Source organism: Saimiri boliviensis, chromosome 4 (assembly GCF_048565385.1).
Source record: "Saimiri boliviensis isolate mSaiBol1 chromosome 4, mSaiBol1.pri, whole genome shotgun sequence".
NCBI classification, from domain to species: Eukaryota; Metazoa; Chordata; class Mammalia; order Primates; family Cebidae; genus Saimiri; species Saimiri boliviensis.
In genome coordinates this window covers 34,814,497-34,886,585 of record NC_133452.1, presented here as the reverse complement: position 1 = coordinate 34,886,585, position 72,089 = coordinate 34,814,497, and the positions used below count along the sequence as shown (strand labels likewise).

The window sequence follows — 72,089 nt, the reverse complement described above, 5'->3', positions numbered from 1 at the left end:
AGTGGCGCGATCTCAGTTCACTGCAACCTCCGCCTCCTAGATTCAAGCGATCCTCCTGCCTCAGCCTTCTGAGTAGGTGGGATTACAGGCACATGCCACCACGCCCAGCTAATTTTTGTATTTTTTGCAGAGACAGGGTTTCACCATGTTGCCCAGGCTGGTCTTGAACTCCTGACCTCAGGTGATCCACCCACCTCAGCCGCCCACAGTGCTAGGATTACAGGTGTGAGCCACCACACCCAGCTGCTAATCTCTTATAAGGACACCAATCACATAGGATTAAGGCCTACCCTAAAGACGTCATTTTAACTTAATTGTTTCTTTAAAGATCTTATCTCCAAATAATTACTTTCTGAGTTACTGGAAGTTCAGACTTCAACAGATGAATTTGGGGGGAACACAATTCAAACCATAACAGTCCATGTTTATTGCTTTCCTCCTGCACCACCCATGCCACAGCTTCTGAAAGAGAGGACATTTTTGGTTCTGATCTTCCCTTTGTTCACCCACTCTAAATGCATTATTCCTTGGTTCCTTTCAGGCCGTGCTATCTACTCTCCTGTATTAAAGCCAAATTACCTGACAAATTATAGACGACAAACAACTTGCTTCTTTCAGTTCATGAGTATATCAATCTCCCAGGTGGCAACAGCTTTCTGGGGACAATGCTCCTTCCAGAAATATGGGGCTAGCAAGGCAAGAATTTCAGGCATCTAGAAAGCTGAAAATAGGAACGTTTAAAAGAATATGGAGATTTGCACTTGGCTTCAAATAAAGACGGAGCTATGTAGAATGACCCAGCACCGGATCTGAGGCAGGGTGGGATCTGAGCCCTTGTTAGCGCTCTCTCTGCAGGGTGGCACCTGCCCAGCAGGGCTCCATGGATCCCACCACATTCTCACCTGGCCGCTCGGACCACCGCTCCAGACTCCTAAGGTGCCTCTCTGTTTTCACATTCCTCTTCCATGTAGTCTTCAAAGTCATTCTGGAAAACAATTTTATAGGGTGCTGGGGTCACTTATACCCCAAACCTCAGCATCATTCAGTATCCCCAGGTAGCAAACCTGCACATGTAACCCCGGAATCCAAAATAAAAATTGAAATTATTTAAAAAAAAAAAAAAGAATTGTGTAAGTAATTCTTGTCACAAATCTCCCCTAAGATCTCCTCAAACCCCTTTAACAAATTTCTATTGCTGTTAGAAAACATGTTGCTTCTCATCACGGTCTTATAGCAGGGCTCAGCAAACCGTACAGTCCATGAACCAGATCTGGCCCACTGTTTTCGTATTTTCACCCATGACCCAAGAATGAATATTCCATTATTAAATGGTTAAAATAAATAAAAAGAAAGTTTCATGATGTGAAAATTGCATGAAATGCAAATTATACGTATGCACAGTTGTTCTTATGGTTCTTACCTGTATAGTTTTCTTAGTTATAAGAGGTTGAAATGAAAGAGCTGTGCACATTTGACCTCATAGAGAGGGGACAAAAAACCAAGCTAGCCTTTTCGTGATTGAAATTGTAAGATGACATTAAAAAGTGTGATATGTACTGTATTCCTGGTGGTACCAATGAGGTGTCTTGAGGCTTGCCTTTCGTTAGGCTTACAGTTATTAGTCTTCTAATCTGAAAATATACCATTTTATTCCCCAACATATTCACATTTTCTCACACAAACACAGACACACACACACACACACACACACACACACACACACACACTTTTGTGCAACTATGATTTTCCCTATAGCTACAGTTGATTCTACCCAGCTGGTTTCCTAAATAAAACTGGAAGTCGTCTTTGATTCTGTCCTCTCCCTCTCCATTGGCATTGGGCAGCTACCATTTGCTGCAGTCTACGTCTTTAAAAACCCTGACATCCATCCTTTTCTTCCTCGAAGGCAGCCACCCCATCCCAGCCCTGGACACGCTGCAGTAAAAAGTCTGTCTCTTCCCTCAAGGAGCAGACCTATTTTTGCTTGGTCTTTGTGCCTCAGCCCCTGACAACACAGTGCCTGGCACCTAGTAGGTTCTCAATCTTGCTTAGCAAATGAACGATTTTTCTTATGCAACCTCTTCCTTCATTTGCAAGACCATATGGGTGCCCAGGTGGTATGACTGGCAGGAAACCAAATGGAGTACAGAAGTGATTCAAAGATGCTTCCCTTAGAAATCTCCAAAATGGATTTAACTCCTTCACTAAAGCGTTATGTTTCCAGGGGGCCTGTGCTAATAATCAAATAGGATCTCTAAGATAAGAATTATCACATCAGTTCAGGTCAATGTATTTCACCAATTCTTGAGATCCCGAGAGAATGGGACATAGGACAGGTGAGTTCGGGTAGCTATAAGGTCGGGTGAGATCCACAGCATAAGACATTGCCCCATGGAAGAACTGGGTCTCAAGGAAAATCACAGAAATAAAACTCGGGGCATTTAGGCTTTCCCTGTAGAATAAAGTGTGTCATAAGAAAGAAAAGCCACTAATTCGTGTTTGAGTCAGAAACAGGACAGGCTATACCTCCTGTCTGGGGCCACGCCTCTTGGGCTCTGCTTCCACTTAAAGTGATTAATTCTCATTCTAGACATGAATCTAATAAAACCATGTGTTTGGATTTCCTGGATTTTTTCCGACTGTGAATATGGACTTGTTCCCAAAATCTTCCATGTTCCATCCGCCCTCCTGAATGGGCAGTTTCCATAACGTCAGCAAAGGAAACGCAGGGAGCTGCCGTGAAGTCTGCCCGCTGCTGCCTGATCTCACCCAAGTGGCAGGTGAAGATTTATTCACACCCAGATATGCAAGTCGCTGAATTCACTTTTTAATTTATTGTTTGAGTTGAAATAGGACGAAATAAGAGCTAATGAAATAACTCAGTTGACCAGAAAGTGTTTTATATCTTATTGATAAGAGTGTTCTAAACCAATCTGTGTCACCTCCGGATCTGCTAGATGCCACCGGTTATTAGGAGTTTCTACAAGTCACCAGTCTGGTATTTTATTATTTTCTAAAATGGAGTCTCACTCTGTCGCCCAGGCTGGAGTGCAGTGGTGCAGTCTCAGTTCACTGCAGCCGCTGCTTCCTGGGTTCAAGTGATTCTTCCCCTTTTGCTCTTGTTTTCCTTTCTTTTTCATTTTCCTCCCTTCTTTTTCTCTTTCCTTCCTTCTTTCCTTCCTTCCCTTCCCTCCTTCTTCCCTTCCCCTCCTCTCCCCTCCTCTCCCCTCTTCCCCGCTCCTTCCCCTCCGCTCCCTTCCTCTCTCCTCTTCTCCCCTCCGCTCCCCTCCGCTCCCCTCCTCTCCTCTTCTCCCCCCTTTCCTTTCTTCTCTCCCTCCTGTATTAGTTTGCTTGGGCTGCCATAAACAATACCGCAGGCTGGGCGCAGTAGCTTACGCCTGTAATCCCAGCACTTTGGGAGGCTGAGACGGGCGGATCACTTGAGTCGGGAGTTTGAGACCAGCCTGGCCAACATGGTGAAACCCTATCTCTACTAAAAATACAAAAATTAGCCAGGCATGGTGGCACACGCCTGTAATCCCAGCTACTCGGGAGGCTGAGGCAGAAGAATCACTTGAACCCAGGAAGCAGAGGCTGCAGTGAGCTGAGATCGTACCACTGCACTCCAGCCTAGGCGACAGAGTGAGACTCCATCTCAGAAAAGAATAAAATGTAATAAAATACCACAGACAGAGTGGCTAAAACAGCAGGAGTATATTTTCCTCATAGCTCTGGAGGCTGGAAGTCCACAGTCACGGTGCCAGCAGGGTTGGCTTCCTCTGAGGTCTTTCCTTGGCTTGCAGACGCCCGCCCTCCTGCTGACTGCGCAGGGTCTTGCCTCTGTGAAGGGCCGCGTCTCTCCTGTCCTGATCGCCTCTCTCATTAGGATGCCAGTCAGACTGGATGAGGACCCACCTTAAAAGCCCCATGGCAACTGAATCTTCTCTTAAAGATTACATTCTGAGATACAGGGGCTGACGTTAACCCATGAATTTGTAGGGGCACAGTTCAGCCCATAATACTCCCTCTTCCTTCTTTCCTTCCTTGTTGAGGGCTTACCATAAGCCAGATGCTACAGAGAGGAATGAGACGAAGAGAATTCCACACAATCCCTATTAGACACACACACACACATACACACACACACACACGTTACCAAAGCTCTCCTGTTTACAGAGAGCAGCTTCTTGGATGGAGAGCAGTCTTGGCTTTGGTCACATTACAGTTAATGGTGCAGTATCCCCCATTCTGTTGAGCAAGGTAAGGGCCAAGACAGGATGGGTCAGTGACAATGAGGGGAGTCTGACCCCTGGCTCTGCCTTTGACTTTACACATGACCTTGACAGGGGAGCTGGGCTTCAGTTGCTCCCCTGTAGAAAGGAGGGGTGGAATTCGATGCCTTCTCAACCCCTCCCCGTCTCAGCTGACGGCAGTACCTGAAAGGCCTTCTGGATGTGGGAAGGGCTCTGGGAAGAACCGAACCTTCCAAGGTCAGAAATGTTCAAAGGAAAACAAAACAAAACCCAGACTGGCTCTTTGAAATGCATCGCTACCAAGGAATGTATACTAAATATAAGCGATTCCTATTTCTACTAAAGTAAAAGATTAAAATTGCTTTTCTGGGTCAAGCCTTTGCAGGAGCAGAACTTGTCAGAATGGAAAAGGCCGTTGAGCACCTGGAAAAGTATTCTGCAGGGAAGCAGCGTCACCTGCTGGCCTGCGGTGGTGTTGCATGTCGTGAGTGAAATCATGACCAATCGCCAGCCTAAGGTTTCTACAGAATATGAAATCAGGAGCATTAATCTTAATCAGAACCTGAGTCCACCAGACTGTGGAAAGATTTCTGCACGGGTTAATTTTAGCCATGTTTTAGATTTTTTGCTTCACACTATTCATCCATGCTGTACATCTTTCTTTATAAATCAGACTCAATGATACGTACTAGTAGAAACCGTTTAGTCAAATCTGCTGTTTAGAGGACACAGGTAGGCTCACAGTTCTGAGTCTCCCTTAGTTCAGGCTCCATTAAGCAACCACCCAACTCATCAGCCTCCCAGACCTCCAAGTCTCCTTCCAGTGCTAGAATTTAACCACATGTACTTACTGAGTTCTGTTAAACATGGGACATTTTATACACTGAAAGATATATGGAGAAGTCTAAGATATGTTCCTGATCTCTTGTTTTGGTGGCATGAAAATATATAAAGGTAAATAGCAATTATAAAAGTAAATAATCAGGCCATTCAACAAATAAAGTATGTTCAAGAGTAGTACAGACCAGTGGCTACACTGAAAGCCAGAGCTTCTGGCTGGGGGCAGAGAGAATTTTACAGAGGAAGGGTTTCTTGAGCCACATGTAAAAAAAATAACAAGAATTTTGATGAAATTCATGGATAAGAAGAAAAAAATGAAGTAAGCACTAAAAAATGGGGACAGAAAACATATTAAGCATTTTTGATAAGAAAAAAATGAAATGTGTTTGAGAAACCCCAGGAAGATCAATTTAACCTGAGTAGGAATTTTTAAGAGAATAGTTTGAGATAAGGAAGGAAGAGGAAGCTGAGACATGATGATTGTGTAAATGCAAGGATAAGGAGGTTTGAGCTTATTCTTGTAAGCAATTGAAAAGCATTGAAGATTTCTGGGAAGGAAAATAAAGTGGTAAGAACTGTGTCTTAAGAAGACTCACCTGGCAATCACATGGAGGAGGGAATGATTCTAAGATGTGAAAAGGTGCCTTGAATGTGTAAAAGGCAGAGTGATAGAAGGAGGGTTTTCAAGGTCACAAATGTGCATGTCAAAGCAGAAAAGAAATCTGGCTCTTAGACACCTTTTTGTATCAAGGACTATACTCTATTAAAATAATTCTAAAGGTATGAATGTAAGACCTAAAACTGTGACACTGCTAGAGGTAAACGTCGGGGAAATGCTTCAGGACATTGATCTGGGCAAAGGGTTTTGGGGTAAGACCTCAAAAGCTCAGGCAACGAAAGTTAAAAAAGGCAGACGGGATTACCTCAAGCTAAAAAGCTTCTGCACAGCAAATGAAATCATTTTAAAAAGTGAAGAGACAGCCTACAGAATGGTAGAAAATATTTGCAAGCTGTCCATTCAACAAGGCTAAATAACCAGAAAATACAAGGAACTCAAACAAGTCAATAGCAAAAAACAAATAAACAAACAAAAAACGAAATGATCCTATTAAAAAATAAGCAAAAGACCTGAATAGACATTTCTCAAAAGAAGGCATGTAAATGACCTACAGGTATATGAGAAAATACTCAACACTACTAATCATCAGGAAACTGCAAAGCAAAAATCACAATGAGAGAACATCTTAACCCCATTAGAATGACTGTTGTAAAAAAGACGAAACATAACAAATGCCAGTGAGGAGGTGGTGAAAGGGGAATGCTCTGACACTGCTGGTGGGGATGTAAAGTATACCGCCATTATGGGAAACAGTATGGAAGTTCCTCAGAGAACTAAAACCAGAACTACTGTATTATCCAGCAATCCTTCTGTTGGGTATATATTCAAAAGAAAGGAAATCAGAATATCAAAGAAATTTCTCCATTCCCATGTTTATTGCAGCACTATCCACAATAGCCAAGATATGGAATCAACTAAAATGCCCACCAATAAATGTATGGATAAAGGAAATGTGGAATGTGTATAATAATGGAATATTATTCAGCCATGAAAAAGAATGAAATCCTGTCATTTACTGCATCATGGATGGAACTGTAGGTCATTATGTTAAGTGAAATAAGCCAGGTACAGAAAAACAACTATCACATGTTTTCAGTCATATATGGGAGCTTACAAAGTTGATATCATGGAGGTAGAGAACAAAATGATGGTTACCAGAAACTGGAAAGAGTGTAGAGGAGGGAAGATGAAGACAGGGTGGTTAATGGGTATAAGCATAGAGTTAGATGGAAGGAATAAGTTCTAGTGTTCAATCGCACAGATAGCATAGTAGGGTGAATATAGTCACACTAATTTATTGTATATTTTTAAAGAGAAAATTTGGGATGTTCTCAACACAAAGAAATGATAAATGTTTGAGGTGATTTGATATTTTAATTACCCTTATTTGATCATTATACATTGTATTCATGTATCAAAACATTACATGTACCCCAAAAACATGTACAACTGTGATATGTCAATAAAAATAATAATTACATTAACCAAGGGAACAGTCACATAGAAGGAAGGAAACAGAAAAGGAAGAAAAAAATGCCAAAGAGAAGGATTCAGACCCAAAGCCTAAGAGAAGCATTGACAGTGTTTTAAAGACCCCAGAAACATCTAGAAAAATAAGAATTGAGGAAGAATTGGTTAGACATTGTTTCACATTGTAAGTAATGCATAAATAATGAATTAATTGGTTGATTGGCTAATTATTTAGTATTCTTTCATTATAAAGTTTTGGGCAGGAAGGAAACTTGGAAATCATCTTCCTCTTAGGACAGTAACAGTTTGTGCAACAACCTTATAAAGAGCATTTCAATTTTAGTGCTGTCTCCAATGCTGTGAGGTCACTACTGTGCTAAGTGGGCTATACAAATACTTCCCCAGAGGTAGGGATCAGATACGATTACACATATCATATATGATTACACATAACTCAACACCCATTTTCCCCCCCAAAGTGAGATTGCCATAGCCATTCCAGATTGTCCATTTCGTCAATGCCCTTTTACAGATGGGGGCCAGCACTACTGAGTACACTGCCTTAAAAGTGCCCTCACGATCACAGGATCGTGAGGATGGATCGTGAAGAGGATGATAACATCTCCCTCCTTTGGTTCACGGAGCAGAGCCTGTAAATGTGCTCAGTTTTTGTCCGTGCCGGACTAGGGGGAGGATATTTTTATAGATATTCAGGTAAGCAAGGTAACTTCAGTCCTACACTTGAGCACTTCACTGTGCTGAACCTAAATGTGGCCTATTTCTGTACTTCCTTTACTGTTTTATTTTCTCGACACCATTTCAGCTCAGACCTAACACTAAATTTTGTACCTGGGAAGTATTTAATATTTGGTGGATACATAAATCAAAGAACGTACTTTTTACATTTCGATTCTGTCAGCACATATATTTACGCTTCATCTCAGTTTCCAAACATTCGAAAATCTGACAAGCATACTGTATCAGCTAGGGATGCTTTTAGCAGCAAGTTACGGAAAAATGTGTGCACACAAATCTAAACATAGGAGTTTAATTGTTCTCACATAACAAGAAATCTGAGAGTAGGCAGCCCTGGGTTCATGCTGCCAGGGACACCACCAGGGACCACGTTTCCTTTCATCTTTTCAGATTCACTGTCCTTAGCCAGCTTGCTTTGATCCTCACGCTTTTTGTCCCTCAGTCTCGAGATGCCTATCGCACCTAGAGACATCACATGCACATTCCGGGCAGGAACCAAGGGAAAGGACAAAGGGACAAATTCCATGCCAGTTAGGTCTGTCCCCTTTGTATCAGAAAAGCAAGAACTTTCCCAGAAGTGTCACTAAGCAGACTCTCTTTTGCACCTTACCAGCCAGATCTGGATCACACAGTCATCCTTGATCAATGACTGGCCAAGAGAAATAACTGGCTCAGTATTATTTTTAATTCCCAGGGACTAAGGGTGGGCTCTTGCTCCCTGAAACCAAAGGACTTCTGCTACTAACAAAACAAGTTTGGGTTCTGTTAGCAGGAAAGGAGGGATGTGAATATTGGGTCAATAAAGGCAAGTACCTAGCACATATGCCTTCCACAATGTATATTAAGATGAGCAAGTCTTTCTGTGACTTCATTCAAGGTCATCAAAGTCATGTTACTAGTACAGAATTTCATGGAAGACCCTAAAAATGACTCGTTTCCCTGCCCATTGAAATTATTAATTACCCACCATGAACCTAGAATAGGAACTTTTAAAAACCCTAAAATGGGCACAAGTGTTCCAATTTAGGATTTTAGGCCTTGCTACTGTATTTGTCCATTCTCATGCTGCTAATAAAGACATGCCTGAGACTGGGTCATTTATAAAGGAAAGAGGTTTAATGAACTCATAGTTTCACGTGGTTGGGGAGACCTCACAATCATGGTGGAAGACGAAGGAAGAGCAAAGGGACGTCTTACATGGCAGGAGGCAAAGAGCACATGTGCAGGGGAACTGCCCTTTATAAAACCATCAAATCTCCTGAGACATTCACTGTCACGAGAACAGCATGAGAAAGACCCGTTCCCATGATTCAGTTACCTCCTACCAGGTCCTCCATGGCATGTGGGATTATTACAGTTCAAGGTAAGATATGGGTGGGGACACAGCCAAACCATATCAGCTACTTGGATATTCTACCAACACCCAACACTCCATTTCTTCACCTTATACTCTGTGTCCATCTACCATAAGAATCTGAGTTTGTTTAGGGCAATAATTATGTCTTATCCATGTCCAGATATCACCAGTACCTAAAGCAGCAGTTAGCATGAGCTCAATGAATATTTATTTTTAAAATAAAGAAATAAAGTCCAGGTTATTAATGGATTAGGTAGTATGATAACATGAATGTTCTATTCTCATTAGAAAGATTATCCTGGAAATATATTTTCTGTGCTACTAACATTTCAGCAGATTGGTTTTCTTCTTGTGTGTATCCATATTGAAACCATACATGCAATGCATACTTAAGAGTCAACACTCTGATATAGCTATACAATGAAATATGACTCAGCAAGATAAAGGAACAAACTACAGATATGCACCGTGATGTGGATGAATCCCAAAAGCTCTATACTCAGCGAAAGATGCCAGGCAGAAGAGGCTACATGTGCTGTGATTCTATTTATATGAAGCATCCACAAAAGGCAAGTTATAAAGATAGAAAGTAGATTCGTGGTTGCTAGGGACAGGGGATAATGGAAATTAGCAGTAAATATGCACGAGGGATGGAATTGGCATGATGAAAATGTGCTAAAACAGATTTATGGTGATGGTTGCACAACTTGGTAAGTTTACTAAAAAAAAAAATCACTTGAAAAGGGTGAATTACATGATGTACAAAATATGCTTTGATAACAGTTTTAAAATCAGTTTAGGTCTCTGGAAGTTTTTTGGCATTCTTGATAAAGTCCAGCACCTATCTGCATAAAGTTCCGAGTAGACATGAGCATCCCTCACAGGAGGGAAGTTCTCAAATGCAAGAGCACAGAGGCATTTGAGGACCATATTACCCCCTAGATAATTTTTTTTTTTTTTTTAGTTAGGGTCTCATTATATCGCCCAGGCTGGCCTCAAACTCCTGGCCTCAAGTGATCCTGTCACTTGAACTTTAGTCCCAGGTAGCTGGGACAACAGGTATGGACCACCATGCCCATTTCCCCCCAGATAAGTCTTTGATGGACCCTCCAATATACCAAGATTAAATAGTTTCCAACACTAGCACTTGCAAAACTATAAAAGCATCTTCTCCACAAGACCCATATGAGATTCTCCCTGGGTTTATGTGCCCTTCCCTACTACAGACCCTCACATCAGCACTACAACTGAATCCAAGTGTCAGATGTGCTAGTTAATGTTGTGGTTCCCAAGGGAATGAGATGTGTAATTCTGACTAATTTTGATTGAAGACAAGTGCAACGTCTATACAAACAACAATAAAAAGAAATCTTTTACTGTGCCAAACATGACCACTTCTTAGCATAACTCTTACTTGATGTTTGTAAGTATGTGTTAAAGGCTGTCTCCTTTTTCCATTTCCCAGTCTGAGTTCCATTAGAAGGACTCCCTTCTGATTACTCTTTGTACACGCACTGCCCCACAGAGGTAGAAAGGAGGTAGAAAGGCTTCAGGAAGGGAAAACTGAGAAGAAAAAGCAAACGCATCATGCCACCAAAAAACCAACTCAGAGTATTCATACCTGTTGTTGCCTTTCTCTTTTTTCACATTATACCATCAACACCTTTCCTTATATTAAAAGTCGTGGGGTTTTTTGTTTGTTTGTTTGTTTAGACAGAGTCTCACTCTATCGCCAGGCTGGAGTACAGCTCACTGCAACTTCCGCCTCCCGGGTTCAAGAGATTCTCCTGCCTCAGCCTCCCGAGTAGCTGGGACTACAGGTGCACACCACCACGTGCTGCTAATTTTTGTTATTTTAGTAGAGACGGGGTTTCACCATGTTGGCCAGGATGGTCTCAATCCCTTGACCTCATGATCCGCCCGCGTTGGCCACCCAAAGTGCTGGGATTACAGGCTTGAGCGACTGCGCCTGGCCTGTAAGTTGTGTTTTGGACTGGTAGTAGCTCTCCCACCCATTCGCAGCATTTTTTGTTCTGGCTGGAGGGGATGTGAGAAGCTTGAACTCTCCCCACACTCAGCCTTCCCAACGTCATCGTGGGAGACAACCAGGGCTCTGGGGAAAATAGTTTGAATAGAATGATTGGAGGCATCCACTTTAATGGTTGAGTAGCATTTTATTTATGGATGAACCATAATTTTTCAAACATATTCTCTTCATCGGTTATACAGTTTACGTCCAGATTTTTAAGCATAAGATTGTAGTACACAGCAAGTAGCTAAATCATTTTGCATAGTCAGGATATTTTCTGAAACTTATAAAAGTGCTATTGGGTTTGAAATTTCTGCACATCTGTATGCAGGTTGAAAAAGTACACTCTAAAAGTTTTGTTCCAATTACTCTCTGACAGCAGTGCATGAGTGTTTGATTCCTTAATAATTGAGTAGCGTCCTCTTTTTTAAATTCCTGCCAAGCTGATAGGTAAAAAATTGCGTTCATTATGTAAATTTACAATTCTTCAGATACTAATGTGGTTGGATAATTTTTTTATTTTTATTCGCTTTTTATGTTATTCTGTTATTCTGCTCTCATTAGCACTTTTCTTTCTTTCTTTCTTTTTTTTTTTTTTTTTTTTTTTTTTTGAGCTAGAATTTCTCTCTTGTTGCTTAGGCTGGAGTGCAATGGCACAATGTCAGCTCACCACAACCTCCACTTCCCAGTTTCAAGCAATTCTCCTGTCTCAGCCTCCCAATTAGCTGGGATCACAGGCATGCGCCACCATGCCTGTCTAATTTTGTATTTTTAGTAGAGATGGGGTTTCTCCATGTAGGTCATGGCTGGTCTCGAACTCTTGACCTTAGATCATACGCCCACCTCAACCTCCCAAAATGCTGGGATTATAGGCATGAGCCACCGCGCCAGGCCTCACACTTTGCTTTTTAATTGGCAATTAGGCTGCATTTCCTGGAAGGAAAACACTGGCTCATCTTCAGCTACCCTTGAGCCCAGACTCAAGTTTATGTCTCAAGTACTAGCCCGCAAGACAGAATCCAAAGTTGCATTTCAGGTCGGAATCCGTACAGTTCTAGATCACTTTCCACCACTTTCAAGTGCATGACCATCTCTTAAAGCATAAATTTCTTGGCTATAGATAGCCTTTGGGCACCTAATTTAATTTAAAAACCTCAAAGAGTTCTTTGTGTCATCTTTGAGGAGAAAGACAAGCTCAGAGGTCTTGGAGACGGCAATTAGATAAGCACATTGCCAGAGAATCTTTGCTGAAAAATACATTTAAGTAGCAATTAATGCTCTTATGCAAAGTTAAAGAGGAGTCTTGAGAATGTGACAGTCCAGCTGGGCACGGTGGCTTACACTTATAATCCCAGCACCTTTGGAGGCCGAGGCAGGTGGATCACTTGAGGTCAGGAGTTCGGGACCAGCCTGGCCAACATGGTGAAAGCCTGTCTCTTCTAAAAATTAGCTGGGTGTCATGGTGTGCACCTGTAATCACAACTACTTGGTAGGCTGAGGCAAAAGAATCACTTGAACCCAGAGGCAAAGGTTGCAGTAAGCTGCTATCATCCCACTGTACTCCAGCCTAGACAACAGAGCAAGTCTCTATCTCAGGAAAAATAGAGAGAGCGAGCGAGAGAGAATGTGACAACCCAGTTCAGCTTTGAGAAGTCCTTGGGATTCGCGCTGTCATTACTCAGTCAGTCTCACCCGCCTGCTTACTTTCCTTCCTTTGTTCCCTCTGGCTTTCCCTTCTTTTCTTTCTGATTTTAGCACCTCCTATTTGACAATACCTATACAAGATATTGTAGAAATTCAACAACAACAAAAAGTAGTGTAATAAACTCTGTCCCAAAGGTATGCATAGGACATCAGAAAATAATTTAAAAATTACCCTTTTCCTTTTGAAAAATGACATATTGATGCTTTTGCTTTCTACAACCTAGTAAAAGGGAGATTCCCAAAGGTAAATTATTGATGTTTAGGTTTTTTGTTTGTTTGTTTGTTTGTTTGAGATGGAGTTTCACTCTTGTTTCCTAGGCTGGAATGCAGTGGCATGATCTCAGCTCACTGTGAGCTCCATCTTCCAGGTCCAAAAGATTCTCCTGCCTCAGCTTCCTGAGTGGCTGAGATTACAAGCATGTGCCACCACACCCAGCTAATTATGTATCTTTAGTAGAGTCGGGGTTTCTCCATGTTAGTCAGGCTGGTCTCGAACTCCCGACCTCAGGTGATGCACCTGCCTCGGCCTTCCAAAGTGCTGGCATTATAGGTGTGCACCAAAATGACCAGCCTATATTTTTAATGTACAAAAATAGCAAAAGTTCGTTTAAAAAATTTAAGCAATATGAAACTGTAAAGCCCAGAGTGAAAGTGCCCCATACATGCATACTAACACGGAAAAGAAGTCACAGATGTTATAATCCCTAGAATAAAAGCACGAGTAGTACTTTGCAGACATGCAAAGTACTACTTTCCCATGTTCACACACGTATGAAACATATATGTAACAAAACACTGCTTTTTCACCCACGTATGAAACATACATGTAACAAAATACTGCTTTTTCATACACGTATGAAACATGTATGTAACAAAATACTGCTTTTTTTCACACACGTATGAAACATACACGTAACAAAATACTGAGGTTTCTCCTTTTGTCTTGAAATCTTGCCTAAATCTTCAAAGCTGAAGCCAGCCGTTCAACAAAGCCACGTATTCTAAACACAGTGCCAGAGAGTTGCCCAAATCACCTTCAGACTTATAAAATGAGTTGGCCAAGCTGGCCCTTCTACCCCTGCCCCTCCAACCCATCTGGCTTCTAGAAGCAGAAAGTCAGGCTCACGAAGGAGGAAGGGAGTCATCCAGGTAGTGAGGTGCATGCCCAGGAACAAAATGCTTTGGCAGAACCAGGAATGTCCTCCTCCAATCCCCCAGCCCAATCCAACCAAAAAGGGCACCAAGAGTGCCAATCATAGAGAAGGAGGTGTCAGCACCAAAGGGAGACTAACATCTGTCTGTGTGCAGCTGCATGCTTACTCAGCTGCGGGACTTTGAATGGGCCTGCAATGTGTCCCTTCACACATGAGGACATAGAAACTGGCTCCTGCTCTTCACCTGAAGATTCTGAAGGCACTAATTGTCCCCATCCCCCCTGAAGTCACTAAGGCTGACTGGAGCTGCACAGAAAAGAGAACAGCAGCAGGATAAGGCACCATACTCACCATTCAGCATGGCAGTGGTGTGTGGCCTGAGTCCCTGGTAATTAGGAAAACACAAATGAAAATATTGAAACACCATTATCTGACAGGTTGGCAAAAATGTAAAAGATTGATAAAATCTTGTGTTGCAAAAAGTGTGTGGGAAAAGGAACTCATATGTTATATATAAGACTATGTCTTGGTCTTTTTTCTGTTGCTATAACTGAATACCACAGACCAATGTGTAAAGAATAGAGGTTTATTTAACTCACGGTTCTAGAGACTGAGAAGTTCAAGAGCATGGCACCAGCATCTGGTGCGCTGCCTCATAACATGGTGGAAAGTACCACAGGGTAAAAGAAGCAGCAAGAGGAGAGCAAGAAAGCCAAAGTCACTTTTTATAACAACCCACTGTGATGGTAACTAATCCAGTCCCAAAAGAGCAAGAACTCACTCACTTTCTCCAGCCAGCATTAGTCCCTTCGTGAGGGTGGGTCCCTCATGACCCAAGGGCCTCTTAAAGGTTCCACCACCTGTCAACACCTTTACATTGACAACTAGCCTCAACATGAGTTTTGATGGGGACAAACCATATACAAGCCATAGCCAACTGCAAATTTAAACACCTTCTTTGGATGACAATTGTCAGTGTCTCTCAAAATGTTAAAGACATGTCTTTTCAGCCAACAATTCCACTTCTGTTTAAAAATAATAATAATAATAATCTCCCAAGTTTCTTTAGAGATGAGCTCTACCCCATCGGTGTGGAGGTAGGAAGAGCAGAACTGGTGGGAGGCTTTGAACAAATCCAGATAAGGAACAAGGAGAAGGACTGTGAAGGTGAAGAAGAGGAGAATGACTAGAGATAGTTAAAAGGTTGAATTAACAGGATTTAGAGGCTCTCATGGATTGAACTGTGTCCCTCAAAAGGATATACTGAATTTCTGATCCCCAGTATCTATGAATGTGCCCTTATTTGGAAATGGGGTTGTTGCTGATGTAATCAAGTTAAGATGAGGTCATATCCATACATGAGGGGAGCCCTAGTCCAATATGACTGGTGTCTTTATAAAAAGAGAAGAGGTGCAGACATACAGGGAGAATGTCACATGATGATGGAGTTAGAGAAAGAAGCGATGCTTCTCCAAGCCCAGGAATGTCAAGGATTGCCAGGATTACCAGAAATAGAACAGGTCCTCCCCTGAAACCTTCAGAAAGAGCACGACCTTGCTGATGACTTGGTGTTGGACTTCTAGACTCCAGAAATATGAGAGCACACATTTCTGTTGTTTCAGCCACCCCGTTTGTGGCACAGGGCTCCTCTTATCCACCATTTCACATTCCACAGTTGCAGTTATGTGTGGTCAATTGCAGTCTGAAAATATTAACTGGAAAACTCCAGAAGTAAATAATTCATAGTTTTCACTTGTGCACCATTCTGAGTAGCGTGATGTGATCTCACACTGTCCCACTCCATCCCGCCAGGACATGAATCATCCTTTTGCTCAGCAGATTGACGCTGTAGACACCATCCACCTTCAAATCACTTAGGAGCTGGCTTGGTTATCAGATCAAAGAAAAAGCCCACAGTATATATAGGGTTTGGTACTATCAGTGATGTCAGGCATCCATTTGGGGTCTCAGAACATATCCCCTGTAGATAAGGGGGGACTACTGTATTCTGTTACAGCAGGCCTAGAAAATAAATACAGAGGCCAGCTGGTAAAAGTAGCTAGGAAGAGAGAAAATCAAAGATGACTTCAAAGGAATCTGGCTGGGGCCACTGCATTCATGCTAGTATCGTGAACTGTGCTGATAGATGTAGAAAACATAGAAGGGGGAGCAGCTGCGTTGGGGCAGGACATGAGTAAGGAATACACTGTCTGATGTGGTCAGTCATGGCCCAGGGTCCACCTGGGTGGACATGCCAAGTCAGCTACACTGAGCAGAGAGGTCAAAATAGCCTGGACTATGGGTAAATGAGTCTAAAGAGATGTCAAATTCAGTTTGAAAAGTGTTAGCATTCAGATTGGAAAATCTTCACCTTCATTCTGTCTAAGGTGACAGAAACCCTACTCCATGGCAGAGAAACGCACCTCTCAGCAGAAACACACCCAGAACCAGCATGGTGAGTTCTGGGATCTAGGTCCCTTTCCCACTGAACAAGGATCTCCATCATCACAGACTCTCTAGAGCTGGTGTGGGTCAGCTCTGGCCTCTGGGCTTCCCTGTGAGCTGGTCAGCACTGCTCCCCAGAGCACTGTGGAAACATTCTGCAGGAAGAGCCACGAGACAGGGTCTGGTGGAGCCTATCACTAACTTGGAATGAGGTCTGGCCTGGGCATTTAACGACTCAGAGCCACTCACTGGGAAGCAACAGTAGGGTGATACATAAAGGAGAGTGAGAACCAAAGTAACCTCATAATTAGTTCAAGCATTTCGTTTTACAGACGAGCAAAATCAGACATGCAGAAGTTAAGTGGTATATTCAAGGTCACAGACAAATGGGTTTTGAAGCTGGAATTGAAAAGTGCTCCTTTCATTAAAGCATTTCTAAGGTCTCTTTCAGTCTTTAAATCCTGTGGTTATAAAAGCAATTTATAAATAGAATGGAGTGCTGGAAGTTTCTAAATACCACCAGACACCAAAAGCTGCTGTTTAAAAAGAGGAACTAATTGGAATTCATCACAATTCAAAGGCCACACATTAATTCTGTGCACTGGAGCAAGACCTATGTGGCAGATCATTTGCATGCAGGAGGTCAGTCAGATAGGTTGCTTCTTTGGGTCTTCAAGAACATTCCAGAACACTGTCAAAACCCTTCTGTTACAAATATTTGCATGTTGGATTTTCAATAATGTTTCCTGCTATACAGAAATGGGGTTGGTTGAAAACTTGCCCTTGTATGCCCCAACCCGAGCTCAAAAGGAAAGCAAATGGGGTTGCAGCAGCTTTGCCCTAAAGTCACTATCCAGACAGAAATTGTGAAAAATAGCAACCTTCGTTTTCCCCCGTGATCTGTTCATTGACAATGAGCTTCCCTCAGGCCGCATGGAGGCAGGCTCCAGGGTCTGAGCTAGACTTTGAATGTGTCTGACAAACGAAGAGAGAGGACTAGAGAGGTGTTCCTCTGCCACCACCAACATCCAGATGTAATCACAGACCTGACCTCGGCTGGCTGCTGCTGGAAGCTGGCCCCTCCCAGGCTGAGAAGAAAACAGTATTCCCCCTACACCCCACCCACACACCGGCTCCTAATCCCTCTTCCTCTTTTCTCTGGCTTGATCCGTCTCGATTTCCCGCTGAGATTCCTTCCTGTTTTCTTTGTCTTCATTCTTACTCTCCTCTCTCTGCTCCTCTTTCTATCTCTTTCATGTCTTCCTGTTGACCATGTTTCTTCTCCCTAATACCCAACCCCAGCTCTGGTCCATCTGCTCCTAGACAGACAGAAGTGAAGTCACTTTCAACCAACATAAATCAATAATTCCGATATCATAAAAAGGCAAGTCTTGCAGTAATGAGTGGGGCCAGTCCTCTCCTCCTAATAGGCTGCAGCGAATCCAAATGGCCATGGGCAGGCCACCACAGAATCACCAGCCCTAGGGACACAAGCTCCATAAAGGCAGCGCCATCTTGGTTCTCAGGTTCTCTGAATGGCCAAACTTCAAAATCACCAGAATGGAAAATTGAGCATGTATAGGAAGCTCTCCTCCCACTCCCAACATAAAGAATGGGTAGAAATGTGTGTGCACATGCGTGCGTGCGCGTGCACGCGTGCGTGTGTGTACTAAATGCCACTAAACTGTACACTTAAAAATGGTTAAAATAAAATGATAAACGTCATGTATATTTTACAATAAAAATAATGAGGACAGCCAGAGTTAATCAGTGTGAAGATAGGGAAAATGGGAGGTCACAGTCATTGGAAGGAGAGGCCACTGGAGAGCATGTGTATGGACAAGAGATAGAGATAAAAGTTGTGAAATATAGTCAAATTCAAAAGAAAGAAACAAAATTTTGAGAATAGAACCTGTAAGGACACAAGAGTGAGGAGGTGTTAAAGCCAGGTAGCCCTCAGTGAGTTAAGAGGAAATATGTAATTCAGAACTAGGGTTGAAGCCCCAGGCACCTGATCAGCAGGTGTTGGAACTGTGCCGTTTGCATAAATAGTGAAAAGCCAAATGCCATCACTGAAGGATGACCAGAAAACTCTATCCAAAGATTATAAATGTACTAGCATTTCTTCCAATAATCCTAGAGGCTGATCAAACCATAGCTCTAACAATGGTCCCTCTCTGAAGACTTTAGGCAGAAACCAGGACCAGAAGAATCTTTGCAATTCAATCTGTCCTAACTCTGTACCTTGGTCTCATGTAAGCAAATAAGCAGTCAGCTTAGAAATAGACCTTTGGTTTCCAAATCTGAAACTTTGGAATTTTGCCTGGAACCAATCATTCTTTTATTTGCCCAAATCCTGTACCAGACATAGGTTAGATGCATCCAACAGGCACCCCTTATTGGTTTTTTTATGGATGTTCATTAACAGCTCCATTGTTGGCCAGACCATTTAGAGACACTCAGCTGGAAACACCAGCTGCTTCGCCAAAGTTATGGATACGGCTGAGCCTTCCACCGAGGACTGTAAAGCCTTAATGCAGTGGCAGCACAGTAGGGCAATTCAAGCCAATTTAGATTTTGTAGCATGTACATAAATGACTGTTTCCTGCCCTGCTCTGATTTTTTGTTCGAACCCTTTCCATGCACCTGGGATAGTCACCTCCCAAATACTAACCTAAGGAAGGTGGTCTCCACTTATCATCCAGGCCACTGACATATGGATTTACAAAGGATTTGTCCATTCCTTCAGACGGTAATGCCTTCCATTTGTACAGAATGTTTAACATTTACCAGATACTTTCACAGTACAACCCAGTTCCTGTGAAGTAGGTAATAGGGCCAGTGTTAACCATCCTTGAGAGAAAGAGGTTCAGGGAGGTTTGGAGACTTGGCCAAAGATACACGGAAAAGCTGGAGCTTGCAGGTGTCCAGTCCACTCTACCAGGTGTCCAGGGGGCCTTTCCTTCCAAAGACCATGACCTTCCATTCTCCCTGTCTTAACATTGATTAACTCTGGCTCTTTATTTTTATTGCAGTAAAATACACATAACACAAAATTTATAATTTTTAAGTGTACAGTTCAGTGGCATTAAATATATTTGCATTATTGTACAGCCATTGTCATCAGTCATCTCCAGAACCCTTTCCTCATCCCAAACTGAAACTCTGTTCCTTTTAAACAGTAACTTCCCCCTCTTCTCTTTCCGTACATCTGGGAACCACAATTCTACTCTCTGTTCCTATGAATTTGACTTATCTGGGAACCTCATATAAGTGGAATCATACAGTTGGTTCTTTTCACTTGGCACAATGTTTTCAAGGATCATCCATACTGTAGAGTGTGTCAGAATTTCAATCCTTTCTAAGGCTGAATAATATTCTATTGCATCTCTATCTATACACAACCTTTTAGTTGATGATGCCCTGCCCTCCTACCTCTTTTTTTTAAGAAATAGTACTTCACTTTAAAAAAAGAAAGAAAGAAAGAAAAGAAAAGAAAAGAAAAGAAAAGAAAAAATTATCTTCCCTATTGGGTAAAGTCTGGCAGAAGTATTAACATTATCTAGGCAGGAAACAACCCAAACACCTGTTTTCTTTTAGAACTTGAAACTCAACCTGATAAATAGAACAAAAATGAAATAGGCTTTTAAACAACTATATACACAGCTCTACCCATGCAAGGCTGAGTCATAGTTTTGGCCACACAGCGACGCTCCCATTCTAATTCGTCTCCAAGCCTGGTTTTCCACCCTTCCTTTCAATTATGAAATTCACACCATGGTCAATGTTAGATTCTGCTGCTGGAAACCAAAGAATTCTCACATTCATCAAAACTAAGTAAAGGGTACCCACCTCTACAATCTCCATTCTAAGTATGGGCATGATTTATTTCCCCCTTAAAGAATGCCTCCTGGCCGGGCACCATGGCTCACACCTGTAATCCCAGCACTTTGGGAGGCCAAGGTGGGAGGATCACCTGAGGTAAAGAGTTTGAGACCAACCTAGCCAACACAGTGAAACCCTGTCTCTACTAAAAATACAAAAATTAGCTGGGCACTGTGGCAGGTGCCTGTAATCCCAGCTACTTGGGAGGCTGAAGCAGGAGAATCACTTGAACCTGAGAGGCAGAAGTTGCAGTGAGCCAAGACCACACCACTGCACTCCAGCCTGAGTGACAGAGCAAGACTCCGTCTCAAGAAAAAAAAAAAAAAAAAAAAAAAAAAAAAAAAAAAAAAAAAAAAGAATGCATCCAGTGTTTGTTTTTGTATCAACCTATGTAGATTTGTGGGGACAGGATGCAGAATGTAGGAGGAGGGGGAGGGGAAAACAGAATAGGACTGTGGTGCCATCTACTTGTCCTATGGATGAATTTCCTTTAAAAACCTACTTAGATTCACTTTGGCTCATTTTTATGTCAAATCTGGGCCAAAGAGATAAGGACATAGCTATCAACACAACTATCAGTATTTCTAGGTTTTATAACTCCTTCCAGTCTGGTCTCCTTAGATATCTTGTGGGTCTTTGAAATATGTTTCTAAGATGGTCTGTTTTCATCAGTGTTCAACAAGACCAAATACCGACAGTAATCCTCCTGCTTTCCCCTACAAAAGAAGAATTCTATTTCTCTGAAAATATTCAATCAGTCAACAAATATTAACTGAGCACCTAAAATATACCAAGCATTGAACTAAGCCTATGGACACTGCAACAAACGGGACAGACATCCCCTTTATCCTCAGGAAATATGCCTTTCAGTGGGAGAGGCCAACAGTAATTAAACAATCAGGCAAAAATATGTAAAATTCCAGCTCAGCTAATGGAGAACTTTGAAGCAGGATGCCACCTGGTTAGGGATGCAGAAAATGCTTCCCCAGAAAAGGGTGACTGAAATGAGTTTTTATGGCTGGGTACGGTGGCTCACACCTATAATCCCAGCACTTTGGGAGGCCAGGGCCAGTGAATTGCTTGATCCCAGAAGTTCAAGACCAGCCTGGGCAACATCTCTAAATAATAATAATAGTAAAAGCTCAGTAGAGTAAGTAGGAGTTACGGAGGCCTAGAGCAGGGAGAAAAGGCTTTTGCAGAAAAACAGACAGCCTAGGCAAAAGTTCTATGCTTGAAGATGCCCTGGCATCTCGGTCTTATAAAATTTCTATGGAAAAACTTCGTGGCTTATTTGACCTGAGTTTTCACAAGGATTTCCTTTCTGAAATTGCTTTAATATACCATACCGAATGTTGAACTCACAACAGCCCTGTTGGACTGAGAATTACCAGATTTAGGCAAGATCCCAGCCTCTGTAGCCCATTTTTGCCCTGCCTCCTCCTTCTCCTCTGCACACACATCATTCAACTTGATCCTCATGTCTAGTTTCAGACCAGCTGAGCCTCCCTGGGCTGAGAAAGGAGGGATTCAAGGACTCCGGGTTCAAGTCAATGTGGTGGCTAGTTATCCCTGACACAGTGCCTCAGTTCTGATAATAGTTTACTAAAATAAGACTCTCTGAGTTCCCTGAAGATGTAGTGAAAACTCACTGTCTGGATAACCCTGTCAGTGTTCCCATCACTGTCCAGCACTGGGGTTCTGCCTGGTTTTTTCCTGTCTCCCTGCTGGGAATCGGAGCCCCACCCATGAATTCCAGCAGGGCCCTGCTGTCTACAACAAATTTCCTGATGCCACACTCTGTTTGCCAGAATTTGGGAGCCTCTCCTGCTTCCCACTGCAGTGCCCTGGCCCCGTGAGGACAAGAGATGCCCTTCTGCTTCGCCCTGCTTACAGCAAGCACCCCCTCATGGTCACTGCCATAGTCACGTTCTGAATTCCTATCAGAGCTCTGCTGCATGTCTTGCCCTTCAGCACTTGCCTCAGTCCTTTGGGAACATCAAATGCAGGGTCCCGCCTCTTATTAGTCTCCTACAACTAACCAGGCCATAGCCCAGTCGTACCACCAGGCCCCAGCCTGAAACACAGCAGAGCCACCTCTCCTAAACCCTGGTCTAAGGCTCTTTCACATTACATCCAAGGAAACACAACTAGCTCTGCAAACTGGGATTGGTGAGCTCAGATTCAGATGTCAAAAATAATTCATGATTAGAAAAGGATTTTATTTTCATTGTACTGAAAATAAAGGAGTGTCATTGTACTCAGTATGATATTTCCTTGGCTGATCAAAATAGCATTCTGCAATGAAGCCATCTTCAGCTTGATGAAACTCATACTGTCTACAGAGTGACAGAGACCATGAATCATAGACCGAGAGACCAAGGGCCATGATGATTAGATCAGGATATACAGAGATCTGACTAGATCTCACCTACTTCCCCTCCCTGAAGTCAGGCAGGATTTCTGCGGGGACAGCCGCAGAGAGCCACCGGGTTTCTCTGCTCAACTCTTAGCAGCATCGAGCTCCCAGACCAGGGCTTTCCCACACCAGGGCACTCAAGGCAATAGAAAAGTGAAAAACAACAATTCTTCCCAGTATTGAGTAGCCCCGTGTAAGGAAACCCTTAGCTAAAATGGAGCCTATATTTGCCCAGCCATCTTAACAATCATTGTACCAAGGAGGGCATTTCAGCATGAGTTAGCTCACATGCCAGGTCAATGGCAACAACCAGCCAGGCTGGACCTTTCATTTTTTTCTGTTCCTGATCTTCAGCACAATTTGAAAAGAAGATAAGACGGGTGTTTCCTAACATTCCCTGCCACTCAGCCAGAACAAAACCACTCAGCCATTTCCTTGAAAACTGCACAGGTTGCAGAAAGGCCAAGCTAGGAAAATGTACCAGGGAACGTTAGTCATCAAGCCACCTCACATGATGTCTCGGGATCTGTAACCTAATACAGATCCCCGTAATCTTAACACTTCATCTTGCTTAGCACTACCCAGTGACACAAATGCATGTACAGATTGCGGAGGAGCCCGTGATCCAAGCTCTGGGTACAGGCTGTTCTGACGGTATCGAGGAAGTACTTAAGAGTGGGAGAGAGGGAGGAGGGTGAAAAATGTTGATGATGCAGATATTTTTAAAAATCTAGAAATCTGTACACAAATAAAATTACTACATAAAACATTCCAAAAAATAAAAAATAAAGATAAGGAGAAGGAGGAGAAAAAAATGGAAAAGGAGGAGAGAAAGTGATGTAAAATGAAGGAAGGAAAAGAGGCTTCTCAAACCCCCACACCCAGATGGAGTGTCCCCACAAGCACACACCACAACAGACAGTTATTCCTGAAGGCCTTCCATCTACTTACTTAGAGAGAGTTTAATGTTCTTTAAATGACCAGTCCCTGCCTCTTCCACTTTGGTAAGCAAATTTACCACCCCTAGATGCCTAAACTCCTCCTCTTATCACTTCCCCAAGATTTATTATGTTTTGTTAAGATGGTATAAAGCCCCATGAGTTTAACCATTTCTTTGGATCTTTTCTATGAAGATCTTTTTGCATGTAAATATTAAATAAAATTGGTATGTCTTTTTTTTTTTTTTGAGACAGAGTCTTGTTCTGTTGCCAGGCTGGAGTGCAATGGCACCATCTCAGCTTATTGCAACCTCCACCTCCCAGGCTCAAGCAATTCTCATGCCTCAGCCTCCCAAGTAGCTGGGATTACAGGTGTGCACTACCATACCTGGCTAACTTTTGTAGTTCTAGTAGAGATGGGATTTCACTATGTTGGTCAGACTGGTCTTAAACACCTGGCCTCAAGTGATTCACCCACCTCAGCCTCCCAAAGTACTGGGATTATGGGTGTGAGCCACTGCCCCTGGCCTGTATATCTTTTTTTTCTGTTAATCTGTCTTTTGTCAGTCTATTTGCAGGTCCCAGACACAAAACCTAAGAGGGTAGAGGAAAGTTTTTTCCCCTCCCTTCTGAGGTATATGTCTATTCTATTCATTAAAGGAAATAGAAAGAAAAGGCTATTCAGAAGGCATAAGAGCAAACTGAAATGTGATATGACTTGGATAAACAGAAAAAGTAAAAGTAAAAGGAATCCATTTTTTCACCTTTTGAGGTGGATATTTTTGGCAACATAAAATCATCTTTCCACCTTTATGGACCTTGCATAGTATTTAATTCTCAATTAATATTTATATTATTTTCTTTTTGAGACAGGGTCTTACTTTGTCACCCAGTCCGTAGTGCAGTGGCTCCATCACAGCTCACCGCAGCTTCCACCTCCTGGGATCTAGCAATCCTCCCACCTCAGTCCCCCAAGGAGCTGGGACTATACGTGCATGCCACCTCACCTAGCTAATTTTGTTTCTTTTTTGTATCGATGAGGTCTCACCATGCTGCCCAGAATGGTCTTGAACTGACCTTAAGCAATCTTCCCACTTCAGCGTCCCAAAGTGCTAGGAGTACAATCATGAGCCACTGTAGCCAGTCTGTATATTATCTTAATATTACGAATGTTTCTTATCAGTTTTTAGCCTTTTTTATTTAAAGTCAAGCTACAGACAAAGTACAGAAAGCTAACTTAAAATTATAGAACAGTGTGCAGAAGTTACTAGCCTAGGTAGTGAAATTAATCAGCGGGTGAATTAAGAGGGGAAAAAGCAGAAGCTGGGGATGGTGGCGACCATCTACTTCTCTCATCTCACAGAACAGGGAGAAGGTAGATGATGTCAAAACTCAGTAAATCAAACAATAATATATATACTAAAATGTATACATATTAGTTAAAGTTGTGCATTGAATCATTAATATATTTTAACATATATATATATATATATTTTGAGATGGAGTCTCACTTTGTGGTCCAGGCTGGAGTGCTGTGGCACTCACTGCAACCTCCACCTCCTATTCAAGCAATTATCCTGTCTCAGCCTCCCAAGTAGCTGGGACTACAGGCGTGCACCACTATGCTCAGGTAATTTTTTTTTTTTTTTTTTTTGAGACAGAGTTTCGCTCTTGTTACCAAGGCTGGAGTTCAATGGCACGATCTCGGCTCACCGCAACCTCCGCCCCCTGAGTTCAAGCAATTCTCCTGCCTCAGCCTCCCGAGTAGCTGGGACTACAGGCACAGACCACCATGCCCAGCTAATTTTTGTATTTTTAGTAGAGACCGGGTTTCACCATGTTGGCCAGGCTGGTCTCAAACTCCTGACCTCAGGTGATCCACCGGTCTCGGCCTCCCGAAGTGCTGGGATTACAGGTGTGAGCCACCAGTCCCAGGCAAATATCTTAAAATATCAATGTAACTAATAAAAATTGGAAGGGGAGTTGCAGATGGGATGAGGTGGTCTATGTGTGCTGAATTTCACACCTTTCATTGTAGGAAACTGAAATACTGTACATTATTTGAAGTTGATGTGGCCAGAAATGTGTGCCTACATATGGGTTAGTTCTGTTGTAGAGAAGACCTAAAACTAGAACTATTTCTAAATGGTTACTTTTGGGAAGAACAATGGAAAGGGAGGTGTTTATCTTAACACTGAGATTATCTGGTGTCCTGGGACACCTAGGGACATTGGAGAGAACACCTTCCCCAGAGATAACCTGGAAAGCTTGCTCCAGGTGAGGTCAAAGGAGGACAATGTCCTCTCATGACCCATGTGCTGTCAAGCTGGCTCAGCAGAAAGACCTGGAGAGGCAGACCCATGGGAACCAGCTTCCCGGTGCACTACTCTTTCCCACCTGCCTGGTACAGGGAGTGCCAGGGGCTCGTCTAGGATGATCCACCTGCCTTCAGGTCATCCATATTAGATATTCCCTTAAGCCACTGAGCTCAGACTTTTGAAAGACAATTTTGGCTGGGCATGATGGCTCACTCCTGTAATCTCAGCACTTTGGGAGGCTGAGGTGGGCGGATCACCAGAGATCAGAAATTTGAGACCTGCCTGGCCAATGTGATGAAACTCTGTATCTACTAAAAATACAAAAATTAGCCAGGCATGGCGGCACATGCCTGTAACCCCAGCTACTCAAGAGGCTGAGGCAGAATTGCTTGAACCCGGGAGGCAGAGGTTTCAGTGAACCAAAATTGCACATTTGCACTCCAGCCTGAGTGACAAGAGTGAAACTCCATCAAAAAGAAGGAAAAGAAGGGAGGAAAGAAGGAAGGAAGGAAGGAAGGAAGGAAGGAAGGAAGGAAGGAAGGAAGGAAGGAAGGAAGGAAGGAAGGAAGGAATGTGAAAGCCCTCTGCTTCGGATCCGCTTATCTCCTGGGAATTTCCAGTGTCCTTTACTTGGAGGTGCCTGCAGCTGACTATAACTCCATTAATATAGGATGGATTCACCTCTGAGCTGTCCCAGGGCCAAGCCTCTCACTTCAGGCTTTGTTCATGAAGGTTTCAGGTTGTAGTTTGGAGAAGGTATTTTGTTCACAGCAAGCCTTCTGAAATGCATGTAACAGTCCTGAACAGTCACTGTCGGTCTCTGCTGCCAAGCTTGTCAGTGCTGACTCACCCAAAGGCCGATGCAAATCATCGTCATCACGACTCTGAGGCTTCTGCCAAACAAATCATAGGCCGCTCTTCGGGGAAAAATCATATTTCCGCTTCCAGCTGGCCATTCATCAAGTGCTGGAAATCTGCCTAATCTTGTCCTTGGCCTAGGATATGCCATCTCCTCAAATCTGATGATGACTTTCCCATCCCACACCTCGTCACAGTCCTCCTCCACATTCTTCAGTCCAGTCTTACCCTTGGAGTGATTAGAACATTCCAACCTCATCTCATAATGGCAATTCATTCCAGTGTGACTCAACAATTTCCAGCAAAGCCTTGAAAAATACTCCTGGAATATTAAGGATTCATGGAGTCACTGAATCATAACAGGTTGCTTGCCAGGGATCTTGAAATCACCTTGCGTAGCTCTCTCCCCACTGCCAGATGGACAACTGAGGCATGGAGAAGCTTACTGGCTGGCTCAGGATCTTACACCAAACAACTCCTAAATGGAACTAGAATACGGAATATACAGAACATATAGAAATATACAAGCATCAGAGAAGTAGAGGTATTTGGAGGGCAATGACAACTAATTGTAAATTCTGATTAAGTATTTTGGAGTTCCTGCCCACATATAATAAGCAGCTGCCCTCTATGTGTTCTTAATTACAGCTGTTGGAATTGAGTTATACATGAAAAAAGTACTTTAATATTTCAAGCTCAGACATAGTGAATGGCAGGAGAGGGTAGAAACCCCTTCCCTGGGGGACTGAAGGGAGAATGGGGCTCTCTGGGGTAATTGGGCTGCCGTGTGGGGAGCAGTCTCTGATTCTGTGCAACTTATGTGACAGCCCCAGAGCCTCAGGCTCTGTGACTATAGAGGTCAATCGCCTGCAGGAGCAGGTTCCTGCACAGAGCATCAAATGCTCTCCTGAAGCATCTTTTGAAAGTGCCCACATAGCAGGTCCCAAGGACTGCCGCTGGGAAGCAAGCAGCAGGCACTGATGAATTTCTAATAGAGAAAATCTGATTTTCATGCCACATCCTTGAGAAATGAAAGCATGTGAGAATCATCAAGATAGGTAAAAATTTGAATATCAGCATATTTATCTCTTCAGGGGGATTTTTGAACAATTTCTCTGATGTTTCAAGTTCAGCAAAATACATATTTCTGAATTCCTTTTTGCATTGATTTTAGGTATATTAGGGGAAATTCACTCTCCTACTAATAATTCACCAGGAAGCAGCTCTGAGGGTTTCTTTATAGTAACTCCAGGGGTTCTGCAGCTTGGGACTTGAGCTCAGTTAGTGGTCTGCATTCAGGCCGAGTTTGTTCATTGGGATGGAAGTGACAGAGTCCCCCACGGAAGTGATACCAAAGTGCTTACCGAGCACTTGCTTCAAGCTGAGATGCCTGAACTCTCCTCCCCTCTCCTGGCCCTTCCTCTGATATCCTAAATAAAGGGAGAGAGTTTTCATCTCCTGGACAGAATTTGCAGAACACATACTGCACCCTTTCCTCAGGATGTATTTAGTGCATCCTAATCTCGACAAAGACTGACTCCCTGAACTTTAAGGTTAGAAATCATTAGACAAGAAAATCCCTTCTCTGGATTTCTTGTAACTGTCAGAAATGATGAGTAGTGGAAAAATGGCTTCAGGGCAGACTTCTCACTCTCCCTGAACCTTTGCACTGTATTGTGTATAAAAAGAATGTAATATCCCTGTGGCATGATAGGGTGAATGTTGCTATTTCTGTCTTTCGACTGTTCATTATCATTTGCTATCATAAGCCAAGAACCTGATAGATAGCTGCAGAAACCTAAATAAATGCAATAATTACTCAGGACTGTTCAACCCACTCACCCTCTCATTCACCTCTCCTGTGCTACAGAAAATATCTCCTTTTGTCTTGGCAAACACAATTTGGAAAAATGATTTAAGCCTTGGCAGCAATAGATAGCTATTTATATTCTATGTTGATTGCCTTAGAGTTTAGCCATAGAGAAAGCAACGTTTCATATCCATATTCTGAAGAATCTTAAGGCATCCCAGTCCCATTTTTTCTTTATTTTTATGATTTATGCAGTTCTCAATATACAAAAGCATTATCTCTATGCTTCACATGCAGGGCTCTGAAAATGCATTCCAACACTCTTGCATTCTCCATAGAGTGCAAACTCCTTGAAGGTAGAGATTATTTTTCATATTAGTTTATGTCTGGACTTATTTTATCCTTATAGATTCAAGATCAATGCCTTGGACAGCATAGACACTCCACAAAAATCTGCTGCGCTGAATGTAATAAAAATCAAAATCACTACAGGAATTGTCCTGTGTCCTGGAGAAATGACACACTTCTTTACAATGAGGCAAAAACCAAACTATAATTGTTATTTTAGTTTTTATTGATTTCTGAGTAGCACCCACACATCCCATAAGTGAGAATATGGAAGCCAAGTGCCCTGGCTCATCAGACAATATAAAATCTGCTAACATATTCCTAATTCTTGGCAAGGATTGAGGCTGAAGCAGTGGGGAATGGAGCCAGAGCCCTCCGACCACCACCCAGGCAGGTATGGCCTGGCCCAACCCATTGTTCAAGTGAATTGTATTTAGAGTTCATTACATGTAACCCCTCGAATAGCCCTCTCCAGGGGTCTACTCTCCATCACATGATTGGGAGACTGTGGTTATAACTCATAGGGTGAATCACAGCATTTCTGTAATATTCTCCAAAGTATGAACTTGGGCTTTAAAACAGAAAACAATACTTTGTAGTTGAAAACTTAGGAGGGAGAGTAGGTATTTACGAATCAATCTAAGAAAAAAGTCAACTTGGGAGTATGGAGTAATATTTCATAGGAATTTTACAGCAGGAATTTACTGACTCAAGTGTTTTGGATTAAAATTATTAAAGCAATGAATTCTTCTCTTACAAAATGAAGCCTTCTAGTAGGATGATCTGATTATTTAATGAGAAAATAACATTCTGGCCAGAACAGTCCCTGGGGCCAGTACTGAATCATGTCATCCACAACCTCTAATTTCAGCTCCTAAAAACTCTGAAGCCTTCTTATTCTCCTTTTTAAAAAAATTATTTCTGTGCTAGTTCTAGAATCATGGCAGATGTAAAGTTTTGAACTTGATCCATGCCTGACAAACAAAAAGTAGATGAACATGTTTTTTCATCTTATTTTTGTGGAAGAGGAAAACTTTTCCTCTACTCTTTTCAGTTGGGCCTTGCAAATTAAACTGGCAAAAGTCAGATTGACCGGGGAAAAAGGCATATAAATTTCATTTTTAATTTTATGTGCATGGGGGCTCCATAGAAAAGAAGTAAAATCCCAAATAAGTGGCTAGTCTTGGGACCTTAAGTACCATTTTAACGAAGGGTGACAAATTGTTGAGAAATGACTAACAAAGAAGAGGGGGTTTGCATTTTTAGAGACAGTAAACTGAAGGAAGGTAATATCTGGGGGAAAAAACAATGAAGATCAATGTTATTTAATAAGGTTTGTTTATGTGTACATCTCAGCACCATCTCCATCTCCAGAAATAAAGGCTATTCTTTTGGTCCTGGTACAAGAGAGAATACTCATAAGGGAGTGTTATGCCCTCCTTATAGGCAAATAGGGGGAAAATAACTTCTCCTGTGCCAGCTTTTTCTTAATTACCTTCAGCTCAAAACAATCAATGTGCCAAAGTAGCATATTTTGGGGTGGCATATTCTGGTCTTCTTTAGCTTTTTTACATATCTAAGATCTTCCAGATTATCAAACCATATTTTTAAATCCATGTTCTTTTTAAAGAAATTCTTCAATCACCATGTCTGTCTTTCCTGTCCTAACTTGAGCCAATAGCTTTCTAGCCTCTTTTTAAATATCTAACAACTTAAAATGTATTTTCATTTCATTCTTCAGGCATTTCTTCTGTTTTCTTGAATTCCTATTTCCTTTTGCTGTGTTACATCCACAAGTAATACCAGAAAGAATAAATAGTGAGAAATTTTCGGGTCATTAAATATATTATTGTGCCTTCATTCGTGAATAAGAGTTTGGCTGCCTATAAATTTAGGTTCAAAATAATTTTTCTTGAGAACTTTGAAGGTCTGCTCCTCTGTCTTTTAGCATCAATGTTACTAATGAAAAGAGGATGACAATTTTAGGTGCTTTTTGGAGGGGTGGGTATCCTGTTGATTCTATCTGTAAGCTTTATACCAGGAATTTTTTTATATTTTAATATTTTGAGACAGGGTCTCACTACATTGGCCAGGCTGTTCTCAAACTTCTTGCCTCAGGAGATCCTCAGCCTCCCAAAGTGCTGGGATTACAGGTGTGAGCCACTGCAGCCAGCCTACACTAGGAATTTACAATTTTCAGCAGAGTATTTCTTGACACATGGTGAGTATTTTCCATCTAAAAAGAGTTTCTCTAGTTCAGAGAAAATTTCTTTTTCTATTTATTTGATTGTTTCCCCCACTTTTGTCTTTTTTTTCCCCAATACTTTTTGGGAAACAGGTGGTGTTTGGTTACATGGATAAGTTCTTTAGTGGCGATTTCTGAGACTTGGGTGCACCTAAGAAGTATACACTGCATCCAGTGTCTTTCATGCCTCACCCCCATCCCACCCTGCTCCTGGGAATCCAGAGTCCGTTATATCATTCTTATGTCTTTGTGTCATCATAGCATAGCTTAGCTCCTACTTATAAGTGAGAGCATATGATGTTTGGTTTTCCATTCCTGAGTTACTTCCCTTAGAATAATGGTCTCTAACTCCATCCAGGTTGTTGTGAATTTCATTCCTTTTCATGACTGAGTAGTATTCCACAGTATATGCATATATATTCATACACACACATCCCTACCACGTTTTCTTTATCCATTTGTTGGTTGATGGGCATTTAGGCTGGTTCCATATTTTTGCCTTTGTTTCTACATTTTGAATTAGTTACATATTAATAGTTATCTAGATTTAATCCTGCATCTCACCGACTCTCTTAGATTTTTCCTTTTCTGTCATTCTCTACATCCTGAGCTATTTTCTCAACTCTTTCTTCCAGGCTACTAGTTTGTTTTCAGCTATATTATGATTCAATTCTATAAATTTTAAAAATGTATTTGGAGAATCAATGGTTAATTTCTCAAGACCTCTTTTATGTCGTTTGCTTGCTCCTTTTTCATAGTAGCCTGTTCTTATTTATAAATGCACTATCCCCTCACATCTTTCTGAGGGGATTCATTTGACTTTTTAGTTTCTTCACTTCTTCTTTTATCTGTTTCTATCACAATCAGCTGCTGTTTCGCACATCTCAATATTTTTCTTTTACCAAAAATTTGATAATCCTTGGTTGCTTGGTAATTTTTTTTTTTCCTTTGGGATAGAGTTTCACTCTGCCACCCAGGCTGGAGTGCAGTGGCATGATCTTCACTCACTGTAACCTCCACCTCCCAAGCTTAAGCAATTCTCCTGCCTCAGCCTCCCAAGCAGCTGGGATTACAAGTATGTGCCACCACACTTAGCTAATTTTTTGTATTTTTAGTAGAGATGGGGTTTCACCATGTTGGACAGGCTTGTCTCAAACTCCTGACCGCAGGTGATCCACCCACCTCAGCCTCCCAAAGTGTGGGATTACAGGCATAAGCCACTGTGCCTGGCCAGTAATTTTTTTTTTTCTTTTTTTTTTGAGATGAAGTTTCGTCCTGTCTTCTGCAACCTCCGACTCCCTGGTTCAAGCAATTCTCCTGCCTCAGCCTCCTGGGTAGCTGGGACTACAAGCACATGCCACCACCCCTGGCTAGTTTTTGTATTTTTAGTAGAGGCAGGGTTTCACCATGTTGGCCAAGATGGTCTCGATCTCCTGACCTCATGATCTGCTTTGGATTACAGACATGAGCCACCATGCCCGGCCCTGGCCAGTAATTTTTTTTAATAACAATGATATTGTTGGCTGGGCATGGTGGCTCATGCCTGTAATCCCAACACTTTGGAAGGCCAAGGTAGGTGGATCATTTAAGGTCAGGAGTTTAAGATCAGCCTGGCCAACATGATGAAACCCCGTCTCTAATAAAAATGCAATAATTATCCAGGTGTGGTGGTGGGTGCCTGTAATCCTAGCTTCTCGGGAGGCTGAAGCTCAAGAATGACTTGAACCCAGGAGGTGGAGATTGCAGTGAGCCAAATTGTGCCACTGAACTCCCGCCTGGGTGACAGAACAAGACTCTGACTCAAAACAAACAACAACAAAAAAAAAACAACGACAAAAATACCAAAACTATATTGTTGATTAGCGTGGGTAATTGACAAAGTTGTTTTTTGCAGTTTGGAAAAACAGTTTACCCATAAGGCCCATTGCTGAATGGGGGACTAAATCCCCATTTACTGAAGAAAAGAACCTTCTTTCTAAGACATGTGGAGAGTTCAGCTTGCACCCTCATTGACTACTTACCAGTGAGGAGGACTTTGCCTTGGCTGGTGAAATTCTGCAGTGCGTCTCACTCCAAGGTGGGGCTGCCTCTCCCTTCCTCCTCCCCAGCATTGCACAGAAGGTCCTGAGCTATCTCAGGTTTTGTGCCTAGAGCCTCATTAGAGGCATTCCTGGGAAGTTCATCTACTCTAGTGTCTCCAGTAGGGAGCAAGTGTAGCCAGCTGCTCCCGAAACCAAGAGGAAGCACCTGTCTTCTTCTTTTTTTTTTTTTTTTTTTTTTTTTTTTTGAGATGGAGTTTTACTCTTATTCTCCAGGCTGGTGTGCAATGGTGTGATATCGGCTTACCTGATACTTACTCTGCCTCCTGGGTTCAAGCGATTCTCCTGCCTCAGCCTCCCCAGTAGCTAGGACCACAGGCATGTGCCACCACGCCCAGCTCATTTTGTATTTTTAGTAGAGATGGGGTTTCTCCATGTTGGTCAGGCTGGCCTTGAACTCCCAACCTCAGATGATCCACCCACCTCGACCTCCCAAAGTGCTGAGGTTACAGGCATGAGGCACCTGCCTTCTAATCAGTGTCTTCTAATTCCTTGACACTCCAAGTGCAATCTCAGGTCTCACCACAGTACTGAATGCAAATCTGCATTTTAACAGAGTCCTTGGTGATTCAGGAGCACATCCACGTCTAAGAAGTTCTGCTCCTCAGCAGCTGTTCATCCTTGAGCCTCAAGCTTGGGACCTCTGCACTCTGCCAGGAGGGGTCTCTCCCACCTTCTCTCAGCGTCTCCTCTCAACCTGTTCCTGGCTATCCCTTCAATATGATCCACTTTCCTTTTTTGGTATATGAATAATTCTGACTTATGAAATAATATAGGAAACACTTATGGGCCCATCAGTTAGCTTAAAAATAAAGCCCCTGTGGACACCCTCACCCCAATTCTATCATCAGTTCTGAGCACAGTACAGCAGGGGTGTGGAAGCCCCAAGCCAGGATTCGCCGGTGCCTTGGGACTCTGTCGCGGTGTAGGCACAGAATGGAGCGGCGCCTCAGCTGCTGTGGGGACGTGGGACTGCATGGATGGCCTGGGAGGAGGACAGTCCTGGATCCGTACTCACTCACTTGAAGAGGCTGGAACAAAACTAGGAAAGTTCTAGCTAAGGTGCTAAGACTCCGACAATGGTTATAACAACCGAGAGATGGAAGAGCGTTGGCTGGAGGAAAATGCATTAATGAGGCTGCCTTGTGAGCCCAGTAGGAGTTTGAGAGATCCGAAAGACCCACTAGGGAGATAGCATTCAGGATGTCTGTCAGCTGGAAGCAGGCCCCTCCGCAGGCAGGACCCAGGGCCAAGACAGGAACGTTACAAGAGCAGAGCTGGCTCCGAGCCCTAGGGAGGACAGTCTCCTGGGCAAAGACAAGCGGGTGGGAGGTGGCTGTCCAGGCACAGAGAGCAAGGAGTCAGTTGCTAGAATTTGGAATCGAGATATGGCTTGGGTCTCAGGAATAAGGATAAGCTTCGGCCAGACCATTTACAAGAGTAAAGATGCAAATTCCTAGAGACTAAAGTTGCTGAAACTCCTCCTGCTGATGTTCAAATTCATTCTGCACTAAAGTGATTAAGGTCAAGGGGACTCAGCTGAGGAAGAGAAGAGGCGAGGAAAGGAGAAAGGAAGGTAGAATCTAGAACCAGGTATAATCCAACACCATCACTTTATCTGAAAGGGGCTGGCATTTATTTTTCAGCATCTGCAAGCAAACCAATATATCTGAAATCCTAAGCAAAATTAGAAAGCTTGGCCTTCCCTTATCATTACCCCCAACCACACACACACAAACCATGGGACAAATACCCCAGAGCATCAGGCACATTTTGTTCCCTTCTCAGAACTTGCTTTGAGTACCTGCTGTATGCCAGGCACTGTGCTAAGAACTGAGACTCTTCAGAGTGCAGCACCAGCAGACTTGGCCTTCAGCACTCCTGTCCGGTTACAGAGACAGACGTGCAAACAGATCACTCCCGTCAGCGCAGGAAGGCCCCTGCTGGAGGTGCTCCTGAATTGCATGATCACTGAGGAAGGGCCCTGAAGTGGAGGTGGGTAGGAGAGAGGACGGGGGAGGCAAAGCAGGAAGGAGACTTGAAGGGGAGACTCAACACATTGTGTCCCAGGAACCACAGGTACTTCACTGCTTCTTGAGCACCAGCTAAGGCAAGTGGAAGGCAGTGAGAGATTCTGGGTTTTGGAGCCTCAAAGTCCTGGGTTCAAACCCTACCTCTACCCATACCATGTGTGTGACCTTGGGTATGTTGCTCAACCTCTGTAAACCTCAGTTTTCTCCTGTAATCATCTGGAGATCCAAAAAAAAAAAAAAAAAAAAAAAAAGCAGCATTTGAAATCTTTATTACTCAGCAAAACGTCCATACTCTCAGGAGGATGAAGATAAGGAGGAACTCATTGAAAAATAAGATACGGGCCATACTGGTTACTAAAATTGCTAACATTTATTGCTTCTTTTGGGGTTAGTAAGTTGTAAGCCTCATTAGATGCATACGCCAAGCAATGGAATTGATTAGACTCGACCGTAGGATTAGATTAAACTACATCCTCTTCTTGTTTCAAGTTTCCTCCAAAAGTGGTATTTTGTTTTTCTTCATTCTTGTACAGATACAGTTAGTAGAGCTTACCACATAGGTTTCCCCCAACACACTCCAGACATTCACTGCCCCCTTACGTAATGAAGTACAATCAATGATCAGTTAGTCATGCTAGCGGCTGATAGACAAGCAGAACATCTCCATAATCTCTCCAAAGAGATATTGGCTAATGATGGCCATTTCTTTCTTTTCGCTTTGGCTTTGTAGCTTTTTTCTTTTTTTTTTTTTAAGACAAGGTCTCACTCTGTCCCCCAGGCTGGAGTGCAGTGGCATGATCATGGCTCACTGCAGCCTTAACCTCCTGGGCTCAAGTGATCCTCCCACCTCAGCCTCCCAAGTAGCTGGGGCTATAGGCAGAGGGCACCATGCCCAGCTAATTTTTAAATTTTTGGTAAAGACAGGATTTCATCATGTTACCTAGGCTGGTCTCAAACTCCTGGACTCAAGTGATCCACCCGCCTTGGCCTCCCAAAGTGCTGGGATTATAGGCATGAGGCACTGCACCTGACTGTAGATTTGTTTTTAATTTACCATATACTTGCAAATGAAATCATCTGATTATCTGGAGATTCCCAAGAGTTCAATGAAGATGATGAAAGAAACACTATGAAAACATAACCTGGGAGGAGCCTGACAGCTGTTTGGTATCTTTGCTCTGTCTTCCTATTCAGAAGTCTTTTCTTCCGAGTCCACATTGAAAATAGACAGATCTCTTCACTAGGGGGTACAATTACCAACTAAGAACTGAAGATAAGCTAGAGAGCACCTTCTGCCAAGTCAAAGCATAGCTGGAATTCATGCCATGATTTTCATTCACCACACTGAGCAACTGATCTCTGCAGCCAGGCATTGGCCACAGAAGCTCCGCCAATTGCGAAGATCAGTGCTTAATGGTGATGGTTTTGATCTCAGTGAAGAAGTCGTAAGAGTCCTTGGCTCCCTCTCTACCTATTCCAGAACTCTTCATCCCCCCGAAAGGAAGGTTCAGCTCCCTGATGAGCCAGCAGTTGGTCCAAACCAAGCCGGATTGCAGCTTCTTAGCCACCCGGTGGACGCGACCCACATTGCTGGACCACACCGTAGCCGCCAGCCCATACTTGACGCTGTTGGCTCTTTCAATCACCTCCTCTTCACTATCAAAGGGGACGACACATGTCACTGGACCAAATATCTCTTCCGTCATGCAGCAGGATTCATCCTTAATGTCTGTTATTACCGTGGGAAGCATAAAGTAGCCTGCCTTGTTCCTGGCGGGGAGGCTCAACTTATCCACTCCCTCACCGCACCGAATTTGGGCACCTTCGGCAAGAGCTTTCCTGACATAACTTCTGACCTGCGTGGGTAAAAATTATAATTAGCACTGTCTTACCATGTGGCTTCATACAAATCAGCAGAAAATTCAATGTTTTCTAATCATCTTGGAAGGAGGGATAAAGTCATTTCTAAGGAATCTAGGGTTGATTATCTTACCACTCAGCTGCTGAACCAAAGGACAAGGGCGCTCTAACCATCATTTGGGCCTTCACCTTTCATACACAAGGGAGGGAAGTAATTATTTAATGTCTAAGTGCCAGGAACTCAGATAAGTGCTTTTCATACAATCTCACTTGATTGTCTCAAAACTTGATTCGCTATTGTTAATCTATTATTATCTTCTATTTGTTGGTAGTATAATTAGGTGTAAAAAAATATAAATGGATCATAGAGCTAATAAACAGTGAAGTTAGAATTCACACTCAGGTATGTTCTGTGGCAAAATATGCAAAAGAATATTTTCTCCCTTTTTGAGAGCTATGTCCATTGCAGAAAATGGGAAGAGAAGGATGTGTAAGATATTTTAGTTCAAGGCCAAGATGCCCTTTAATAGCTGAGCTTCCAGAACAAATCATTTCTAATTTCTAGTCTCATTACTGAATATACTCTGGAAACATATCTAGGTAATATATTTTCAAATTATAGTTAGATATATAATGTGTGTGTGTGTGTGTGTGTGTGTATATATACATATATAAAACTATAATGTGAAATAAATTATGTAGCAAGTTAACTCAGTGACTCAGACATAATGACAGATGTTTATTGACAATGGTTGTAGAAATAACTCATTATAATAATTATATATGTAAACATTGTTGAAGTCATAATTACATGTTTTTCTACCCCAAGGAATATTATAAGCAAAAGAGAGGTATAAAAGTAGTCCCAAACATTAAAAATACAGAACAGCAGTAAAGAAGCAAACCAAAGACAGGGTAAATTTTGCAGTAATGTTTTATATTTTTACTTATCTATTGAGCATTCTGCCCCAGGATTAGATTAGAACTCCATTGCAGAACTCCATGTATAGTTCCATTGTAGAACTATATTCAGTGTAAAACTATATGTATATGTTCCATATAAAATCGAGGTAATATTATTCTATTATTAAATTTGCTCCCAGTTTGTAGAATTAATAACCCATGAAGTTAAAGACCCTTTTTTAGAGACAATATCTCACGCTGTCACCCAGGCTGCAATGCAGTGGCACGACCATGGCTTGCTGCAGCCTTGATGACTCGTGGCCTGAAGAAATCCTCCCACCTCAGCCTCTCGATTAGCTGGCGCTACAGACACAAGTCATCATGCCTGATTCACTTTTTTTTTTAATTTCCTGTAGCGGTGGGGTCATGCTATGTTGCCCAAGCTGGTCTTCAACTCCTGGTCTCAAGTGATCCTCCCAAATGCTGGGACTACAGGAATGAACCACCACACCCAGCTCAAGCCTTTTTTTAAAAAAAATAGAACATTCGGTAGAGATTTATACTCCCTTCCATTACGCTCCACCTCCAATATCCATAGTGATCTGAAAGCTTTCCCAGAACATATGCTGTTCTAGTTTGTGTAGAAACTAAAGCAGGTTTGTACCTCTCTTGATCCCTACTCTCTTTCTTTTTTTTGAAAATAACTCATCCACACTAATTAGAAGGTTCCAAAGGTTAGCGTCCTGTGTGAATAGGGAAATGGAGGTGCAGCTGTCCAGAGGCCCTGCTGGGACGCAGCAGCCTGGACTTAGCCAGTGATTCTGCACAGCACGAGGAGTATCTGGCTTTATGTCTGAATGAGATCACATGATTCATCCCTCAGAAGCTCTTGGAATAATAAAAGATAAAGAGAAGTGTCAGTCTTCAAATTGCGAACTTATCAAAACATTTCATATATAAGGTGACTCACACTAAATCAAATTCATTTCCTAGAGAAAGTCTGACTAGATGATAGAATGATATCTACCCTAGCAGCTCAGGAACACAGAAACAGAGTTTTCAATAAAAAACCATGACTGGTAATATGCTATAAATGTAAGAAATTATTATAAACTTTTTCTTGAGTAGAGAGAAAAGTATTCAGTAGCTTTACACATACACTTAGAGCACAGAGGTTACAAGAGTAACCCCGAGAGCCAAGCTGTATTCAAATCCCAGTTCGCCCATTTACTAGCTGAAGGCTTTTAGACTTTCTATGCCTCAGTTTCCTCATTGGAAACATAGAATTAACACAGTCACTAATTCATAGGGCTCTTGAGAGGATTAAATAAAATAATATATACAAAAGCAGGCGTCCCCAAACCACGGCCCGCGGGCCGCATGCAGCCCCCTGAGGCCATTTATCCGGCCCTCCCCCCCTCCCCCCCCGCCGCAATTCAGGAAGGGGCACCTCTTTCATTGGTGGTCAGTGAGAGGAGCACAGTATGTGGCGGCCCTCCAACTGTCTGAGGGACAGTGAACTGGCCCCCTGTGTAAAAAGTTTGGGGGCCACTTTATACATACACGCCTGTACAAAAGGTTTAGCATGACACCTGGTACATAGCAAGCCCTTTTGAATGTCAGCCTATGTTGTGATGACGCTGGTAAAGACGATGAAGTGACTGACCCGACACTTATTAGCTGAGAGACGTTAGAGGTGCCCCTTATTCTGTAGGTCAGGTTTTTCTGATGAAAGAGGACAGGAAACTGAAGCAGTGGGCCTTAGTTAGGTCTCAAGCCTGCCCCTAGTAGGGGATGCACCCGTCAGCTTCCTCTATGCTTCCTCCAGCCTCATTGTATATCTCCAGAATTCTCTCTCTACAGTTGCTTGCATCTTTGTGCAGGCAGGCACATAGCCAGATTCTCCCTAGTGTCAAGTAGGGAAGGATTCAGGAGGTAGGAAGAAAAACAAAAAGCAACCCTGTGACCAGGCAAATGGAGACTTATCTTCATCCCACAAGGAGAGAATCCCTGAAGATTACTGCGTATCCCGTGGAGTCACTAGGGCCCTGGGAAGTCATACCCCCAATTAGGAGCAACCAAAGCCCCTGAGCCCGGTCCATTACAAAACAACTTTTACATATTCTAATTGGATTCTTTCACCGGCGGCATCACCACCTATTGCGGCAATCACGCAGAGGTAGTATGGAAACAAAAACTCCAGACTCCACGTGGCCAATTTGATTTGGAGAAAACAAAGACACACGGCAGGGGCACAGGGTGCTGGAATGCAGAAGGCAGCCCGCGTCTTCCTGGGCACACAGTCCCAAAGCTTTCCGGGGAAAGGGGAGGAAAGATGACCGTCAGCAGAGGACATTTATTGCCTCCTCCAGCCCAGATGGTTTGGCACATGGAACTGGAGTCACAGTCTGAAAAGGCCATACTTAACATTTCTCTAGTTGTTTCTATTAGCTCCCTCCCAAAAGGCGGAGGCAGCAGGGCTTTCTCACTAGAACTGAGCTGAAAGCCCCATGAGGAATCCAGCTGGTGGGAGACTCACTCAGTGCAAAGCCATATCTCATTTCATCTGGGCACACACTCAGAGTGGCCCAGTGATGCTCTAAGCCACAGCAAGATGGGGTCAGCAGGCTACTTCCCAGCAGAAACTAGGTCCTCCTGAGGCTTTATACAGAAGAGGTGCTGCAGACAGAGCTGAGAAGAGTTCTACTCTATGTGGGTGGGATCAGACAGAGAAAATGACAAAATAAGGCAAGCTACATAGATATCAGTAGTTTTAAACGTGCTATGGTTATGGAAATACCATCTTTATTGTTCTTCCCTTGAAGAAATGGGCTGATGATAAGTACTATTTTCAAGTTTTTAGCAGTGAATAACTTTTTTTTTTTTTTTGAGACAAAGTCTCTTTCTGTCACCCAGGCTGGAGTGCAGTGGCATGATCTTGGCTCACTGCAACCTCTGCCTCCCGGGTTCAAGTGAATCTCCTGCCTCAGCCTCCCAAGTAGCTGGTACTACAGGTGCCCGACACCATGCCTGGCTAATTTGTGAATTTTTATTAGAGATAGGGTTTTACCATATTGGCCAGGCTGGTCTTGAACTCCTGACCTCAAGTGATCCGCCCTGCTCAGCCTCCCAAAGTGCTGGGATTACAGGCATGAGACACCGTGCCTGGCCTAACAGTGAATAACGTTTCAACCATGTACTCAATCTTTCCCCTTTGAAGCAGGGGAATGTTGAAGCTTTCTGAGATGATTACAAACTATTTAGCTATACTTAGTTTTAATAAGAATAGTTGTTGAAAATTATTTTCTATAAGGATCAAGCAGAAAATCAAAAGTAGTTGATTGAAAAGTCTTCAGTTGAGTTAATGAGAAACATGCTGGTTTCTTAGCACGAACAGATGACTGACTGTAAGATGCCAATAGCAGGAAAAATTGGGTGAGTGGATATAAAAACTCTCTGCCTTATCTTTGAAACTTTCTATACATCTTAAACTATTACAAAGTAGAAGCTTATTTATTTTATTTTTTCAGACAGTGTCTCACTGTTGCCCAGGCGGAGTGCAGTGGCGTTATCTCAGCTTACTGCAACCTTGACCTCCTGGGGGTCAGGTCATCCTCCTCCCTCAGCCTCCTGAGTAGCTGGGACCACAGGCACGCACTACCACATGTGGCTAAATTTTCTGTATATTTTGTAGAGACAGGGTTTTGCCATGTTGTCCAGGCTGCTCAAAAACACCTAGGCTCAAGTGATCCTCCTGCCTCAGCCTCCCAAAGTGCTAGGATTACAGGCATGTGCCACCATGTCCTGCAAAGGTTTATTTTTTTAAAAAAAATGTTTTTTTGGCTGAGATAGAAAGCATTCAATGGTAAAATTATCTAGGGTCTTTCCAAAGTTTTGTTTAAAAGCTAAATATGAGTTTATGGCTTTATATTTTAATGTGGTCAGAAAAAAATGATAACTTCTAAGATTCATCATTTCCAAAGTGATCCATAGCACTTAAGTATATACTAAATTGAAATGGTATTAAGATAACACAACTACCATGTGAAACAGATGCTTGATTTTCAGGCACAATTTTGTTTAGTAGAAGATGGCATTTCTGGAATTAGATATGTCCGGGAGAAGCTGGCACCATGTCCAGGGCTTTGCCAATATTTCAAGTTTTAAAAAATATTGAATATAGTAAGTGGTTTAGATCGATTACTTGGTTTTTGTCCACAGCTTCTGCAGCTATGGTGCCAGAAATAATGAGGAATGGTGGTCTTCCCATTTCTCCTTCCTTTAGGTGAAGATGGGGTTGGTAGCAAAACAGTGTATAAGATGGGGTGATGTAAGCACTATGCTAAGGTAAATTTATTTAGGGAGGTGCAAGGGATGAAAGTCAGTTGTAAAAATATGAGGAGTTTGGAAAGGAGAATCTTTTTCCTAGGAGTCATTGTGATCAAGCCCAGCAAAGTGCTCTAGGTCCCCTGATTCCCTGCGTGCACAGCTTGGACCTGACCAGGACAAGGGGAGCCCGAGGGAAACCAGACTCTCCCTGCTTGTCTTAGTCTGGATTCAGATAAGAACTTGCTTGAAAAATCCAATCAGGGAGCTGGGCTGAGGCAGAGGGAGGGCGGCCAGAGAGGGACATGACTTCAGAAACCTAGAGTAGGGCGTCCCTCCCACCTGCATGCTGGCGCTACTGCGACACACCCTTGCAAACTGAGTCCTCAGCTACCACCCGCCATGGACAGAGTCCTCACATACATTGGCCTGATAACAAAAACTACCGCAAGAAACTCTACCAAAACCACAACCTTGCACAAAGGCCACAGCAACCTTGCCCAAAAAATACTTCTACAAGGATGTTTACACAGCACTGTCCGTTCAACCTTGGATTGGAGCCCCCATTTCATAATAAATCACCCTTGCCAGGCACGGTGGCGCCTGTAATCCCAGGACTTTGGGAGACTGAGACAGGCGGATCACAAGGTCAAGAGATTGAGACCATCCTGGCCAACATGGTGAAACCCCATCTCTACTGAAAATACAAAAATTAGCTGGACATGGTGATACATGCCTGTAATCCCAGCTACTCAGGAGGCTGAGGCAGGAGAATCGCTTAAACCCAGGAGGCGGAGGTTGCAATGAGCCAAGGTCATGCCACTGCACTCCAGCCTGGTGACAGAACGAGACTCCATCTCAAAATAATAATAATAATAATAATAACAATAATAAATAACCCTTATTACTGATCCTTACAGTCAATGATGATTATTTCAAAACAACATTCTATCACCTTCCTCATTTTACCTTTAAAAGCTTTTGTCTTCCTTTACCTCCCTGGTTAACCCCAAAATCCATCACAACACACATATCCCAGTTTGTAATCTTCTGGCATTCATTCCCAAATAAAGTCACTTTTACCTCTTTAGAGAGTCCTTCTCTATGTTGTTATTTTAGATTGAAAGGTTCTAATCACAAACCTACTGAAGGAAAAGTAATCTACGTCCTCTCTGTGGAGTCACTGACAGACACAATGTTCAGGGTACACATTTTACTCGAGGGAAAAACATGGATATTTTATGCTGAAATATTCTGACACCTAAACTTGCTAAATGCTGTGTTTACTTTACAGGTGATGAAAACTACTAGGAATCACCAAAACCCAAAACTAAAGTTTAAGAATTTGGGAGGCTTCCAAATGCAATGCAAATTGTGTCTTTAACTAAAATGTGTTATAATAGCAATATTTCGGTACCTTTTTAATAAGTTGATTCTTGAGAAACATGGGAACCATGGAGAAATATAGACCTGCAGAAATTTTTTCACTTGTATGTTTGCAGTAATGCTGTAGAAATCTGAAATTATTTTTGATAATAATCTAGATATATTTTTTGAGATTCCTAATTGGCATTTAAAAAGTTAATTTGTATACTATTGAGGTATTAAAGATCCATATTTGGTCAAAGGTTTTTAGAAAACTATTATTAGATACCAAAACTACTTGTGACCTAAGCTGAAATCGCCAATATTTGTACCAATGATGAATAGTTAAAGAGGAATTTTAAGCCAAACCTCCAAGGCATGTATCTATAAGGCCTTTATCATTGTTATGATTTAGTGATCAGTGATACTAGAGGCTCCATGCTTGCATGTTCTCAAGCATTTTCTTGGAGAAAGCCTGGGTTTTAGTTTTTTGTTTATTTTGTTTTTCCTTTCAGAGTCTTGATGCTCAGTCATGCTGGCCAGAGATGGACAGGAACTGTACATTTTGGACCCAATTCCAGATAGTTTAAGCCAAGGATCAAAAAGAATTCAAGGAAAATGGATACCTTAAATTAGAGAGATATATCGTACCTGGAACACAACGTGTGGTGTTAATTCAATCATTCACCCAATGAATATGCACCTACTATGTCCCAGGAGCTTTCTAGAGTCTAAAGATACAGCAGTGAATAACATTGACCATGAAGCTGACATTCCAGTCCAGGGAAGTTAGTCAGTAAAGGGATAAGACATACATATTGCATGTCAGATGACAGTAAGAACCAAAGAGAAAAAGCTCCAGAGAAGTCAAAGTTTTAAAAGGTATCACTGTATATAGGGCAGGCAGGCAAGCCTTCATGCAGGTGGCATCTGCTCTAAGAAGGGGAAGGAGAGAGCCATGCATACAGCTGAAGGAAGAGCACTCCAGGCAGCGTGAGCAACAAGAGCAAGGGCCAAGCAGCAGAAGGGTGCCTGGTATTTTCCAGGAAGGCCAGGAAGGCCAGTATGCAGCAGTGCAATGAGGAAAGGGAAGGTCACAGAGGTAATGGGACAGATCGTAGCTGGTTTCTTAGGTTAGTCCAAAGACTTAGGCATTGGCTGTGAATAACGTGGGTTATGACCAAACAGCATGACACATGATCACCAGTAATAAAATAACCATGATATTAGAGCAAGGTTTAAAAGGTAATTTAGCCACATTGGAAACGTCAGCATGGACTCAGGACACTTCTTTTTTTTTCCGGAGACAGTGTCTCACTGTGTCACCCAGATTGGAGTACAGTGGCACAATCTGCAACCTCCGCCTCCCAGGCTCAAGCGATTCTCCTGCCTCAGCCTCCCAAGCAGCTGGGATTACAGGCGCAGGTCACTATCACCCAGCTAATTTTTGTATTTTTAGTAGAAACAGGGTTTCACCATGTTGGCCACACCGGTCTTGGACTCCTGGCCTCAAATGATCCACTCACAGCCTTCCAAACTGCTGGGATTATAGGCATAAGCCACTGCACCTGGCCAGGAACCTTCTTTAAAAAAAAGCAATGTGGTCAGGCATTGTGGCTCACACCTGTAATTCCAGAACTTTGGGAGGCCAAGGGGGGTGGATCATCTGAGGTCAGGAGATCAAGATCAGCCTGGCCAACATGGTGAAACCCCATCTCTACTAAAAATACAAAAATTAGCTGGGCATGGTGGGATGCCTGTGTTAGTCCCAACTACTTGGGAGGCTGAGGCAGGAGAATCGTTTGAACCCAGGAGGCGAAGGTTGTAGTGAAGCAAGATTGTGCCACTGCACTCCAGCCTAGGCAACAGAGCAAGACTCCATCTCAAAAATAAAAGGAGGGGAAGGGCAGTGTGTGTGAAGCACCACAAGGTTTTAAGCCACCTCTTCTTGGATGTCATTGGGCCACTCGTCATGTAATAGGAAATCCCCTAATGGAACACCCTTCAGCTCAGATGCTGGCCTTGATTACCATTCTCCACTGAAAGGAACCAAGGCTCAGTAGAGAGTGGTCTTGCTGTCCACGTGGAGCAGAGAAATTCAGACCACCTGAGGCCGCCTGTTGTCAGAGGACACAGATGCCTCCAGGCCTCCAGTGAGCTCAGAAGTACAGGAGAGCAGGTTAAAGAGGGGGGTCCTGGAGTGGTTTTAAAGGTTAGGGCATGTCATCTATCTAGTGTTACATTTTATAAACACATAGAATCTGCAATTTATACCAATAAATTATGAGAACTCATTAGCATCTTGTATAAGTCATCACAATATTAAATATTTAATACTAGGCATCAAAAATATGGTATGAAAGTCCACAGAAATTACAACATATTGAAGACAAATATTTACCATATCACAGAGAAAAGCCATAGCTACCAATATCAGTCAAAGCGTGGCATCAATTTCTCTCTCTCTCTTACATACACAGAGAGAGAGAGAGAGAGAGAGAGAGAGAGAGAGACAGAGACAGACAGAGACAGAGAGACAAAGAGGATCATTCAACTGATACAGAAAAGTCAATACTTTTATTTGTTTCACTAATATGTATTCTCTCACTGGGTAACGAAAATAGCTATTATGTCAGTGACTAAAATAGAAAAAAAAATAGTGTATCTGTTGAGTTGAAACAGAAAGAACTTTGAAATTCTGAGTGAGTGAATTACACAGAGAACCTCACACTGCACTATTGCCTGAGCCTGCGGAAAGATACTTCCAGGAGGTTAACTTTCATTCTGCCCCTTCCTGTTTCCCAGGAAGCAGTCCAGGGCATACTAACATTGTTTTGAACCAGTCATTTGCAGGTGTGGGCAGGCAGGCAGGGAGCCCTAGTGTCTAAAAGAGCCAGGAGGAGAGAGAACAAGGAAGTCTCTTGCACCTGGAAAATCTTCACTCCATAAAGGACCGTCCAAGCTGCCTATGTACCTGCAATCTTGTAGGTTAATTTAGCTGGAGAAAAACACACCGTGCTGGTCAGCTTCACTTTAAATAAATGACCGCAGGCCTCAAGTGAGCCCTTTGAGCTGCTCTGCTAACAAACTTTGTCACTTCCCAGTCCTTTCTCTCTCCTGACCTACTGCGAGATTATTTCATTCCCTCTCCTCCCTCTGGAAAACTCTGATACCTTTTTCCCTCCTCACCCTGATTCCTATTTCACTGAGAAAACAGAAGAAATAAGGACAGGCCTTCAAGCTACTTCATCTTTCCATCTGCAGGCAACTGTGTTGCAGTGTCCTGAAAGTCAAGTTAAATATAGTCAATGTGGGAGTGCGCTGTGCAGTGTCAGGGAGTTCTATGAACTTACGAAAACGCTCTGTCTCATTGGCTGGCTGATGGGGTCAAGTTTCCCTCAATGGCCCTCAGCTGAAAGCAGAGTCCTTCTAACTCCAAAATATATGACTTATTTTGGGAGTCACATCTGGTAATACATTAAAATAACCCTAAATTGTAGTCAAAGGCCAGATCTGCTTTAAAAAAAAAAAAAAACGATGCTGAAGATCTGAGTTCCATCAGTCACTCAGAGACTATCAGTGGTTTCTTCCAGATGGGTCACCCTGGTCCCCCACTGACTAAAGATTACACAATTTGGATTGTTTGTGTTGCCGTTTCTGGAATCCCACCTGTTATAAACCAGAGGTGGGCCTTTTCCAAAGAGAATGTTTGCCTATGGAAATCACTGGCACTCTTCCACGTCACCCTTATTAGCTGATCTTTATGTTTTGAAATTTGGCTTCTCCTCTCTACTGGTGGTATCTCCATGCTGACTTCTTAAGTTCATTAATTTCATGTGGATGCTACTTTCACCGGGACTGCATTTGCATATTCATATCCACAATGTTTAGACTCTATGTCCACAATTTCTCCCAGATAATTTTTCAAAAATGGGGAGTAACAGTATTTCAGAGTCTGATGTGTGCTATGCTCATAGTGAGCTTGCCTTTAAATAAGAAGTTATTCTGTTATTTACACAGCAGAAATTTACTTACTTTCTCCAAATGTGCTTTACTTATCAGAGCACCCATGCTGGCCAATGGATCAGAGGGAATGCCGACTTTCCACTCTCTGGTAGCTTCCACAAATCTCTTTAAAAATTCACTATAGATGCTCTTCTGGACAAAGATCCTGCTGGTACAGAGGCAGATTTCACCCTGCCAAGAATGAGAGCAGTGACAAGGCTGAGAACACTCTCCTTCATGAATAGAGCACCTCGCACTTTTGAGCACCTGCCGTGATCAGGCACTGGTCTAGGCAACGGGGTACGGTGTAAATAAGACAAAGTCTCCACCAAGGAACACAGAGCCTTGCGGGAAAGACAATCAAAAACGCAAGTAAATAAACTCGATAAATAATAAAGCTTCAGGTTGTGATCAAAGCCATAAAAGAAAATTGAGCAGAGGATGGGACTAGAAACTGATAGCAGGGACAGGGGCAGCTATTTTACAAAAGGGAGTAATGGAGGGCACTTGCAAAGAGGGGATATTTGCATGGAATCCTGACGGATGTCAAGGAGACAGGAAAAGATCTGGAGGTGGGGAACTCTCCAGAGTAAGTACAGAAGACCTGCAGCAGGAATGAGCTGCTGTGCATGAGGAAAAAGCAAGGAGGTAGGTGGGGCTGAGGCTGGAGGAGGCAGGGACAGGAGGCGCATGGTAGGAGAGGTCAGGAGGCTGGCAAGGCTCTATCGTGCAGTCCCGTAGGTTCATGAGGAGATTACGTTTTATTCTCAATAGCATAAAAAAAAAGGGAGGGTTTTAAGCAGCAGAATAATATGATTAGATTGACATTTTAATATGCTCGTTCTGGCAGCCGTGGGAAAATAGGATGGAAGGAAACAAGTGTGGGAACAGAGCAGAGGAGTTAAGAGAATATTCCAGAAGTGCAGATGTGTGTAGGTAGTTTGGACCAAGGAGGCATCCATGGAAATGCAGAGGAGTGACAAGGACCCACTGAGTTCAACAGATTCTTCCAGGGGCACGGGACCTCCAACGTGTGATGGAGCTGGCACAGATGCACTGGAGAAGTGATGGGATTCAGGATATCCCCTAAAGACAGAACCAATAAGACCTGTTGATGCAAAGAGAGGGCAAGAACAAGAGTAGGCCACGGAGTGGATGGTGGTGCTGTTCCCTGGAAAGGCAGACACGAGGTGGGAAGGAAGGGGAGGGAGGGAAACGAGAGCTGGGCTTGAACACACGGGGTTTCAGACGCCTCACAGACATCAAATAGAGACGCTCGGTGTGCAGGGGAAGGGTTATGACAGACTTCTCAGTGAAAAATAACCCTATCATCTGGCTATAGCACGTAACAATTTACAAACCACATTCTAGACTTTCAAAGCATTGTTTATGCTTGACAAGTACGTAAATGCATAAGTATTTTCACCATGTTTGTGTTTGGCCTTCACAACAATCCTAGGAAATAAAAGGCTCCTGATTGTCTTGGTATTTGTACAAAGGTTCATTGTCCAGATTAAACCGTTAATGTTTTAGAAATAATACATTCTTTCCGCAACCAGGATCACTGCTAGGATCATCTCCATATCTAGCTTGGGAAATGTCGAAACACTTGATAGTTTCATTTGCACAAGTTCCCTGTGACATCAGGGAAGGAGAGCGTAATGAAGAAGCTAGAGGAGTTTACCCAGTTCCCTGTTGCTCAGTGCCCAGAAAGCGTTGGTAAGCATACCAAGATGCCCAGAAGGAAGACTTTGGAGAGAGTAAGAAAGTAAGAAAGTATCGTTTGTGGAGTGCCTATCAAACCAGACACTGTGCAGGGTGCTTTCCTCATTACAATTCTGTGGTCTGTTAGCTTTCCCAGTTTAGAGTTAGGAAAAGGAGTTTTGAATTAATGCATGCCCAAGGTCACACACAGATGCTTCAGAAGAGCCAGCTACATTCAAGTAAGGAAGAAATATGCACTACATGGAATTCTTCACTCAGTTATATCAAGCAGCTTTATTTATTTTGCCTAAAATCCACTGTGACCTTGGATTAGCCAATTTGTTAGGTGTATGTCTCTTTCCGCATTGACATTTTAAAACACCTCCAAGAGGAAGGTTCTCTGGGCAGACTCAAATCCTCACAAAATTCTGGTAAGAGAGAAGCTTACACTTCTTATCTTCATGCTCAGAATTTGTTTTGTTTTGTTTTATTTTGTTTCTTTTTTTGAGACAGAGTTTCACTCTTGTTGCCCAGGCTGGAGTGCAATGGCATAATCTCGGCTCACTGCAACCTCCGCCTCCCAGGTTCAAGCAATCTCCTGCCTCAGCCTCCTGAGTAGCTGAGATTACAGGCATTTACCATCACATCCAGCTAATCTTTGTATTTTTAGTAGAAACGGAGTTTCTTCATATTAGTCAGGCTGGTCTCGAACTCCCAACCTCAGGTGATCTGCCTGCCTTGGCTTCCAAAAGTGCTGGGATTACAGGCATGAGCCACCGCATCTGGCCCAGAATTTGTTTTGATTTTTGTTTTTGTTTTTGGTTTGTTTGCTTTTTGAGACAGAGTCTTGCTCTTATTGCCCAGGCGGGAGTGCAGTGGTGCAATCTCGGCTCACTGCAACCTCTGCCTCCCCAGTTTAAGAGAGTCTCCTATCTCGGCTCCCAAGTAGCTGAGGTTACAGACACCCGCCACTACACCTGGCTAATTTTTGTATTTTTAGTAGAGACAGGCCTTAGCCATGTTGGCCAGGCTGGTCTCAAACTCCTAACCTCAGGTGATCCACCCACCTTGGCCTCCCAAAGTGCTGGGATTACAGATGTGAGCCACTGTGCCCAGCCCCGCAGAATTTGTTTAATACTGAGTTCATCTTTCTTTAATATTAGTTTCTCAGACCACAAAATTTGCCTTCTGTTGTTATCTCTAAGCCATCAAAACACTTGGCTTCATTGTTCACTTGAAACTTGCTTAATGATTAAATTAGTTATATTGTAAAAGTATTGTCTATTGATCCAGAAACTATATTTCTAGCTACTTCCTTTAGGATTTACAGTGAGAGAAATAATTACACTTAGAATTATCATGAAGATAATAATTGAAAGTAACATTTTTCACTCTATACTCATAAAAACCCTGTTAGAAGACATCATTATTGTTCACATGATTTTATTAGCAAAGCAATGCATGTTCAAAAGTTTATGCAATATTCAATGTTACCTGAGTTAGGTCAATACAGATTATCTCTCTCACTGCTCTTTCCTTCTATGAAGTTCTAAGACTTTGGCCTATGTTTTTATTCTCTGTTAAAATAAAAATATCCTTTGAAGAAAATCATCCAGTGTTTATGTACACGTGCTATATCCTTGGTGGTATTCTAAGCATTGGCACTGAAAATACCACATAAAAGCAGGCACAGTTCCCATCTTCTTGCAGCCTGCTGTTTATTTGGTCTAGTGTACCCCCCCTCCACCTTTTTTTTTTTAGATGGAGTCAACTCCAGTTGCTAGGCTGGAGTGCAGTGGCACAATCTCAGCTCAGAGCAACCTCTGCCTTCTTTGTCCAAGCGGTTCTCCTGTCTCAGTCTCTGTCTCCTGAGTAACTGGGACTACAGGCATGCGCCACCACACCCAGCTAATTTTTGTATTTTTAGTAGACACAGGGTTCCACCAGTTGGCCAGGATGGTCTCGATCTCCTGACCTCATGATCCACCCACCTCGGCCTCCCAAAGTGCTAGGATTACAGGCGTGAGCCACTGCGCCCGGCCTGGTCTAGTGTTCTTAACTCTTTGGAATGCCACAGCCTTAAAGAATCTGACAAAAACCACAGAGGCCAGAGAAATAGCTGTTATGTAATTTCAGGAGCTACAGCAATACCCTGAAGCTGATCCATGAATCCAGGCTGAGAAATCTTCTCTAGTCAGTTTCAGGTAGTTAGATCAGTGTGTGTGTGAGTGCATTTGAAATACTTCTGAAATGACAGTAAGGTTTTTTATTGGGAATCGGACAATTGGACCACAAGCAAAGACAGAGTTTAAGAAAAGAATAAAAGACAAGCCAGGCAACTGCATAAATAAAGAAATGGAGATGCTTGGAGCAGCAAAATCAATCATTCCACCCACGGCTGGTACTTGATAAAAGTTGTGCAACTCAAGAAAAGGAATTTGCTGAACCGAAGACTCTACAGGGCCACGAATTAATGCTAAAATTGAGCGGAGAGTTAATAGAATCACACAATGTACTGATTCTGCTTTCACGGAAATGGCACTGGATTGACCTGCTCGCTCCCAGACATTGCACTGTGATGAAACAGATCCAGCTTGACAGGCCCACGGAGGGAAGGCAGAAGAACCCCCGGGGACATACCTGGTTGGCAAAGCTGGACCTGACGGTTGCTGGTACGCACTCATCCAGGTTGGCGTCCTCAAAGATGATGGCAGGATTCTTGCCCCCCAGCTCCAGCGAGAGCTTCTTGCAGTGGGGAGCGCTCAGTTGGGTGATCCGCTCGGCAGTGGGCTGGCTTCCGGTGAAGGAGATCAAGGGCACCTCTGGATGGGACACCAGGGCCTCACCCACCCTGAGCCCAGTTCCAAACACAATATTGACAACACCCGGTGGAACACCTGGATAGGAAACAGTATCAGTTATAGTAATTCTCCTCAGTATGTTGAAGAGTTCAAGTGCCATGGAAATTCTCCTTCGAAGTCCAATCGCTTGAATGGGGGTGGGTAGGGACAGAGGAAGCAATTGGGTTTTACAACACTTCGAACTTTTATGGCTGCCTGTGGTTTAATAGCAAAGCAAAAAACCACAGAGTCACCTCTGCCCACAGTACACACCAGGTGGGATTCCTCTGGGTGCTTTGCCCTAGAGAGATGTAGGATGGAACACATTTTAGACAATTCATTCCATAATACTGACTAGACCTTAGGGGTTGAGGATGCAGAGAGAGTCTCAGGCAGGTCAAGCCCACTAGGGGAGCAGCACCCTGCTCCATCTTCGTGTCCAGGAGTCACAGTGCAGTGTGAAAACATTAAGTAGAGAAGTGTATACATGCTGCAGAGGTGCAAAGAGGAGACTATCTTGGCCCAGGGGAGCAGGGCAGGGTGGGTGGGTTTCAGGTTGGAAGTCTCGTGCACCATCCGTATAAAGAGTGTCATAACATTGTAGGGCCAACTTACAAGTACCACCAACAACCAAAAATGGGTGACCCAATCTTTTCTATCACAAGACTCTGCTACCCTGTATCTTTGTGCATTTATGCATGTTTCTTCCATTTATTTATTTATTTATTTATTTATTTATTTTGAGATAGATTCTGGCTCTGTCGCCCAGGCCGGAGTGCAGAGATGCCATCTCAGCTCACTGCAACCTCCGCCTCCTGGGTTCAAGTGATTCTGCTGCCTCAGCCTCTCAAGTAGCTGGGATTACAGGCACATGCCACCACGCCCGGCTAATTTTTGTATTTTGTGGACAGGGGGTTTCGTTGTGTCGGCCAGGCTGGTCTTGACCTCCTGACTTCAAGTGATCTGCCTGCCTCGGCCTCCCAAAGTACTGGGATTACTGGCATGAGCCACCGCGCCCAGCCTATGCATGTGTTTTCTGGACTTACTTGTTCACTGCCTGCACACAACTAGAAGGTACACTAATGGCTGGGCGTGATGGCTCATGCCTGTCATCCCAGCACTTTGGGAGGCCGAGGCAGGCAGATCACCTGAAGTCAGGAGTTTGAGACCAGCCTGACCAACATGGAGAAACTCCGTCTCTACTAAAAGTGTAAAAAAATTAGCCAGGCATTGTGGCACATGCCTGTAATCCCAGCTACTTGGGAGGCTGAGGCAGGAGAATCGCTTGAACCTGGGAGGTGGAGGTTGCAGTGAGCTGGATCGCGCCATTGCACCCCAGCCTGGGCAATAAGAGCAAAACTCCGTCTCAAAAAAAAAAAAAAAAGAAAGAAAGAAAGTACACTAGCTAAGGGGCAGAAACAGGATCTGTTCTTTGCTCTCCGTTGTATACACTGTGCCACAGCCTAGTCTGGCACTGAGAAATAAAAATAAATCCTAAGCTCCCCCAACTGACTGAATGGACCCTCTCTTGGCCACAAGGATCCCAGAGAAACCTTAAAAACTCAGTCCCCAATCATGATGGAATGGGAGGTCAAACATGCCACAATATGACCCTTCTTTATTAACCTTTAACCAGAATTCTTTCCTGAGTGTAAGCAGAAACCAGCTTTAAAACACAAGAAATGAACAACTCATTCCTCTATCGCTTCTAGCTAACTATCTAAAACTGCGACCAAATTTTTCTCCCTCTTCGCAGTTTCGAGGTGACAGCTCACCAGTTTCACAACGCATCCCTTCCTGAAAACTAACCACCATCTCAGGACTGGTTTTGGCTGACTTGCTGAGGATACACAGTGAGCATTTTCATGTCCTCTGCTTCACCTTTTGATATCAGATGGCCAAAAACTCCACCCTCGGATCATGCTAAGGCTGCCATTTTTTGAGCATGTGATCCAGTGAAGACACATGAAGCTCAACTGGGCATGCCCCTGTTTCTCCTTTCATAAATATTCATGACTCCTCCTACATCTTACTGAATATGAATATTCAGCCACCCTGATCTGCATACATTTCTGTTCCCTTTACCCTTCCTCCAGGTACTTGTTCTCCGCTTTGGGCAGAGGCTACTCTTCCCAGCCTGCAGGATGGCCAGCCTAGACTCCCCATTGCTATCAGTGATTCACACCCTTCAGACCTCACAACCACCTTAGAAGGTAGGTAGTTTTATTAGGCTTAATTCACCAGTAAGAAATCTGAGGCAAAGTGAGATTATATAACAACCAGGAAGTAGCAAAGCCAACAGGTTAATGATTGTTAAGTAAATGAATGAGTGAATGAATGCTTAGTGTACATTATTCAAATTAGAAATGGTTCATGAATGGGGGAAGCTTTAAAAAGAAAATCATCGTTATAATGTTCAAAAAGAAAGTCATCTGTATAGTCATGCTGTGTCTAGGCAGTTCCTAGGGTTTCTGCTACCTGAAGGTAGCAGAATTTATTCCCTCTATGTCCTCAGGCCTGACCTACGGTAGGTGTAGAAATCTTCCAGCATCTTGATAGCTTTGTGACCTGCTCCCTTGCTTCTGGTTTCCTTCTCTTTGCTCCAGGTTAGAGACTCTCTCCTCGTTAGAAACATACTCCCTTAAATACAACCCATCTCTTCCAGAATCCATGTTTAAATTATAAATCATATGTATACTAATTTCACATTGATGATCCATTATCATCCAGAACATTCTCCCATAGAGCCACAGCCTTGGCCCAATCACCTTGAAGCTACAGCGAAGGCCCCATGCCAGTGAGTCCTCAGGAGACAGGTCGGAAGGTTCCATAAGTTGTGATGGTGCCTGGCAGAGCCCCACTTCTGCTTTTTTCTTTTTTTGTTTTTCGAGATGGAGTCTTGCTGTCACCCAGCTGTAGTGCAATGGTTCGATCTCAGCTCACTGCAACTTCTGCCTCCCAGGTTCAAGCAATTCTCCTGCCTCAGCCTCCTGCGTAACTGGGATTACAGGCACCTGCCATCGCGCCTGGCTAATTTTTGCATTTTTGTAGAGACAGGGTTTCACCATGTCAGCTAAGTTGGTCTTGAACTCCTGACCTCAGGTGATCTGCCTACCTTGGCCTCCCAAAGTGCTGGGATTACAGGCGGGAGCCACTGCACCCGGCCAGAGTCCCACTTCTAAAGGTTGCATCTCTGTACCCAACATGCACATTTGTTGAAATCTAGCTTAGGTCAGTCCCGGACTGTAGGTCACTGTCAGAGGAGTGGCCACACCCTATGAGAGCACCCCAGCTCTGGGTTGGGGCAAAGCAAAATGTGGAAGGAGAAGCCCTCCCAGTAGATGATGAGACGAAAACAAGGACAAGTTTCCCCCAGTTTTCTGGATGGGGCCCTGCATCTCCACCGATGACCGGGCGTGCATGTGGGTGGATGCGGTGTGGTGCAGGAGGCGGGGACTATGAGGCTTTTTATCAACCCTGAAGGCAAAACATCGATGGAATCACTGCTAATGTTCACAGTAGCATTTTAGCCGAGGGTGAGAGAGAACACAGAAGCACTGCACATTTATCCCCCAGTAAAATGAGCTCGCTGCCGCAGCGGATTGCCTTGCCCACGACGCATTAACATTTGCATTACGTTCCCCTGGGCTTGGATGCTAATGTCGGCTGCCCATTATTTTTCGGGACCATTTTGACATTTTATCCAGAAATTAATGGAATTTTTCTCAAGAGAATGGAATTTTTCTCAAGCTCTCTGCCCTATAACCCTGAAGAGATTCTGGTGATAAGGGAAGGAAAACAGTTTAAAGGATAAATAGCAATTTAGCAAAACTCAGGGGAGGTGGCTCACAGACAAGTTAGGAACAGATAAGAACAGACAAGAAGGAAGCCCCTCAAATGCCAGGGCTTGGCAGGGTGGCAGCAAGAAGAATTTTAGGCTTACATAGAGCACACCCACCCACCCAAAACACGCAACGCACACACATCCCTCATCTCCCCACCACCCCCACACACCTGTTGGGAAGGGCCAGGAAAATGCAGTCAGTGGGTACTGCAGGAATGAGGGCAAATATCTGGCACCCTCCCCCCCAAGAAGAAAATGACTATTCCAGGAACCCCATAGAAGTATTCACTGTGTCCTTTTTTTTTTTTTTTGAGATGGAGTCTTGCTGTCTCCCAGGCTGGAGTGCAGTGGCACAATCTCAGCTCACTGCAAACTCTGTCTCCTGGGTTCAAGTGATTCTCCCGCCTAGGCTCCTGAGCAGCTGGGACTATAGGGGCGCACCACGACACTCAGTTAATTTTTGTATTTTTAGTAGAGACGGGGTTTCATCATGTAGGCTAGGCTGGTCTCGAATTTCCAACCTCAGGTGATCCACCCACCTCAGCCTCCCAAAGTGTTGGGATTACAGGTAGGAGCCACCATACCCAACCTACTGTGTCCTTTTAAAAATGATTTTATTTCAAAGGAAGGTTATCTGTCAGGTCTGTTTAAATGCCCAGGACTAGAGGAGCTAGCTCTTTAAACGTCCAGAATGAATTAGTTATTTTCGCTTTTCCCTCCCCTGCTAAAATCTTCTCTTACATTGCTCTAAAGCAGATGACATAGATGTGGTTCGCATTCCTCCCAATCCCAGTGGAGAAACTGAGGGCTCAAGAGAGGAGCAAAGTGAACATGACAATCTCTCTATTTGTCGGGGGAGGAAGGTTCAGCAAAGTCAGCCCATGGAGGAAAGGAGAGACAGGCTAGTTTAGTTTAATGGGCTTCTTAGTTCACAAGAAATAAGATCAAAGCTGTGCAAAGGGATGGAAACAGAAAACTCTCATGTGCACCAGGCTCAGGGCAGACTGGTTGGGAAGGATAACTCATCTTGGATCCAGATGTGCTTGGTCTCAGGAGACAGTGGTTAAGGGCACATGGGTCTGTGGCGCCAGCCCTGCCTCCAAGTCCCAGTAGAGGATAAGCCCCAGGCCTAGTCCACTCTAGGGAACCTGCAGTCACCAGGCAGGGAAGAAATACGTCGTGCCTTTGCAGACAGCAAGGACTTCATTTTACAAAGAATGGGATTAGACTGTGGGGTCTTTTGCAGCAGAGGAACATGGGAAGGGTTGGGTCGTTTAAATCACATACCCCACCCCCCACCCCCGACCCCCGCTCTGCCTCGAAGCCTCAGAGTGCCATAGATGAAAACTCAGAGTCCCAGGCTGGGAGGTCTCATTCCTCTGCAGGACCCTGGAATCCTAAGGCCCAATGCCATTCCCTAAACAGCCTCCGTTTTAAGCCATCATCTTCCTTGTGGAGTAAAGAACTGGCTAGGGTTTACTAGAAGCTAACGTGTATGTCTGGGCTTCAAAGAAAGGTGTTCCAAAGCAAGAGCGAGGAATGGACTCTTACCCATGAGGCATTCTGTGGATACAGGAGAGCCCAGCAGTGCCTCTCTGTGGGCTGCGAGGCAGCAAGGACTCAGCTAGAAAGACGGTGAGTCTGTCTCCACTACTCCGCCGTCACTCCTGCCCTGGCTATGGGGTGACATAGCCAAAATACTTCACATTAAGGGGACTTCTCACACTGGGGCTGCTGCGGTCTCCTGCCTGCTACCTTCAAACAGTGCCAGCCTGTTCCTGTGGGGAGCTACCCCCCAAAAACAAAACCCTGAATGCAGACAATAAACTATTAGCAGAAAAAGAACAAGGAGCGAACACGTGAGCCTTGATGTGTGAGGAAAAGACCCTGTTGTATCAGCTTTCCAGTAGCAGTCCCTAAGGCAGGGAAAACTGAAAGATGTATGTGTCCATCTCTTGAAATCAGGCTACTTCTACAAGGTGTTCTATAGCTAAGCAAACCATAGGTGTACCTAGCAATATTCTTACTGTCATCAAGTTTAACTTGAGATTCCAACTTAAATTTAAATAGACTCTCTGGAGCGGGCTGGTGTCTTGGATTTGATCGAGCTGTTTAAGTCTGTGTCATTATTGCGCTGCCAGTCACCCACCCTGGGGAATGGAACTGGCCTGAAGACATGAAGCAGGGTGAGGGAACCCTGTGGGTGCAAGGGATTTCTCAGAACAGGATCGGAAAGACAAAGCCCAAGATATCGCTGGAATCGATTGTGATGCATAAACTATAACTTCGCTTCAACTCTGTGCTTGTCCCCCAACCCCAACACCTAGTTACCTGCTTTATCCAGGAGTTTGCACAACATCCACGCAGTCACTGACGTCAGCTCACTGGGCTTGGCAATCACAGTGTTCCCTGCAGCCATCGCTGGAGCTATCTTCCAGGTCAGCAAGTAGAGGGGCAAATTCCAGGGGCTGATGAGACCAGCTAAGGGATGAAAGAAGCACTGCTAGTGACGGCATACCCCTCTGAGGTGGACTAGCCAAGTGGGGTTATTAATGCACAACTCCATGCTGTAGGAAACTTAGCTTATTCCTCTAACTTCTTCCCAAGCTTTGCTTATTTGTAGTCACCTTCAGGGAAATAATTCTGAAATATATTTAAAGCAACTGTATCTTTTAAAACAGAGTAAAGTCAATATGATTTACTCATTTCTTAATGGCTCATGATTATGAACAATAGCAACATAAACTCCAGAGCTAAAGAGTTGACCTATCACTTACCCAAAGGAATATAAATCATTCTATTATAAAGATACGTGTACACGTATGTTCATTGCAGCACTTTGCTATTCACAATAGCAAAGACATGGAATCAACCCAAATGCTCATCAATAATAGACTGGATAAAGAAAATATGGTACATACCCACCATGGACTTCTATGCAGTCATAAAAAGGAATGAGATCATGTCCTTTGCAGGGAGATGGATGAAGGTAGAAGCCATCATCCTCAGCAACTAACACAGTAACAGAAAACCAAACGCTGCATGTTCTCACTTATCTGTGGGAGCTGAACAGTGAGAACACACGGACACAGGGAAAGGAGCAACACACACTGGGGCCTGTGGGGTTAGCGGGTGGGGTCAGCGGGAAGAGCATTAGGATAAAGAGCTAATGCATGCTGGGCTTGACACCTAGGTGATGGATTGGTGGGTGAAGCAAACCACCGTGGTCCGTGTTTACCTATGTAACAAACCTGCACATGTACCTCTGAACTTAAAAAAAAATAAAATAAAAAATAAAAAAGTGGTCACCTGTCACTAAGCAGTTCCAGAATGTGATGCATTTTGAGATTTATAGACTGAGCTTTACTTTTTTCAAAAACGTCTCCTTCCTCATTATTTTATCTGTCCAGTTGCTATTTTTTCTAACAAGTTTCTTTACTTTTATTTCAAATTTGTTGTGGGTTGGGACATAAGATCTCAAGCTTTATGTAATTATTCATAAAATAGGGGCCAGTAGGTTCCGAGTGTTCCTTATGAGGGCCCTCCTATCAGTAAAGCCCATAACCTTTGGCGCATGGATTGTGATGCCATCCATTTTGACTATTTAGATTTTTAAAGAAAAATTCTCTAGTCTAGATTGTCACGTGTATCCTGACCAGATAGGTTTGCTGGATAAGTAACGTAACCAGCATCTGGAATGTGTCTCCATGCAATGTTCTGAAACTATCCAGGTTTCCAACCACAAAACGCACAAATATAAAAATCTACCTTCTGAATGGAAATGCATTCACCTTATTTTATACTCTTGCCCCAAGCCTGTGCTATGAAAGCAAATGCATCTTTTATATTATTAAATTTCCCATTGAAAAATCCATTCTTTAGGGAATAACAGTATTTTTGCAGTAAAACTTATTAATATACTTCTTAGGAGAAAGTAGACCTTTCCACAATGTCTTGAGAACATAATTTCTGAAGGGTTCAAAGAACCAAAACAAAAAGATGTCACAATTTTTTTCCTTTTAACTTGTATTCATAAAATAGAACAAATTAGAGGGGTTTTTTTTTTTTTTCCTCCGATGAAACAGTGGCATCTAGTGGAAAGTTTTAGTCATTGCAGACACTTAAAGTTCCTCCAAAGGTCAAGAAGCAGGCATGCATGAAGTAAGATAATTCTCAGTTCGGGCTTATTTATCACATACCTGGCACTATCCTACATGCCCTACACTTACTAATTTATTTAATATACATATATGTCGATGAAAGTAAATTATTATTCTAGATTTTCATATAAGATACTGAAGCACATAGAAGTTAAGTGACTTCCCCACACAATTCTAAAGGATAATTTTTCTGTTTTTTGGGGTTTTTTTTGAGATGGAGTTTCTCTCTTCTGCCCAGGCTGGAGTGTCGTGGCACCATCTCAGCTTACTGCAAGCTCAGGTTCAAGAGATTCTCCTGCCTCAGCCTCCCTAGTAGCTGGGATTACAGATTTGTACCACCACCCTGGCTGATTTTTGTGTTTTTAGTAGAGACGGGGTTTCTCCATGTTGGCCAGGGTGGTTTTGAATTCCTGACCTCCGATGATCAGCCCACTTCGGCTTCTCAAAGTGCTGGGATTACAAGTGTGAGCCACTGAGCCCAGACTGATTTTTCCTTTTTAAATTATAGGTAGAAAAAAAAAAATCCTGGTATGTGTATTTACATATTTACTCATAGCATCATTCTTTCCCCTATGTTTTTCCAAGACAATATTCCAGGAATAAATTGGGAACATGAGGCCCCGTGTGGTGGCTCACGCTGGTAATCCCAGTAGTTGGGGAGGCCGAGATGGGAGGATCACTTGAAGTCAGGAGTTCGAGACCAGCCTGGACAACATAATGAAACCCTGTCTCTGCTAAAAATACAAAAATTAGCTGGGCATGGTGGCATACGCCTGTGGTCCCAGCTACTCAGGTGGCTCACTGGAGAATCACTTGAACCCGGGAAGCTGAGGTTGCAGTGAGCCGAGATCGCACCACTGCACTCCAGCCTGGGTGACAGACCGATACTCCGTCTTAAAAAAAAAAATTAAAGTAGGGGACCGTGTGCGGTGGCTCATGCCTGTAATCCCAGCACTTTGGGAGGCCGAGACGGGTGGATCACGAGGTCAAGAGATCGAGACCATCCTGGTCAACATGGTGAAACCCCGTCTCTACTAAAAATACTAAAAATTAGCTGGGCATGGTGGCACGTGCCTGTAATCCCAGCTACTCAGGAGGCTGAGGCAGGAGAATTGCCTGAACCCAGGAGGCGGAGGTTGCGGTGAGCCGAGATCGCGCCATTGCACTCCAGCCTGGGTAACAAGAGCAAAACTCCGTCTCAAAATGAATAAATAAATAAAATAAATAAAGTAGGGAATTTAACACAAAGAAAGCATACTAGAAATAGATTTTTGAGACCAATAGATTTTAGGTAAAAGAAAAATATCAGCTCTTCCTTTTCCTTGGCCTGTTCCTTGAGGATAATGCTATAGCACGCTGCGAGCATCTGCAAGCAGAACCGGAAGGCGGGCGCTCACTGAAGGCCACCTACCGACTCCCACGGGAGTCCGCACTGTGTAGTGCATGCAGCCCAGGTGGTCCATCTGCGTGCACTCTGACGTGTGGTGCAGGATGGAGGAAGCGAAGAACCTGAAGTTCTGCACAGACCGGGGAATGTCCATGGTTCTTGCCAGTGCTAAGGTTTTCCCTGTAAGAAGCAAGCAACAGAAAGCACTGTTGGCTAATGGAGGCACTCTGTCGGCTTTCACCGCACACATGTCCCGTTCCCACTCACACTGAAATGGCCAGGATTCCTTTTAGCGTGGGGCAGGCATTCCTTGACCTCACAAAGAGTTGATCATGGCTTGATAAAACCATAGAATATTTAGCTATAAGGTTGGAAACTGAGGTGGGAGGTTAAGCTGAGTCCATAATCTTTGTTTTATAGGACTGAACACATGATTCTCATCATGAATTTGCCAGATGCTACCACTTCACCCACACAAACTTTAGCAATTCAAAATCACCAAGCTTTGTACCTGTGACAAAGGCATTGAAATATGGGGGTTAGGACAGTCATATTTGCACATCACAAAACAAAACCCTTTTATACACATGTGATGTGTGTTTCATGACATTCCAACACATGGTAGAGTCATCAGAAGGACAGCTGGGAACGCCCTGGCATGGGATGCTGTGTGTCACCTGCTCACCCATCACATGCCCTGCTCATCCTAACTCCTGGATAGAACAGAAAGTGAAACATAAGCTGACCTGGACTGTTATCTCTTTAGCAATGCAGGGAGACCCGCCAGGAACACCAGCAGAGAACTTTTTTTGTTCTAAGGGCTTGGACTCAGAGTGCTTCCTAATTTTTTGGTTGGTTTATAGCACACATGTAATTTTTAAAACTCTCTTAGGAGGCCAAGGTAGGTAGATCACAAGGTCAGGAGATCGAGACCATCCTGGCTAACATGGTGAAACCCCGTCTCTATTAAAAACACAAAAATTATCTGGATGTGGTGGCACACACCTGTAGTGCCAGCTATCTGGAAGCTGAAGCAGGAGAATCGCTTGAACCCAGGAGGCGGAGGTTGCAATGAGCCGAGATCCTGCCACTGCACTCCAGCCTCGTGGCAGAGTAAGACTTGGTCTCAAAAAAAAAAAAAAGAAAAAAGAAAAAAAAAAAAAAACTCTTGGCTTATCCTAACAGATATTCTTGCAAAAACTTACAGGTATTTACTCCATTACCCTGACCTCTGGGAAAAAGTGGGAAAAAAAAAATGAGAAAATGTGTCGGGAGTAGAATGGTTACTGATATATCAGAAAACATCCTAAATAATCTGACTGTGTCACTGCTTTTCGGATTATCTTTACTTTGAAATTCTCTGCTTAGGATGAGTAGGAGACTACATGATCAGCCCTAGTTCTTCATCTCTCCCTATATCCATGCCCTTTGCTGTATATATTTGCATTTCCTTTCATCCAGTGGTCGGAGTATATTTCTTTGCCCCTCCGCTTTTGGATTCAGCCATGTGACTTTCTCTGGCCACCCGAATGAGGCAGGGACGGGCCGGCTGCAAGTCCTGCCTTCCCAGGCCTGGAGCAGGGGAGGGTTTGCTCTCTACTCCTACCATTGCCAGAGGAGTAGATGCATGGGCTGGCCCAGTGGCCCCAGGAGGGATAATGTGAATAATCAGAGATGCCCTGAGTCCCGTGTTACAATTAAGAGGTAACTCTTACCTTGGTCTTTAGATTCGGCCTGAGCAAACTCCTCCAGGGACTGCTCCAGCAAATCCGCCACCTGGTTCAGGACCCGGGAGCGCTCCTGGGGGCTCCGGGATGACCAGCTGGGAAAGGCTTCTCTGGCGGCCTTGACCGCAGCTTCGATCTTTGAAGAGCAAATGGGAGAGAGGGTCACCTTAAAGCTGTTACTCCTGAGGGAATGGATGGAACCAGAATCCTCAGGTCCCCACATACCTAATTTTTTTTTTTTTTAGATGGAGTCTCACTCTGTAGACCAGCCTGAAGTGTGGTGGCACGATCTTGGCTCACTGTTACCTCTGCCTCTGGCATTCAAGCGACTCTCCCACCTCAGCCTCCTGAGTAGCTGGGATTACAGGCGTCTGCCACCATGCCCAGCTAATTTTGTATTTTTAGTAGAAACGGTGCTTCACCACGTTGGCTAGGCTAGTCTCGAACTCCTGAATTCAAGTGATCCTCTTGCCTCGGCTTCCCAAAGTGATGGGATTATGGGCGTGAGCCACCATGCCCCACCCACATCTAATTTTGAATATTCAATATGTCCCAGTGCTGAGCCACCCACAAAGTACATGACACAGGTGTTTACATGACCAGCAAAGGAGAGGTATCACAGAAATAAACAAACACACTCCATTTCAACCAATGCATCCAGAATGTGGCAATCGGATTATTAGAAAGAAGCTATTTGAATTTTAACAGATGTATATTTTCAATCAATCACTTCAGAAACTAGAATTTTTAAAATATTGTGGGCCAGGAGTGGTGGCTCATGCCTCTAATCTTAGCATTTTGGGAGGCTGGATTGGGAAAATCACTTGAGCCTAGGAGTTCAAGATCAGCCTGGTCAACATAGTGACACCCTGTCTCTACATAAACTTTTTTTTTAAAGTTAGTTGGGCATGGTGGTGCATGCCTGTAGTCCCAACTACTCAGGAGGCTGAGGTGGGAGGATTACTTGAGCCCAGAAAGTAGAGGCTGTAGCGAGCTGTAATTGTGCCACTGCACTCCAGCCTAGGTGACACAGTTGGACCCTGTTTCAAAAAAAATGTATATGTTATACATATATAATATATATAGGATATATGTAATATAGATGTAATATATATGATATATAATATATAGTATGTGTAATATATAGTATATACAATATATATAGTGTAGAAGAATAAAATTAATCGAGGTATGTGGAATCTCTAAAGCTCCTAACTCAGCTGTGACATATAAGGTCTAAAATTTTGGGTGAAATCGCATCCTCAGACTGTCATTTTCATTTGAAATAACTAATTATATTCAGAACTTATGACTAATTTTTATATAATGGAACATGCTAATGAGTATTGCTATGCCCCTTTTACAGATGAAAAAACGGAGCCACAAGAAAGTAACTTGCCAGAGGTCACGTAGCTAGTAAGTGGCAGAATCAGGACTCAGCCCCAGATTTTGGTGGTTCCCAGGACCACAGGTTGCTCTGCCTGCTGCCTGGTTGTGCCCAGTGGAAACACCTTATTGAAGAAGAGGAGATTTGTGGCTGAACAGATGTCTTGGGTACCTGGTTTTACAGTTACATACAAAAGTAAACAATATATGTATGGGAAGGTATAGGCAGGGTCAACTCATGGCCAAAATGTGACGTAGGCAAAATAATTTTCAAGTCCTTATCTGCTCGTCTCTTCTCTCCGGCAATGTCTAAGTAATATCTTCTCCAGAGATAACAAATCCCTAAGCCGCATCTCACTCCTCTCCTTTCTCACATGAATGAAAAATTATTATAATCACAGCTGGCTTCCACCACTGTGCCCTGGCTCAGACTCAGAATCCTTTTCCAGAAGCTTCTGGTGGCCACAAGCATCTTTCTTGGAGCACTTGACCTGAAGCAATCTAGCCGCCTGAGCCTGTGCTAGCCCTCATGCAAAACCTGACCCGCACCCCTCCTTCGTTTTCCTCGTGCAAAGTCACTGATATGGTTAGGCTTTGTGTCCCCACCCAAATCTCATTTTGAATTATAATACCCATGTGTCAAGGGAGGAAAGTGATTGGATGGTGGGGGCAGTTTCCCCCATGCTATTTTCATGATAGTGAGTGAATTCTCATGAGATCTGACAGTTTTATAAATGATAGTTTTTCCTGGGCCTCACATACTGTCTTACCTGCCACCAAACATGCCTGCTTCCCATTCTGCCATGATTGTAAGCTTCCTGAGGCCTCCCAGGCCATGCGGAACTGTGAAACAATTAAATATCTTTCCTGTATAAATCACTCAGTCTCGGGTAGTATCTTTATAGCAGTATGAGAATGAACTAATACAGTCACTTTCAGCTGAGCTGAAGTAAAGCATCAAATGATTCTCATCTTAATTAGAAATTTAGAAATATGGTGGCTTCACCTCAAAAAGTAAATCTCTAATGTGGACCTGCAGACAGGATGGGGGACAAGCTTTGGTGACCTCCACCACCAGCTACAGCCACGAGGAAGCCCCACTGCCAGCCAGCAAGAAAAGGGTGAATTCCTCCAGTCAGCGTAAAAATCTGATCTTTTTGCTATTCAGAAAATTCAAGTTCACTAACATTTTCTAAGTTGCCTTATAGCACATCTTATGTCCATGTAATATAGAATACATATTAAGTACTATATATAATAATATGAGTATAAACTAATACATAGAAAGAATTTACTATATGCAAAGCACTAAGGGCTTAACACATATGAGTCTGTTTAATCCTCAGAATGACACTATAAAGTAGGCATCATTATTATCCTCATTTTAAAGATGAGGAGACTGAGGCATGCGGAAGTTCAGCTCTAAGTCAAGGCTGTAGATACAAAGTGGTGGAGCTAGTCTTTGAACCAGGCAGTCTGACTGTAGTATGTGCTTATGACTGCAACGCTATAATGCAAATATGCTATGCACACAGGTGTGCATGTGTGTGTGCACACATGTGCATAGGACCATGAATCTAAGCATCAGAGATGAGAGTGTTAGCACTGTCCTCTGTAAAATAAGATTTCTTATTTAACATGGATTGTCCAAAGAAGCAAGTTGTAACAACCTAGAAATCTGAAATCTCATAATAGAGATTTCTATTACAACTTGCTTCTTTTTTTTCATAACAGAGATTTCTAGGTTGTTACAACTTGCTTCTTTGGACAATACATGTTAAAGAGCTTAGTGGATGCACACTACCAGACTTAAAATATACTACAAAGCTATAGTAACCAAAATAGCATGGCACTGGTATAAAAAACAGACACATAGACCAATGAAACAGCATAGAGAACCCAGAAATGAATCCATACATTTACAGTCAACTCTTTTTTAACAAAGCTGCCAAAAATATGCATTGGTGAAAAGAGAGTCTCTTCAATATATGGTGCTGGGAAAACTGGATAACCATACACAGAAGAATGAAACTAGACCCTTATCTCTCACCAAATCAAATCAAAATAGACTGAAAATTTAGATAGATGTAAGACCAAAAACTATGAAACTGCTATAAGAAAATATAGGATAAATGCTTCAGGACATTGATTTGGGTAAAGATTTTTTGGGGGTAAGAGTTTCAAAGCACAGGCAACAAAAGCAAAAAAAAAAAAAAAAAAGACGTGAAATAACATCAAGCTAAAAAGTTTCTGCACAACAGAGGAAACAATCAACAGAGTTAAGAGAACCTACAAAATGGGAGAAGATATTTGCAAACTATCCTTGTGACAAGGGATTAATAACCTCAATAGCCCCCCAAAAAAATCCAACTTAAAAATGGGCAAATGGTCTGAGTAGATATTCCACAAAAGAATATGTACAAATGGCCAATAGGTATCTAAAAAATGCTCAACATCACTAGTAATTAGGGAAATCCATGAGATATCATCTCATCCCAGTTAAAATGACCATTAGCAAAAAAACAAGAAATAAAGAAGGCTGGTGAAGATGCAGAGAAAAGGTAAGATGCATATGCTGTTGGTGGGAAAGTAAATTAGCGCCGCCATTATAGAAAACAATATGAAGGTTCCTCAAAAAAAAATAAAAATAGAACAACCATGTGATCCAGCAATCCTACTACTGGGAATTTATCCAAAGAAAAGGAAATCAGTATACCCGTACCCCATGTTTATTGTAGCACTATTTACAATAGTCAAGATATGGACTCAACCTAATGTCCATCAATAGATAAATGGATAAAGAAAATATGGCATAGGCCAGGCACAGTGGCTCACACCTGTAATCCTAGCACTTTGGGAGTCCAAGGCTGGCAGATCACGAGGTCAAGAGATCAAGACCATCCTGGCCAACACGGTGAAACCCTGTCTCTACTAAAAATACAAAAAAATTAGCCAGGCACAGTGACACACATCTGTAGTCCCAGCTACTCAGGAGGGAGGCTGAGGTGGAAGAATTGCTTGAACCCAGGAGGCGGAGTTTGCATTGAGCCGAGATTGCGCCACTGCACTCCAGCCTGGTGACAGAGCAACACTCCATCTCAAAAAAAAAGAAAAGAAAAGAAAAGAAAAGAAAATATGGTATATACACACAATGGAATATTAGCCATAAAAAGGAACAAAATCCTGTCATTTGTAGCAACACGATTTGAGCTGAAGGATATTGTGTCAAGTGAAATAAGCCAGGCACAAAAATACAAATATCACATGTTCTCACTCATTTGTGGAAGCTAAAAAAAGTTGATCTCATGGAGGTAGAGAGTAGAATTATGGTTATCAAAGGCTGGGAAGGGTAGAGGAGAGGATCTAGGTTGGCTAATGAATACAAAAATATGATTAAAAGGAGTAGGTTCTAGTAGAGTGGCAATAGTTAACAATAATTCATTGTATATTTCACAATAGAAGAAAAAATTTTGAATGTTTCCAACACAAAGAAATGATAAATGTTTAATGTGATGGAGATCCTAGTTACCCTGATCATGACACACTGTATGCATTTATCAAAATGTCACATATGCTCATAAAGATGTACAATTATCATGTATCAATTTTTTAATTTTTTTAAAAGGGTGTAATGACTGCAAAGCACATAGCAAAAGCTTAATAAATGGAAGCCACTGTTAGCAGTGCCAGCAACATTTTTCTGAGTGATGTTTCGGGAAATTGGACATGTGGTTTGTATGATAACCATATTTTTCACGCCAGCAATGCATCTTCCAAATATTTGGAAGTTGGATTGCTGAGAAATTGAACATATCTATTACTCTACTAGCTAGTGCATCCATACCTCATTCTATTATCTAAAAAGGTATGAGCCATTAGCTGCAGAAAATATTTCAGCTGAATTTGGCATGTTTGTCATTTTTAACTCCACTTTGGCAAACAAGGAAGAGTGGAAAACACAAAGCTGGATTTCCCACAGCTGTGTTAGGTCATTTGAAGCAAACAAAATTACAGATTATAATTTAACCAATGAGTTAGCCAACATTTGCAAACATTAATCCCTAAGTCTAAAGGTTTATTTTTAATGCAAGACAGATGTGAAGTATTAACAAAAGAGAAAAAAATAGCAGTGTTCTTAAAAAAAAAAAAAAAAAACCTTTGCATGTAATATATATTTTTATATAAAGGCTATAATTATATTTTAAATAATCTAGTTCTTTGTGCCTTAAAGAGAACTAATTATAACCCATAAGGCATTAGATGACTACACATACATCAGTTACATTTACCACTCCCAATATATTTACATTCTCAGTGCAATAATTGATAGCTAATCAAATATTTTAAATTCCCCAAGTCAAATTAACTCTACATCACTAAAAATTGTAATACATATACCATTAAACACTTTGAATGAGAAAAAAGATGCTGTTAAATTTAACTCCAAAAATATATGAGAATTTGATTTTGAGTTTCATCATTCAAATGATTGATTTTATTTTACTACGTATTTTGAAGATACGACAAATTATAAGAAGACAATCTAAAACAAAGCCCACAGTTTTTTGCCTGTCTGTTTTAGTAAACCTACACATTTTTCTTTTTTTTTTTTTTTCTATGTTGCTTTGTGCATTGTTCTGTTTTGGTCAATGCACCAGAAAGCTACACATTGTTTTAAATTCCATGGATATAGCAGTAAATTTAAGCAGTGCTTGGTGGAGAGAAGGAAATATTTAACAAAGTGATCATTACAAATAATACTTTGTACCAGACACTGATTAGGAAATGTTTGAGAATTATAAAAACAAAAACTGCACACACGGCTGTGTTAGGCTAGCTAGAAAAATGACTTACTTCTGAATATAGTAAGAGAGTTGCTCCACATATCATACAGTCCAGTCATAAGGTAAACCTTCTTAGGACCAGAATCTTCCTTCTATATGTTTAAGAATCCTACATCTCCCCCCAACTCCCTCTGCCTTTAGAAAACTGTTACCCATAATTGGCCAACATATTAAACACATTTCAGTCTTGTTTAAGTGCATACACTCACCTCTTCTCTTCCACTATTCGGAACTCTGCAATACACTTCCCCTGTTGACGGGTCGTAAGAATCTATATATGAGCTACAAGGTAAAAATTTTCCGTCTATGAAGTTTTCCAGCATCAAAAGTGCCTTTGTTGCAGCCATAGCAAGGAAAAATTCTGCCTTTCCTCTTTACAACTGAGCACTCAGGTTGTCCCGCCGCTGTCTGGACTCCTGAGTGAGTCTCCCCGATCCCAGCCCCCATATTTCCCTTTGCCAATCAGTGAACGTGGGAGGGCAGCTGACGCTCTCGGAGGGCATTCCAGTCTCAAACTCAGAACTAAGAGGGCGGCTGAATGTTTCACAGACTTCTAGTACCTTATGTGACATGTATAACTGTGTGTAAAACTAACAGCTACTTATGTGTTTATAGTCCTTTAAAATCGTCAAAAGGCATCGGTGCCTGTGATTTTATTGGTTTCACACCGTCAACTGCTCATTGCTCAAACACTGATGGGATGCCAGGCCCTGATGCAAGTCCTCTACATGAATTTACTCATTTACTGCACACAACGATCCTATATGAAGTAACTATTACTTCCTCTCTTTTATAGAGGAAACTGAGCCTTGAAGAGGTTAGACCATTTTTCCACAGTCACCTAGTTAACAAGGGATGAACTGTAGCCCTTTAATCTCCAAGTCATACACTTCTTCCTCAGCGCATGACTGCTCCCCCTGCAGAGGTGACTGAAGACAGACACCCTCTTTCCATTGCTCCTCTGTTTTTCTTTACCCTGGCTGCCTTCTCTTGGAAGAGCTGTCTCTCCATCCCCAAACCAGGGGTACAGTGGCACTCACATCTTCCTAGGTGTGCCATGCAAATAAAGACAAGCCAAAAATGTGTATGACACATACAGCAAGGGGTTCGGATCCATGATGAAGCTGAGAGTTTCTACAAATTGGTAAGAGAAATGAGCACCCCAACAGAAAAGATAAGCAAACATACAAAAGAAGCAATCCACAGGTAAAGGAACACAATCAGCTAATGAGTACCTTAACCATGCTCAGCCTCGTTAATCAAGGAATGTGAACTCCTAGGCTCCAGTGATTCTCCTGCCTCAGCCTTCCAAATCACAGGGACTACAGGCGCCTGCTACCACGCCTGGCTAATTTTTGTATTTTTTGTAGAGACAAGGTCTCACTATGTTGGCCAGGCTGATCTTGAACTCCTGGGATCCAATGATCCTCTTGCCTCAGCCTCCCAAAGTGCTGGGATTACAGGCTTGAGCCACTGCACCCAGCCATAACCACATTCTTGGCAAGAGCTCAATCTTCTCACCCAGTAAAAAGGAGAGCAGTATAAAGATGTTTAAAGAGGTACATTTTCTCTCAGCTTAAAAATTTTAACGTTCCTTTTCTAGGTTACTTTTTTGTTCTGAAGTGAACTTTTTGTTTTTGTTTTTGTTTTTGTTTTTGTTTTGAGATGGAGTCTCACTCTGTCACCAGGCTGGAGTATAGTGGTGCGATCCCGGCTCACTGCAACCTCCGCCTCCTGGGTTCAAGTGATTCTCCTGCCTCAGCCTCCTGAGTAGCTGAGATTGCAGGCCTGCAACACCACACCTGGCTAATTTTTATATTTTTAGTAGAGACGAGGTTTCACCATGTTGGCCGGGATGGTCTCAATCTCTTGACCTCGTGACGCGACTGCCTCAAAATAACTTTTATTTATTCCTTGCACCATATACAAAAATTATTTTTTTGAATCTATTTTTTCATTTTTGATGTTTGGATACAAGTTTTCCTGTTACTCAGGCTGCAGTACAGTGGCATGATCACAGCTTACTGCAGCCTTGCACTCCTGGGCTCAAATAAACCTCCTGCTTTGGGCACCTGAGTAGTTAGGACAACAGGCATGCCACACCATGCCTGACTTATTTATTATTGTTGTTGTTGTTTTGTAGAAACAGGGTCTTGCCTAC

General features: G+C 42.9%; 1 protein-coding gene across 1 annotated transcript; it reads right to left on the bottom strand.

The window, feature by feature from the left end:
- Positions 1-35,830: 35,830 nt before the first annotated feature.
- Positions 35,831-70,565, bottom strand: ALDH8A1 (aldehyde dehydrogenase 8 family member A1). Its single transcript, XM_003932459.4, has 7 exons — positions 70,138-70,565; positions 63,687-63,834; positions 61,996-62,151; positions 58,756-58,905; positions 52,381-52,637; positions 48,067-48,228; positions 35,831-37,433 (listed from the first exon to the last, which is right to left on the bottom strand). Exons 1-7 carry the CDS (start codon positions 70,273-70,275, stop codon positions 36,981-36,983), a joined length of 1,464 nt encoding a protein of 487 aa, XP_003932508.1. The 5' UTR covers positions 70,276-70,565; the 3' UTR covers positions 35,831-36,980.
- Positions 70,566-72,089: the final 1,524 nt, after the last annotated feature.

What these genes read in the sequence shown, in the direction of transcription:
- ALDH8A1 (XM_003932459.4), bottom strand. Translation starts at nt 70,275, where the DNA reads ATGGCTGCAACAAAGGCACTTTTGATGCTGGAAAACTTCATAGACGGA. An exon ending in CGAATAGTGGAAGAGAAGAG is followed by an intron (nt 63,835 to 70,137) that starts GTGAGTGTATGC and finishes TGCTCTTCAAAG; the next exon opens with ATCGAAGCTGCGGTCAAGGC. An exon ending in GCGGACTCCCGTGGGAGTCG is followed by an intron (nt 58,906 to 61,995) that starts GTAGGTGGCCTT and finishes TTCATCCCTTAG; the next exon opens with CTGGTCTCATCAGCCCCTGG.